The 72,089-nt window shown below is 38.9% G+C and overlaps 1 protein-coding gene across 1 annotated transcript; it reads left to right on the top strand.

Annotated features, from left to right (window-relative positions):
• The first annotated feature begins 18,696 nt into the window (after window positions 1-18,696).
• Window positions 18,697-71,029, top strand: pdzrn4 (PDZ domain containing ring finger 4). Its single transcript, XM_026918723.3, has 8 exons — window positions 18,697-19,115; window positions 46,809-47,062; window positions 49,334-49,436; window positions 56,913-57,011; window positions 62,354-62,416; window positions 65,230-65,331; window positions 66,207-66,332; window positions 68,320-71,029. Exons 1-8 carry the CDS (start codon window positions 19,047-19,049, stop codon window positions 69,727-69,729), a joined length of 2,226 nt encoding a protein of 741 aa, XP_026774524.1. The 5' UTR covers window positions 18,697-19,046; the 3' UTR covers window positions 69,730-71,029.
• The last annotated feature ends 1,060 nt before the right edge of the window (window positions 71,030-72,089 follow it).

Raw genomic sequence — 72,089 nt, 5'->3', positions numbered from 1 at the left:
GAATACACCCTGGATGTCTCCTCACAGACAATAACCCAAGCTTTGAGCTGGCAATGCTACCTTCTGCACCAATATTAATTCAGTCTCTGACTTCTTAACTTTGTCACCAAGTACTGGTACTGGATTATAGCTTGGCACTAGGACATCCATGATCTAGCCCATCTTATTTAAGCAGTTATATGAACCATAATATCCTGTGGAATGGCATTTTCCTTAATAGACCATGTAATGAAGCCTACATTCTTTTTTTCTTTCCTTTATAAAACTTCCCAATTTGTGTACATTATTATTATTATTATTAGAACTACATATCACTATATTACTACTATATTATCTTTTTGTGGAACTGTCTCAATGTTTTATCTAGCACTGCTAAATAATAGAGCATCCAATTTCCTGTTCTATTTTTCATAAGGACACACACGGCCTACCCCATTATGTCATGCAGCGCTGAACACCATAACTTCTCTCTGAGTTTGTGTGGAAGCCAATTTCTCAATTTCCGTCTAGCTAGCAGATTTTTCTGCAGCGCCATTAACCATGGGTAGACACAACACAATGAGTTTTTCTTTTAATTTTACTTTGCAGATGAGATTCTGCAAAAGAGGCTTCTTTGTCATGCCCTTTGACAAACACAGCCCAGCAAGCCCATTTGGGAGAAGTACTTGTGGACCCCCACTCGCTGTCATCTGATGTTCAATAGTTTTGTGTCTCTAATAACTGGGAAGTCAATGGCACTCCCTGGGGATGGTGTAGAAGTAGATAGATAGACTGTGTGGGCAAAGGGCACAAGCAGTGGGTTTATCTGTTTCTGTGTTTTGTTTGTGGGGTGTAAATGAAGACAGGGCTTTTCCATACTTTCACTAATGCGACTGAGGGATACACACTGTGAGTTTGTAAATAGCCTTTGTCTGCAGAAGACTATTTTTATAGGTACCATCTGTTATGGGAAAAACGTAGCATTGAAATTATTTACAGTAAATTAAAAGAAAATGCATTGCATTCTGGGACTTTTAGCTGCAAGGAGGTCATCTATTAAATTGGATTAGTTTGGAAAAAGGCTGCGTGTGAAAAAATATCAGGTCTGTGGGCATAAAGATTTTTACTTGTACTCAAATAATCAAAAATTAATCGATTCATTTCACACGAACAAAGGGAAAGTGCAAGTGCAGACAGTGCATCTACGATATGGAGAACCATTCCTTTTGTAAGAAATATTGCAAAGATTGGGGCAGGATTGTGGAGCAAATAATGTCCATACCAGGCAATGATAAAGAGGTGTATTGTAGATACTGCAAATGAGAATCGTGTGTGCAAAGGTGTATTGCAGATACTGTAAATGAGAAGTGTGGGTGAAATTGTTTCCCACGCAAAGACTGCAAAAAAAGAAGAAAGATAACCATCTTAAGTACATGTTAGTACATGTTTGTTAGTTAATGTATTAACATGTAGGCGTAAACTAAATCAAACATGCCCTATAAGAAAGAATATGAATTAAACGTGCAGAATTTCAGATTGTTTATATAATTTGCCGTATGCAGCTGTGTACACAAACATCATTGGGTAATTTACATTGATCCTTCTTATCAAACGTAGAAAGACGGACTAATAATAAACACCAGTAATTTCATCTCAACCCATTTTGCGTCATTCTCCATCCATTTCTCTTCAAATCCCACTGTAGTACTAGTAGTATGTGCCCTGGGTGGCTAGGGCCCGGGGCACTGCTCCTTTGCCCACAAGAGTGAAATTAATACAGTAACATTTATTCATTTAGCAGATGTTATTATCTATTAACATTTAAAACCAGTGTTCTACAAGATTATTTTCTGGTGTTTTAGTCTGAGAATGATGGAGAATGACACAAAATGGGTTCAGATGAAATTGGTATTTATTATTAGTGCGTCTTTCTACGTTCAATAAGAAGGATCAATGTAAATTATGAAAGTAATCCAGCGCCACCCAATGATGTTTGCATGCTGCATATGGCAAGTCATATAAACAATTTGACATTATGCACATTTAATTCATATTCTTTCTTATAGAGCATGTTTGATTTAGTTTACCCTTACGTGTTAACTGATACATTAACTAACAAACATGTACTAACGTATTAAGGTGGTCATTATTCACGCATGAATTCGTAAGACTCATGTCGTAGTTAAGGTAAAGCTCTTCTTTAGTTAGTGATTAGTACATGCCTTAACTCATCATTAGTTCACACTTAAGTAAGTATTAATTCAGGTATTAGTGCATGATTATTCATGTACTGTTGTTGTAACAAGAAAACAGTTAATAAGCCTGCTGGGCTGTTCATACTACGTTAATATTCTGTCCTGAAAAAATATCCACAAAATCGAGGCTGTGGTGGAGTTATTAGGAATGTCTGGGTGTTTTTCCACTAAGGAGCATTCTTGTGTGAAGTAGTATTTTTTTTTTTAAATGAGTGTTTTTGTGATGATAAACAAAATTAAAAGTAGGAGTAGCCTCTTGCTTTTCTGCCTTTAGACTCTCCTTTGTTTGGAAGAACTAAATGTAAGTGCATCGTTTGAGAAACAAATGTATCTGTCAAACATTTATGGAATTGCCTCCATGAACATATAACTTTTATTAGTCAGCCGTGTCTGGCTGGCTTGCACATATAACTTTTATAAGTCAGTCCTTGCCTGCCTGTTTTAGTCCTGCAGAATTGTTTCACCCTGGAGGTCATGAGAAATGTGCTTGGTGGTAAAATTGCAGCACTGTTCAGCTGATGGTCATACTTTCTGCTTCCTGGATTTTTTTGTTATCGTGAAAATAAAACCAAGGGTCCCTTTCTAGGCAAAAATTGGTTAGATTTTGCACAAAACAAATGTGTATGCATTTGTGTGCCTCAATAGTTATAGTTGGTTGTTAAATTTATTTAATGACATTGCTAAAGGCTTTCATAATTAAATTCACTGCACACAATCCTTTTATAAATATATTTAAAACCATGAACAATTTCATCTTTATCATCTATGAGCTGCCTTCTGTCTCCTGCAGGCTATGTTTTATTTGTTTGCCCTTGTATAAAGGATTTGGCACCAAATTGGTGATTCAGTCAACAGACGATCGATTACATGGTTACTACATGGACTAAATTGAAAAAGTGAGCAGTACATCGACGCATAAGCAGCCATTTAAACGGAAATGTGGCTGTGAGTGGGCTACATGTTATTGGAAAGATTGCAGGGGAATATCTTGCTTCCAGCAGTTTGATTCAATAACGCTGAACACAGTGATACATTAAGCGAATGCGTCAGGGTCATTGCTTAAAAAGCATCCTACCCTTCTCACCCTGCACAAATAAATGACATTGGCTAAAAGGCCTTGTCTAGGACAGGGAAGGTTTATGAGTCTATTAGTGTATTGCTACGATCAGCATAATTCTCAATAGAATGCCATATACTGTATGCGTTATCCTTTCAAACCCTCTCTGCAGATTGTCCTATGGATCTGTTATCTCTGCTTAGAAGAGACTCAACACTTTTACTCTATGGACTTTATTGACTCTATTGACTGTCACTCTAGCTGCACAAGGTTTAAGCACATAAAATCAATGATGTTCCTATTCTACACAAGCGTTGTATGTCATTAGGATGTGCTGTTTGGAATTTTTGTGTCATTCTGAAGCTTACCTGTACCTTTCTGCAGGGCCTATATCTCAGCACTGAACTCTAATGATCACACTGTGCACTGAAGACATAAAGCTCTGTTTTATTTGGAGATTGATATGGGAATTCTGGATGGCGATATATGTATAAGCGGCACTGCCTGCTTATAATCACCTATACATGCATCTGCTTTATTGTGTAACGTATCTGAATTCCTTAGTTTCTTTGAGATGTTTTGCACAAGTATCACTGCATCTCTTGTTTGTCCCATGTAATGTTATGATTTTTTGCAGTTTTGACCTTATGTTCTTAAATCACCCCCAATAAATTTACCCTTTGATTATAAAAGTCTCCAGTGCATCAGCTTTATTACTTCAAGTCATTAACTACTCACTTAGTCGCATCACATGTTTAACCCCTGGGGTGCCAGTGGCTTTGGATGCAATATATAATCAAAGGTTGGTTAACTATATAACTACTTAACACTTTTCCTATTAGTTTGACAGGAGTTACTGAATAATACATATTAGCCTCTACAGGAATTGAAAAAAAAAATAAGCTTTTAAGTGTTAACTGAGCCTCAATGTAAATTCTATACTTTTTGGTATACATGGTAACAGGTAGGATTCATAAAAAATACACTATATGGACAAAAATATGTGTCCATGGATATGACCCTCACATCCATATATAGATCTTCCTTGCACTGTTGCCACAAGGTTGGAAGATTTCCCTTCACTGGAACTAAGAGGCCCAAATATGTGCCAGTATGACAGTGCCCTGGTGCACAATGTGAGGTTCATGAAGCCATGGTTTGCCAAGGTTGGAGTGGAAGAACTTGAGTGTCCTACACAGAGCCCTGACCTCAACCCCACTGAACACAACTGGGATGAACCAGAATACCGTCTGTGTGCCAGGCCTCCTCGCTCAACATCAGCGCCTGACATCACTAATGCTCTTGTGGCCGAATGAACACAAATCCCCACAGCCACGCTTCGTAATCTAGTGGAAAGCCTTCCCAGAAGAGTGGAGGTTATTGTAACAGCAAAGAGGGGATGGATGCCTGTGGTTTTGGAACAGGATGTTCAACAAGCACATATGGGTGTGATGATCAACCACATCAGGTTGCCTAACCGGTCTATGGGGCAGACCGTAGGTTGAAATACCAACAACTTAACTGACACTGCCTTGTAATGAATGTTTTTCTTTCTTTTAAATTAAAAAGTGTAATAAAACAACTGTAGAAAACATGCAAACTTAAATAAGGAATAAAACACAAAAGTTGTTGAAGTTGATTATTTAACTATAACAGCATGTCCAGAAGTGTTTTTTCCCCTTATACCACAGCAATTTGCCAAGGCTAACAATCTGCATTTATTAAAGACTGACAAGGCCATACACTTTTAGCAATATAGCCTCTTTAATGCAAGAACATCCACAAAACAAGTTAGTTCCTGTTATTACTTATATTTTTATAGTTATAAAAAACTTGTTCCATCACCAGCCTATCTTTGTTTTCTCTCTTAAAGTTAATAAGACAAAAAAATATATATACAGCTTGTCATATTACATATTACATATATATACATATATATATATATATTTAAAAATCAGTAAAACACAAAGCCCTTTGTCTTGAAGGCTTTCCATATCAGGAAAGCACTGACACTGGAGACTCATTCCAAAACTTCTAAACAAACATCTCCTCATAGAAAACTTCAACAAATCAACAATGACACATAGAGACCCCCTATAGAAATGATAATGTATCATAAGCAGAACATTAATATAAATCTGCACTGAGAATTCAACAGCACTGTGGTATAAAACAATGATAAAGATTGCTTATATGATCTGCTCTTTCAGAATCCAATAAATGTGTCATCCAATATTACTTTGAATTATCATTTAAATTCTCTGCATCAGTCATATGCCAATTTTTTTCTTACAGTTATCTATACTGATAAGATTTTGATATAATAATGCATCTCTAATTCAATATATGTAAAATTATTGTGATTAGCAAGACCAGTAAATGTATTTCTGAACATGTTCATGCAAGTATAAAAGTGCATTAAATAATTATTAGTGTGTGTTTTTGCCATGAGGATATGACCAATATAAAGAATGCACTGAGGTGTCTTTTGCTGCACCACCCCACATTTCTAACATTTGTCTTGTCTCATGAAGCCAGTGTGCGTACTGATGCTCAGATGTCAGCATAATAGGAGGTGACACAAATTCCACTCTGATGAGCCGAATTCAGCACAGGAACTCTGGGATTTCGAGTGTGACATGTATGAGGACGTCTATAAAGATTTATGAAACATAAAATCACTTTTATTCTAATTTTAATTAACAAGACAGATTTAACCCAGAGGTGTTGTTGATTAACATGTCAACCTTGTGTCTCACGTGTGGTACAGTCTTCTAGCATTGTAGTGTTATCCCATGCCATTTAGCCCTCAAGTGCTGTATGATCACATTTCTGTCAGGTACGCAATTGTCTGTAATTGTAGTGAACTTTCAAAAATAATGCAGCCATTCAGCACTGCACCATCACCACCCGCTTATAATCACCTACACCTGCATCTGCTCTACTGTGTTCTTTAGTTGCTTTGAGATGCATCACAGCATCACTTTTTTTTTTTTTTTTTTTTTTTTTTTTTAAATCCCATAGGTTTACTGCCACATTGCCCTGTTTTCTTGTTTCTCTTGTGTTTTTTTCCTTATGTAAAATTCTTATATTTGGCAGTTTTGACCTTATCTTCTTAAATCAGACCCAATACATGTACTCTTTGATTCCAAAAATCCTCTAGTGTCTCAGCTTTATTGCTTCAATTCATTGGTTATTCACATAGTCACATCACATGTTTAATCCCTGGGGCACTGGGGCACCAGTGGGTTTAGATGTAATCAAAGGTGGGTCCTGAGTTACCTTCTTTACTCTCATATACACATTTCACTGTAGTTACAGAATAATCCATAATAGTTAGTTCAAAACTAAAATAAATAACCTGGGACTATAAGGAAGAAGTGGCAATTTTTTCTTTTCTGAAGCTTACAGGACAAAGAGAGGCCACCTTCATTAACAAGAGAATGTAATGTATGTATATTATGGTTATGTTAAGCTATGTATTTGAGTACTTCTTTTATTCATTCATATTCAGTAATGGATTTATTCTATTCCGAGTCACGGTGGTTTAAATGAATAATTTCTTTATATGTTGACATAAAACCAACTAAGTTTGTCATTAAATATTTTGGGCAGGTGCAAATGATAATAACTGTGAGAACAGGTGGGCTTGGTCAAGAGTGTCTGGCGATGTGGGCAGGATTGGTCAAAATTCCTTTGGAAGTGGAAAGAAATGGGATGAAGAACAGGGCCATGCATACCTCTACTTTAAGGTGATATCAAAATCTCAAAATGTTGAAAAGAAATGCTTTAGAACAGGATTTTTTTTGGATGTATATGGAGTACACAGGAAGGTTCACAAACTGCCCAGTTCTCAGGACCAACAACTCTTTTGAAGCATTAACTTATTACAACTTGTGGAAACAGTGTTTCAGTTGTTTTGGTAGTTCACTAAAAGTGCAAACATAGGCTGGATTGTTATACTGATAACTAAATATCAGTGTCATTTTCCAGTAATGCAAATGTATGAACATGAAATGAAATGGCAGCAGGCTCTAAGTATGTGTGTGTGTATGTGTGTGTGTGTGTGTGTGTGTGTGTGTGTGTGTGTGTGTAAACATTAGCACTAGTGATGCACCAAAATTAAAATGGTGCATCACTAGTGCTAATGTTTAAAAAAAAAAACCTGAAACCGAAAACAGAAAAATCAGTAAAACTGAGGGCTGAAATGTCTGTAGCTGGGAGCTCATGAATGTGACCTGCAAAGACACTGTACAAAAATAGTGTCTAGTTGACAATGTGTAACAAGGATCAATATGCTATATTAGCCTATGAATCCTCAAAAACAACAAGGATTGGTCATCCAAGGTGATGAGTCCCATAATATTTTATTAATACCTTTCATTTTGGCACTGTTGATTGTAAACGTTTTAATTTTTCTGAAAACTATGAATAGCTATACAGTGGATATAAAACATCTACACACCCCTGTTAAAATGGCAGGTTTTAAAAGAATGAAACTAAGATAAATCATTTCAGATCATTTTCCACCTTTAATGTAAAATTCCAAAGTATACAAATAAAGTGAAAAACAATCAGAATGTATATTAATCACTTATAATAACCTTTTTGGGTAAGAGTCTATCAGAGTGGCACATCTTGACTTGGCAATATTTTCTCACTCTTTCCTGCAAAAACATTCTAGATCCATCAAATTGTAATGGCATCTCCTGCACACAGCCCGCTTCAGGTCACCCCACAGAGTTTTAGTTGGCTAGGCCATTCAAAAACACTGATCTTCTTTTGGTTAAGCCATTCCTTTGTTGATTAGGATGTATGCTTTGGGTCATTGTCGTGCTGAAAGGTGAAATTCCTTTTCATCTTCAGCTTGCTAGCAGACACCTGAAGGTTTTGCACCAAAATCAACTGGTATTTGTAGCTATTCATGATTCCCTCCACCTTGATAAAAAGCCCCAGTTCTGGCTGAAGAAAAGCAGCCCTAAAGCGTGATGCTGCCACCACCATGCTTCACCATGGGTATGGTGTTCTTTTAGTGATGTACTTTTTTTGTGCCAAACATACATTTTGGAATTATGGAATTATTATACTTTTTGGAATTGAACTCCTCAGACCATATCATATTTTGCCACATGGTTTGGGGTGATTTAGGAAGTTTGGAAGGATCGCCTTTTCTTGGTGATGTCACTGTGCGGCCCTATTTTCTCAATTTGTTGATGATGGCCTTCACGGTGTTCCATGGTACATCTAATGTTTTGGAAATTCTTTTACACCCCTCTCCTGGTCAATATCTTTTGACAGGTGAGATATCGTACATGCTCTTTGAGGTTCATGGCTTTAGCAGTCAGATGAATCCAAGAAGATGCCAAGAAAATCCTACAGAAACAGCTGGTCTTTGTTTGGGGTTAATCAGAGTAATTTCATTGATGACAGCTTTATGATAATTACATTTGAACATGAGATTGAATGTGATTGGTTCATTCTGAACACACCCACATCCCCAGTTATAAAAGGGTGTGCACCCTTATGCAACAAGGCTATTGTCACTTTTTTATTTTTCCTATTTTTTGTTTTTTACATTGAGGGTGGAAAAAGTTCTGACATGATTTATCTTGGTTTCATTTTTTCCTTTTTAACAGGGGTGTGTGTGGACCTTTAAATCCACTGTAGATGGTGTTGGCAGGTTGTCAGCTTTCCTTGTGGTATTCTGCATTAGGGATGGGTTATATGACAAAAATTTCATGCTATGATGCAATATATGATATCTCTCTCTCCATATATATGTTTGCTAACAAAATGCCAGCAAAACAGTAATGCATTAAAAGAACCCTGAGATTGGTGACAATTTGATTTTAATGTCTACAAAAATAAATGACAGATGTATTACTATTTTACCATTTTTTGAAAGTGCTGTTTTTGACCCTTTTTGGCTGAAAAATGATGGCGGCTGGAAGAAGCTTGTGGTTCCTCTTGCAAATAGTTATTAATGAAGTGCTTTGAGCTGTGAATTCACACTGCAACTTTTGTTGAATGTTTGGCAGACTTTAGAGGAATCCCAGTTTCTCAGAGATGTCCACTGGGCTTTAGATGATGCCTGTTTGTTTAATAATTCATGGTAAGCAGTAATAGATGCCTAAGAGATGAATGATGAGAGGAACTAGCCAGGAAATGTCATCTGAGGTTGAATGCAGAATAGCTAGAGTGCTGAAGAACAAGGACAAATTGCAATTCTTGAGAAGCCTGTTCTATACTTGCCAGCTTTGTCTCATCATTTATATAGCATAGGGAATGCTAAGATTTTTATCCCATTACTCATTTCACTTTCTCATATGGTACTGCACTTACATTTTTGCTTCACAAGTAGAACTAGTGGTGCACTTACAATAACTTATAGCAGTCATTAGCTATACTCTGGCGTTTGTCTTTCTGTACAAGAACTAGTCGAGTTCAGCTACAGCTACACACATGGTAAATGTAAAAACTGTGCTGCATGCTAAATTCAGCACAGAACATCTTTACAGTCAGTTTGGCTGTGTATTTGAGCTACAGGAATAAATAAACTGGAGTACAGAGCCCCAGTATGTGATTTTAGTCAAAGCTTATTGGTAGGAAGAAGTGTAAATACATTGTACTATGTCTCTAACCGAATAGAGTATGACTTCATTATGCCATTGTATAAAAAACAATATAATGAATGCATTTAGATGTATTTGAAGATAGTCATTCTGTATTTTTTTTGTTCTTATGGTGACACAGTTTCATGGTTAGTCACAGTGTGTCATTGGATGGTTACCTTACTCTTGACTTTTTAAAAAAATACAGAGTATATGCATTTCTGTGTATTACCATCTACCTATTCATTATTGTTTTTAACCAAATCAAGTTCCTTACTCCAGTGGTTCTCATCCCTATTGTATCTGGCTGTGACACCCCAAACACTTCGCAAGCCCCTCCCTCTGGACTACATCATACTACAGCAACGTTTGTTTCTCCATGCAGGGGAAATGGGCTGTGTAATCTGTGTAATCTGCTACTCTTGTAAACACGTTACACTGCTACCTCTGTTCCCCTTCCTAGCATGTTTTCTAACTATTTTATACACAATAGCTATCAAGTGCCCAGAAGTACATGGAACTGCTGACCAGAACTAATAGACTTTTCATAAACTATCTTGGAAAAAAAAAAAAAAGTTAAAAATACATAATTTTATATATACGAGGATCTGCAAAGATTTCTTAAAATATTTTCCCTCCAGTTTGTGTATTTTTTTAAATTGTCAATTAATATCATGATATTGTGAAACTGATATATTTTAGTCTGGGTTATCATACTGTGAAAACACCCCAAGTTGGCACTTTCTATTTGCTGATGTGAAGTCAATACTTGGTGCAAAAGCAAATGTTTCCTCATTTTCTTTCCTTTCTTTTACACACTGTAATAAATCACAGTGTTTATCAACATCATGTGTTAACTGTTATTGATCCATAACAACAAGCACATATAGTGTGTATCATTGAACTACCAACACACAGCATGATACTCAGTTGGTTATGAAGCAACCAAAACTCTCTAATTAGTGTGAGAAATAACACAAACTCCAAACGACAAGTGAAAAAAGCATTTCCTGCTGCAACGCAGCAAATAAATCCCTTCATTTGTTCCCCAATCACAAAACACCATAATCAGTGGGAAATGTTTGTTTTCCTGCTATTCCTCCACCTGTGATACTCAACCTGCTTTCTTAGCTCACACCACACTGTGTAGTACTCAGTGACAACTTTGAGAAAACAGGGGTGCGTTTCAAAGAGCTTTCTTAACTTAATTTTAAGAATATTCTGAAATTAATGAGAATTTCCTGAAACCCTTTGAATACCCCAAAGTAGTATGCAAACTGAACTGTAGTTTGATCGTTGTCATGGATTCATTCTTTAAATTCATTCTTCACCTAAAAAAGTAAATAATTCACAGTTAAACTCACATGTTGATTGTCCAAATAAGAAATATGGGCCTACAGATGATGCTGATGATTATGCACCAGCAGTGGAGCCATTTGTCCTAATGATTTGGTGTGATCAAATATAAACTCACTAGACTGCCTCAGTATTGGTGAGCAGTGGTGTGCTTATTGTGAGTTTATTAGTTTTTGAATATTTGATTTATTCCTTGGCGCACAATAAACAGGCACACAAAAACATTTGCAATACTGTCACAGTTTCTCTATACATCCAAATGTATTGTAGTGTTGACAGTGGTGACCTAAATCAGCTGATTTGTACAGGAGTAATAGATCTCTGAGAGATTAGAGTGCTTAGAGGTCAGAGTTAGGGAGGCAACTGGGGTGACAAGGCTTATTTCAAGGGTGGCAGCTGTCACCCAGAGCCTCCTATGCCACTAATCACATGTTAATAGAGACAGAAAGGCAATCCGTGGGTGGAATAATGACCCTAATTGGTCATGTACAGGAGAAAGCTGCAGAAAATTTTCCCTGACAGTGCATGTTCAGTGATGCAGTACTGCTGTGCCATGTACACAGCTGCATAAAATTTTCAACAGGAAGTTGGGATTGCTTGCATAAAACAAAAAAAAAGTTTTTATGCCACTAGAAATATGGCTCGTTATGACTCGTACCTATACACACTTCTAAAATCCCAGCTACAGTTGGTGTAGAAAAGTCTTGCCAATTAGTGTGCATATGTGACTAGAAAAGAAAGAAAGAAAGAAAGCAAATAATTAAGTAAGATTTATTTAAAATGTGCAATACAGTTTCCTTTCCTGTGAATATTCCCCTTTCTCTTTTTTTATTCCAACTTTTAGAATGTGGTCTTGGCATGTAATTTGTGTTGCTTAGCATAACCCCATCAGAAGAACCAATTCACTGAGCACTACCAGCTATTAGCCGTTAGCACCCAGAGGTAAATCCATGGTAGCATAATGTGTGTTTGTGTGACTGTGTTTTAGGAGACTGTTGTATTTTTGCTACATTCTGTGAACTCTTTTACAGCTTGCTTGGTTAATTTTCTCACACTCCAGAATAATATGGATTGTGCATATAAAATTTTGTTACTACCTGCTGTCTGTGAGAATTTAATTTAATTTAAGGCTGCAACTAATTAATTATTTATTACTTAATCTACTGAGTTTTTTTTAGTTAATCAATTAGCTGGGATTTTAATGTACTAAATATCAAAATATATTTATTTAAAAATATTCCTTTCCTAGCATTTCAATTCACTAATACTACTACAGAACTCTTAACTAATGTCATGTCAGCACTGGTTTCAGCTGTGAGATGGCCAACACATTTCCCATCATCCCCATCGGATCATATGACCTTGTCACATGTCTGCTTAATCACACTCACCTGTGTTGTGTTTCAACCTTATTAGTACTCCTATTTAAGTTCTGTGTTTTCTGTGTTAAAGTTGCTGAGCTTATGATGTACCTGGCTTGTTGGCTGTTTGATGCCATGTAGCTTTAAAAAAAAAAAAAAAAAAATCCTTGCTTCGATCTTATTTGTTTTTTGGTAAAAATGCACTTGCATCTGCCTCCATTTTCTGAAAACTAGGCTTAATTAAACAACAGGTCTCTAACTATAATACAATATGACTGACATTTATCAGATAATCTGTCACAGCATGAGAATATTATCAAGTGCTCATGTCAGCCAAATGAGTCCCACAGACTAATCTAAGGTTACAGTGTTTTGTAATTTTTTTTTAACTAGTTCCACACACTTTTTTTGCAACTATGTCAGTTTGGCCAATGGACCAAAGCTCTGAATTGCTGGGAGAGGATAACACCTGGATTTCAAGCCCTGATTTGTTCAATACTGACCAGTCAAAATTCAAAATAAAGCTCAATATCCACTGGCTGTCTCACTAACAGAAACACTCATATGCTAGATTAATTTTGCATGCTGTGTTTCTGCAAGATGAATCATTTTCAGTTTGTGGAATCAACTTCAAAGCTTTGGAGTTGACTCTTAGTTTTCACTGTTGGGAATTTGTGACTCAATTCTTTTTGAAATTGAGCCCAGCATCTTTGATGGGAACCAAAAGCAGGATGGCGAGTTGATGACTTGATGCATAGCATATATTAAGAATGTATATTGTGTATGTTAAGAAAATTAAATGATGCGTGTTGATCAAAGTTAATAGCCTGAAACATAATTGATTATAATTGATTCGCTGCCTGTAACATGAAGTCAAGTGACGCAGCATGTCACAGCGTGCTACATAACATGATCAACTAATCAATAATGAAATTCATTGGCAATTATTTTTCTTATGGAATTGTTGATTTTGTCAATTAGTTGTTGCTGTTACTTAAGTAGAACTTTGAAGTTGATTCCACAGAGAATGCACACTTTCCTCAACTTAGAGGAAAGTTGAGGAGAAAAGACAGTTATCTGGTATTCTCATGAAGGTTAAAGGTTATGGAAAAGCCTACAAGTATGCATGTATATTTTGGTGGATGGTTTTCTATTTGCGCACTATTTGGAAACATACAGTGCTTGGAGATGTCGGGATGGAAGTGTCTTAGTTATTGAAGTAGTTCACTAATGTTGAGATGCTGTGGCCCTGTGTGGGAGGCCCACAATCGAAGCAAGCAGCGAGTTAGTGAGTGGGGTGAATATAAACAAGACACTTTTCAGCAAAAATGTTTACAGCTGCAGTCTTTTGTTGGTTTCAGCACAAAGGAATTTGGAGTTTAGCTTTTCGTGAGCATCAGAAATGACGTGACCTGATTTGGTGTCATACACAACCTACTTTGAATTACTTCAAAGGAGCTGTATGAACAGAAATAACTGGGTTACTGACGCATCTTTTCTGTGCAGCTGTGAATATGCTGATTTTATTGCATGTGACCTTAGAGAGACAGAATCTTCTTTATTTTTCACACACTTTTAACTGCTTTACCAATATAATAGGCTGCTTTGATAATATTTGCAGTGTTTCCAAGTATTGCAAGTCTGAATGATTTTCTAATAAAAAGCCATTTACTGAACCATTTCGAAATCAGTGCTGGGATTTATTTTTTCTTTCTTCTCATATGAGAGATTGGGCTCGAGAGGCAACAGCGGTGTGATTATTGTTTGAGCCGCTACACTAGAGTGACACCATTTTTATAAGAATGAATCAACCAGAACATTTCATCCCTCTACACAATTCATTTTATCGTTTCCTCTGTATCATTCTGTAGCACATCTTCACCACGATGCTATGCTGAGAACTCATTCCTCTTTGCCAACTGTGGGCGTTGCTAACAAGTGAATTGTCAGGTTTTTCTGTTGTCCTAACATTTATCCCTTGGGTGGGTCATACCGCTGGGTCAGTGGTCAATCTTTGATACATTGTGTTTGGGTTTCACATGGAATGACTGTCTGCCCTGAGGTACATGTGAACTCCAGCTTTCACAAAAGACACAGTGGAGGAAATGAAGTAATAGGACCCTTGGTGTGAGGATGGATGGCTTCTCCACGCCTGCTCTGTGGGAAGTCTATGAAAGGAGAGCAGGGCAGCTTCTTTATTGCTTAGGCAACTATAGCATATGATGGATAAAAGAGAGGAAAAAAGAGGAGAAAAGAGCAGGAAAACACCCAATATCAGTGTTGCAGTAATATGTTGATAGAAAAAAAGTGAGAACAGCTTGAGTCTGCATGTGCACAGACAGAACTGTTTCCTGTGAACATAAAGCATATGGTCTGTTATTATCTTGTGTGTATTTTTCCAACATCTTTAATTGTGCCTCATATGTTATGTAGCATTTTGAATCAATACGGCAGCAAAGCAATAACTATAAAGGCAGAAGGAATTGTAGATTGGTTAATATGACTCAGAGCTGACACATGAGCTCAATTCTGACTGGATTTCCATCCAGACTGTCAATGTCAGTGTTTTTCTCCTTGTAAAGGTTCCAGCCTAAATGTTTTTTATTTGACAAGCTCAACTGACATTTTATTCCCATTGCTATAGGCATCTCTGATTTTGCAGATGGATGTTGCCTTGTAGGTAGTACCTGCAGATTAGTTGTAAACACTTCCAGCAATCATGAAAAGATGGTTGCTTTGGGAGAGTGTCTTAAACATGTATCGTAACACTTCAAGTATGTATTATATTCTCGTTAGAATGGAGTTCATTAGAAGGAAAAGGAAAATAAAGGCAATCAAAAGAATGAGCACAATAATGCTGGCTGATTAAATTGGCCATTATAATGACAGCTACAGTGTTTTATATTTGCATATGCTCCGATATCATGACTGTAATGCTCTTTAAATATGTTCATGGTCCTACAATGTGAAAATATTGCTGTGTGTGAATACACAAAAACAAGTTTATGGGAAAAGAAGATACTGGAAACTCAATCATTAAGTGGTAAATTGGATGTATTGGAGTATATAAGCAAAAATTTTAATATAGATATCCTGAATCTGAATAGGGCTAATACTGACCCTATCTCATGATGTATCTTATATATCTACTTATGATTATGATCTGCCTACTGTGTGGGGTATGGAGAAATGTGTCTATGTGTGTCCCAGCATTCCAAACCTTCTGTCATAGCTCCTAAAGCCTGAAATTGAATCCTAATTCATGCCGCATGCAGCCCTTGAAATGCAATATCATACCCCCTTCTTTCTGTACTCTCCACTCACAACAAGACCCTTTGATGTAAAATTGACACTTTAGTGGATAGCACTTCAGGGATCTGGTATTGCCTGGCAACTGCAAAAAAATTCTATGATTCTTTGAGGCAAAGAATCTGTATGGGCTTATATGAGCTTGTATGTGTCATCAATATCATGTACTGGGGCCTTCACATTTATTGGTACCCTTTGTGAAAAGGTAGATACAGTATATAAAGTATACCACATACTATAAATGATATTGTGAACATTGGATGGCATTGTATAGTTCAAACATAAAGTTTTCAAAATTATCTACAATTAATCATTTGTGGTGCTGGCGATGGAAAGAATAACGGCACTGAACCTCTTTCTTTAATGTCTAACAAGGTTGGAAACACTACAAGTTTTTAGTAGGGTTCATATCCAGAGACTGGCATGGCCATTCCGAAACATAGACTTTATTTCTTTAACCATTCTGTCTTGATATGAAAGTATCTTTAAATCCCTCATCATGTTGAAATAAGGATCTGACACTGGCCAAGTGTGACCTCCCTCCTAGCAGAGGCAACAAGGTGTTGTGCAGTATCTACACAAGAGCCCCTAAACCACCAGCCACCAAACAACCCCAAAGCCACAATCATCCACTACCATATTTTACAGTGTGTACCAGGTGCTTTTTCTTCTAGGCACCCCCGTTTGGCACCGAACATGCTGATGATGTTGATTTTAGTCTCGTTTGGCCACAATACACAATCAATTGTAATTCTAATGATGCTTGGTGAAGTTCAGGTGCTGCATTTTGTGAGATGCTCTGATGAAGGGCTTCTTTCTTGCAGCTAAGAGTCCATAGGGATATCAATTGGCACATATATTATTTAGAAAAAGTACTATTAATAAAAATAGTTAACAAAAAAATCTGATTTTTTGAAGGGTTCCAATAATTCTGGCAGCCACTGCATGTCTTTTGTAGACACTCGACTGAATCGTGTATATATATCATAGGTATTACATATAAACAATGAAAAACTGTAAAACTTTGACAGAATTAGAGATCTAGAATTAGATGTTCTTGCATTAGCACAGCTGTAGACAGTTGGTAGGGTCTCTCCCAGTCTGGCCTCAGGCTGTGGAGGGAAATTAAAGCCCACTAAATCAGATTATTTTCTCCCAGAGGGAAGAGTCTGATAGCCAACTGGTGGGAGATCATCTATCCATTACAGTAGTCATGCGTATACATATATATATGTGTGTGTGTGTGTGTGTGTGTGTGCATGTGTGTGAGTGTGTATGAGTGGTTCCTGACTCCAGGGCCAATTTGTTAACAATTACAGCTCGTTATGATTCCCTCCTGTCTCCGAGGGGACTCCTGGATTTGTACCCCACTGCTGGTCTATTGTGTTGTAATTATCGCAGTCAGAGAGACGCATCTGCTATTATCAGCCCACTATGAACCTCCTCGGCTCTGATTGCTGACTTGTTTCTGGAGATGCTATTATAATACAATGACACCTGCAATCACTGCAGTATGTGCGAGTGTGACGTTATGAGATTGTGTTGCTTTGGATCATTTTATTCATCCACCATAGCCGTACTTCATTAAGGAGCTGTGACTGAAATATTTTTCTCCGTGATATATTTGAATGATGATTTGACGACTTGATTGTGAAGAGTGCATTACTGGTTCCTGAGTTTCAATAACAGTATGTCACCCCCTCCTCCCTCTGTTCTTGGCTCGTATTTTGTTTGCCTCAGCACGTTTCATATCCAGCAAGTTGCTGCTGATATATTGAGAGAAAGTGCATATAAACAGCATATAAACCAACCAGTTTTCATGCTCATAATTATGAATATGCGGCTCAAGGCAGGCTCTATGTGCTGGTGTTCCTCAGAGGTGCCAACATCTATGGTTTAGACCTACAGTTTTTGACCCTGGAAACACCTAAAAACTAAAACTGAAAGCTAAAACAGCAGTTAAACCAAATGCAAATAAATTTCACAGAGTGAAAAAGCCAATTCCCTGAATGGGAAAAGACGTGAGACATGAAAGACGCACATTTTTTCCTGGTAGTGGTTACTTTGACTTTCTCTAGGTGAACTTTGACCTATGAATTTTGAGCCAAAAAGAGAAAGCAAGTGTGCAGAACTGTGGTCTCTTTGGAAGAGAAAAATAGAGGTGCTGCTTATTGTGGTCACATGGCAATTTTGCCTCGTTGTTGTCTTACTGTTTCTTGGCACACATTTTGGAAATATAATTAGCAGTCTCATCCACAGAAATATGATAGAGTTTTTGTGGTAAAATTCTTTTTTTTTCCCCCTCTCTCTGCCTGCTAGGATTTTCTTGTAGGCCATGTTGGGTCGTGTAAATTGACCTAGTGGTCTAATCAATTTTCCAATTCTCCATTTTCTAACAATGTCAGAAGCATCTTTCCTTAAAGGGCTATTCTAAATTACTGCACCAGAGTGTACATAATATCTTTTACTGCAAATAAAATGAATGCTGGCTTTATTAGAGACCTTTTCATTCGTATTCTCTCTAATGGATGTTAATACAGCAGCCTGTATGCTATGTTCAGTCCCTCTGATACTAGCACAAAGGAGACTCATTGTCTTTACAGTGGCAGAGACTTAATGAACGAGCAGCTCTGCACAGGCCGCTGAATCCTCCCACTCTCCCGGCCACACCTCCCCTGATACATATGCGTCAGGTCCTTCATCATTATTCATGAACCAGGCATGTGCAGAGGCTGTGAGAGAGAAGGGGGAGTGTCTGTGTATGTGACCGGGAGCCACAGCGTGCGAGTGAGAGAGCGCGTGTGTGTGTGGTAGTGAGGGAGAGGGGGGAGAGAAGTAGCAGACTGACATCGCTACGACTGCTGCTGCTACTACTACTGCTGCTGTGATCGCATCACACGCGCACACACACACACACACACACACGCACATACACACGCACACCAGGCTGGTGTGCTTGTGCCATGCGCTGCTGACTGGAGCTCTCTGTGCACAGTGTGTGTGTGTGTGGTAGAAGTGCTCAGGGCAGACTGATGAGAGACGGTGTGTGTTCCTGGAGGGTGACCCCCCGACTGATTCTGGGGAGAGAGAGAGCTCCTGCGAACCCGTGACGGCGAGGATGGGCTGCAATCTGTGCTCGCTGCAGAAGAGAGAGGAGCATTACAAACTGCTTTATGAAATTTCACAGGTAGGATGGAGGAGAGATCACTGCTACACCAGATTGCATATACAGTATATATATGTATATATGTGTGTATGTGTGTGTGTGTGAAAGACAGAGACTTTATAAGAAAGAATTCTGGTGGCAAATTTCTGTCATTTATGCTGGCATGAAAAAAAACAAAGCCAAAGAAAGAGGGTTATATTTGGTCCAGCAATGGTCCATGTGAGGAAGGAAATAATAACAGAACTATAAGAGGAAAATATGATGGAGAAGTGTGAGAGAGTGTGCATGTATGCCTCCTCTGTTAGAGAGGAAGTGTGATAATTTGTTCTTGCCAAGGAAAAGGTCCCTGGTGAGATAGCAGAGATCGTATCCAAACACCTGTGCTGAACCACCACACGAATGGAAGAGACCCAATTCTTCTGACAGTTTGGGGTTAGTGCGTACATATGAGCAAATCAAGTATGATTCTCAAGGATTCTAGGCTGACCTCGGAATATGTGCTGTGCTTTTGCTCAGGAGTACTGAATTTGATCATTTTATTAAATATACTGAATATATTACAAAATCATTTTTTTCACTCATTCTGAATTTCTGGTGTCTATGTACACGTATGTAAAATATACTACAGTGGGTATCAACATAATTTAGACTGATTTTAAGTGATTTGTTTCTTTTTTGAGTATTTTTTGAGTTTCTTTTTTGAGTTTTTTGAGAGAACCTCTACAGAGTTGATTCTAAGTGCCACACACAAGGTTAAAACTATACAGTTATTGTCACAGTGCTTGTGTGTGAACTATTCTTATCTATCTATCTATCTATCTATCTATCTATCTATCTATCTCCATCAATCCATTCATCCGTCCATTCAGAATGATATAATTACAGACTCATTAACACTTCTTTCAAATCCTCTGCTTGAATTAGATGCGCAATGTCTCACTTTGTACACAAAGGCATATCAGCTTGGTTAATTGCCACCATACTCCAATGGATTTGGGTTTCGATGAAGGGCTGAGCGTTGTTTCAGAGCCGGAAAACACTGATCCCTTAGAGAAGATCATGTGTCTTCTCGTAGCTCATATTTCAGCAATGGAAAGTTTCACAGATGTCATGTGGCCAGAGCTGGATACTAAAAGTGACTGATGCATACATTTGCCACATTTAACAAATTTGCTTCTTTAAACAGTGAAACACTGGATTAGAAAGTACTGCCTCTGGTATTTCTCTTGCTTCTTGTTATTTCTTGCTATTTATTATTTTGAGTTATGGAAAGCAGAAAAGTTTTTGGGCTTGTATTCTCAACAGTTTCAGCCTCAGACAACAAAGCTTCTGCTTCTATGTGAGCTGAATTTAGTGAATGCTAGAGGCAGTGTGTTGTGTCCTCGTGCAGGAGGTGTGTGTTGACCCAGTAGTGCTACATAAGGACGCTTCTGATCCTACATACCCTACTAAATCCTTGTGCTCTGCAGGGGACTATTGCCACATCAGCACCTGGCATCTTATCACAGACAGAGAGAGAGGGAGAGAGAGAGAGAGAGAGAGAGAGAGAAAGGGAGAGTGTGTTTCAGTGAGCAGTGAGGTGTTGATGAAGAATATTAACAGCTAAAATGAAATGCAGCAAATTAAACCACTCTACTGTTTCCAATGTTCGATTAAACAAGCATTACAAGTAATTGTAGTAAAATTTTATATTGACTGGAACATTTTTTCCACTTGAAATAAAAGCTTCTGGTGCTTTTCCCTTAAACAAATATGCAGTTTAGTTTCTGATTTGTTTTGGTCCTTGTGCGTGTGTGTGTGTGTGTGTGTGTGTGTGTGTGTGTAGCTGACCGTATGACCAGTGGCCAGCCAGTAACAGCCATCAGTAATATGATAACCAAGCAGATCATGCAGTGTTTTTCATGGACTGGAAGAGCTCCATGCTGAAACTGTGGTAGTGTGATTATAAGGTCTGCCACTGGAGTTTCCATCTCTCTCTGTGTTCTACTGTGTTTTTTTTCTTTCAGAAACCAAGCTTTTGTTGTCTTTCCATCAAAGTAGATGTGAGCAATGCTGGTCCAACTACCTGGCCTTCATTCAATCAACCAGATTTTCTTCTTCTTCTTCTCACTCTCTCTCTCTCTTTGTCCTATCTTTCTTCATGCATCTTCTGCTCCCTCTCTCTGTTCATTTCTTTCTGTTTCTGTCTTTTAGTGAGAAATTTCTCTACCAATATATCAGTCATTACAATGTGTGCGCGTGTGTATGTGTGTGTGTGTTTTTGTGTGTGTGTGTGTATATATATATATATATATATATATATATATATTGTACATACTATACTACTATATCCACTGGGTGTGTATGAATATATATAATAATTAGTATTTTATTTTGGAAGTTATTTTGGAAGCTTCCTGTTGTTGGTCATTTTCCACACCCAATACTGTCACCAGTGGATAGAATGGTTGTTAAAGGCAGGATTTTTTTTTTATTCTGCATCCCTCTCTTCCCGTTGCGCTTGTCATGCATTCACATCTGGCAGCACACTTCACATGAGAGTGTCGCTCAGCATCTGGGAGGAGTTAAACTCACTGGTGTGTGTCTTTTTTGGCCTAATTAGAGAGACTAGAGATGAGAAGCTGACACACACTGCTGAGCATAATATGATAGGCTTCCGAGGTTTTTTTTGTCTGTTTATCACATTCATTTACCATTCCTTTGTTTGTGTGTGGTTTGTGCTTGAGTGGTTTTTGGACTTGCCTGTTACTGCTCAGTTACAGCAACCACATGATCTAGGAAGAGTTTTAAAGAGAGAGATTTGCTCAAGCACACTTGTCTGTAATATCATAAAAGTCTGTTGGTGAGTGCCCCCTATAGGATCACTGGTTGCAGTGGCACAGTCTGTAATAATAAGCTCAGATGGCCGAGGTAAGAGGAAGAGATGTGCATTCTTGTGGCTATGCCTTTCCTATCAAGTGGAAAAGGACAGGTGTGAACACGAGTGTTTGACAAATGGATTTCATCACTACTGGGGAATTTTCTGCTTGGGTCACCCCCAATGTGCATGTGTGTGTGTGTATGTGTGTGTGTATGTGTGAGTGTGAGAGAGATCATGTATGTGTGAAGAATGGCCTGAGGCCTCTGCACCCTTCTCAGATCTGGTCACCCCTCATGGCGTCCTGGTGCTATCTCCTGCCTCTATGCTACAAATGTTCCCATCCATCTTCTTGTCCCATTACATTTTTTTCTGAGTGATGGTCCTCAGCCATTAAAATTGATAGGAGAGAACAAAGGAGGGAAAAAAGAAGAATGCCTGACTTGATTGATCTCTTGTCTCGAGCTGTGAGATTACAGTGAAGTATTATATATAAGGTAGAGATACAGAAAGCAAGAGAGACACACTTGCACTTGAGCATTGAAAACATTTTTTTTTTCTCTCAGAGTGACAATCCTACTCAGAAACTCATTCTATTTTCCTTCTGCTGATCACATGTTGAGTGGGTTTGCATGTGTCCTCTTGATTTCCCATTGATGCTTCTTTCAATCATAAAAGAAGCAAGTGAGAAGAGGCAGGAATATTTGCCTAAACCCACCTCTCTCTCCCTTCAACCCATACAGTTCATCGACTGCAGTGGCTTATGTAATCAGGATTTCTCTTTTAATATAACCAGTGTGATATTCAATCTGGCTTCCAGAGGAGTGTATTTGCAGTAGCCTATATGATTCATCAAATCTTCAGAGCACTGGCTCTCAGTCTTGCCTCCTTACCACATATTTTTCTAGCTGACGTAGTTTAACTCATAAGCTAAATGTCAGGCTTTTCATGAGATATGAGCAAATTCATTGATGGAAGATGGAAAATGTGCAGTGCATCCACACTCTATATTGAACCCTAAAGGTTTCTTAAAGATTCTATATACAATGAGTGGTTTTCTTAGGAAAGCTGTTATCCAAACTCTTGAAGAACCATTTATGTTAACACGGACACATTATACACAAGTATCTTTTTGGCGTGAACCAATCAAACACACATCTTTAGTTTGGGTTATTTGGACAGAAGACCTTAACCTGGGTGCATACCAAACAACTGGATCTACCTTAAATACCAGTTATTATCCAAGAGCCATAGTTCTATTGGTTATTGATGATAATGCTGTTCCTTATAAAGATTACATGCAATAGACTGAGTAAAAGCAGTTTCTCAATATTTCAATATTCACTATTTGTCTTTTCATCTCTAATACCATTTGAATGAACTCTGCTATCCAGTAAAGGCTCACAGATTTGCAATAGTATGAGCACAGAGATGATTAACACCCAACTCTTCTGCACATTTCTCTGGGAAATGAAGCATGAAAAAATAAAGACCACTTCTCCCCACAGAACACAATGCATTTTCTTCTACCACACGCAGAGATCAATGCACATGAAATTTGTTCTCGGTTAAATGGATGAAATGAATTTAAGGGATATTTTATTGTCCATGAACAAATAACAGAAATGTGTCTAAAAAATCTTCAAAAATGCAGGTAAAAGATCAGACATTGTTTGGCTTGTGAATGTTATTGGCATGTTATTAACTAGTAATTAATAACTATACTATTAATTTCTTTAACAAAGATGCACTTGCATGACATTTAAAACATGTAAAGGTAAAACTAATAAGTTTCCAAAAATGAACATTCCAAATTCCTGACCAATAAAGGAACACTTGCATTTACGCACAATTTGGTGTGCTTGAATGAATGAATGAATGGATGAATGAATGGACGAATGAATGAATGAATGAATTTGACGATTTGAATATGTATAGCAGCAATGGCTATGCACAGTATAACCACAGTGTTTATTTCATTTGTGGTCCACAATCACTGACCACTTTATTAGGAACCTGTTCACCTGCACATTCATGCAACAATCCAAACAGCCAATCATCTGGCAGCATTGCACTGCATAAAATCATGCAGATACAGGTCAGGAGGTTCAGTTAATGTTCACATCAATCATCAGAATGTGGAAAAATGTGATCTCTGTGACTTTGACCATGGCATGGTTGTTGGTACCAGATGGGCTGATTCGAGTATTTCACAACAGTCACTAGAGTTTACACAAAATGGTGTGAAAAACAAAAAACATCCAGTGAGCGGCAGTTCTGAGGATGGAAATCCCTTGAAGAGAGCGATCAGAAGTGAATGGCCAGACTGGTTTGAAGACTGGTTTGACAGGATGGCTCCAGTAATTCAAAATCACTCTGTACAACTGTGTTGAGTAGAAAAGCATCTCAGAGCACACAACACATCAAACCTTGAGGCAGATGGGCTACAACAGCAGGAGATCACATTGGATTTCGCTTCTGTCAGCCAAGAACAGGAATCTGAGGCTACAACGGACACAAGCTCACTGAAACTGGGCAGTTAAAGATTGGAAAAAGACCAGGAGAGTATATATATGACACAACAAGGACAAAAAATGAAAAGACAGCACAGTGGAAACCAACTGAACCAAATGAAACAGATACAGTGTCACAAAAAAATGTAACTCTGGAACAGACTTTAGTAAACAAACAAGGTGTGAAACTAGCCTAAGAGTGCACTGCAGGTGTGGGAACATCTGCGCGTGGGTGTTAGGAAGTGAGAGAACATAGTATTAGTCTTAATTACCCGTTACTTCAAGAAAGGTTTGATTGACTGTTTGTAAGAAGATTAACTTAGTTCCTTTTCTCTAAACTCCCCTTTTTAAGCAGTTAGGTGTTGTATTTCAACAAAGACTCTCCTGTCTAGTGCAGCAAGCACTGTAACAGCTAGCAGGACTTTACATATGTGAATATGCGTTGCTTGTGCATGCATTGGCATATGATATTGCATATTTTTTGCAGATTTAACACTTGGTTGTTGGTGTATTCCTTTGATGAATGCTTTTGCAAATGCACTTTACATTACATAGTTCACATTTGACTATGCTATTATTTAGCTCCTATTCATCTTTTATAGGACTGTTTGTGTGTAATTCTGAGGTGCAGTCTGCAGTCTATGCACATTCTATGGCTGGATATGAACTCAGGAAGCTTTATCAGTCAGTTTTTGAAAATCTCATTCAGGAAGCAGGATGAGATAAGGATTTAAGAGAGAGCTGATGAATTGCCCTTTAGCTTTAGCACCTCTTACTTATCCCTGTAAGAGCAGCACTGACCTTTGCAGGCATGTACCAAATCCATGACATATCGCTCTGAACATCTGTGGAAGAACGGCCCACCAGAATATGTTTGCAGCAAAATAATCATACCTAAAGCTACGCACAGACATACACATACTCCATGTGTTGTTGTATGAAAAAATATAAATGCAGCAGTTGAAATTCATTTTGAAATCTTGGGTGAAATGAACAGTGTAAGTCATGTTCACGACTGCTGAATGTCAGTATTGGCAGTTTTGTCAGCATTTCTCAAATTATTGATCCAATATTGCAAAACAGCTGCTAAGTGACAGCGGTATTGCTGTTGTATTTTTTACTGACAGTCAGACATTATGGTCAAAGGGCATGTCAGCCTTTGTGGCTTTACAATGTTGCCGTATTGTTCACCTTCTCTTCAGAGGGCCATAAACATTGCGCCATATTTTCTGTTTTTCACTGGCAGAGACACATTATTAAATTCAGTGGCGGGAAGCTGTGGCAACCCCTTCCCATAAATGACACTTTATGCATTTCAAAGCAGCAATCTCCCTCCTTTATGGCTAGGAGGAAATCATACTGAAGGGATTGTTTGGGGTGTAATGAAGTGTCTGGCTCGCCATGCTTGTGTTGGGGTGACAACATCCTCAGCAGCTTTGGCTCCGGGCTTTGAACAGTGAATAAAACTGAAATCATACACCGTAGTCCAATGAAATCACATATGGGGCTGGCTGGTCATCTGGCATCGGACAAGAGCTGCCGTCTGTCCGATTATCCTCATTTAGGCTGTGCAGGAGATAGATATTGTGCCCATGAGTTGAGGGGAGAGACTATTAGGAGCCTAAAAATGGCACAGTGATGAATTATCTAGATATCTGGTGGGTTGAGGGTGGGATAAAGGTTTGGGGTTTTTATTTATGTAATTGGCTGTGTGTATGCCTTTATGAAGCCTTTCATGCTTTGTTTCCCATCACATTTTGGGAGTTGAGTTAGACTGGTGCTGGGTAGTTGCTTTTTTTATTGTTTTGTCACGCATAGCTTTGATGTGTATGATCTTTAAATTGGCTGTCAGTGTTTTCTTAGGAGTAGAAGTGAGCCAGCAAATAGAGATCTAGCTTTTTCATTTTGTCAGTTTTACCATCTTCCCTGCTTTGCTTGTTAAAACTGAGGTTTTTTTTCCCTTTTATCCTTTTTTTCTGTACTTGTAGAGAATTTGAAGCTTGCTTGTCACTGGTGTTAGGCTATCTGATTAGAAAAAAGATCATCAGTACAGTATATACACCCCTGGGCAAAAAAAAAAAAAAATGGGCCAAGTCTGAAATGGCAAAATATTAAGCTTTCAATGGTCTTAACATCAAATCATTGGTCAGGAAATTAGCAAGAATTAAACAAATAGAAAAAGGAACATAGTATGGAATAGCTTTTCCCTTTGATTTCTTTACATGTTTAAGCCTCATGGCCCTTGATAGGCTGCATCAGGTGTGGCAGATAACCAAATAATGACTAATCTTTTAAGAAAAAAAAAAACATCCCAGAAGATATTTTTGGAAAATTTTGTAGACCCAGACATGTGTTAGTTTGAATTTTACATCAAACATTTTAATCATTATCATGATTTACCTTTGCATACAAGAAGACTATATAAGTGAATTTCCCCAAACAGTTCATTGCAGCAAAAGTAAATGAGCAGATGGTGGCACAGGAGCTCTCAGGAGTGCATTTGTTTAATTCTTGCTCATTTTCTGACTTAATATTTGCCATTTTGAGCTTGGCCCGTTTTTTTTTTTTTTTTGCCCAGGAGTGTAAATGCTAATTTAACAATATCTAAGTCAATACCAAAGGCACACAGCAATGCACTGAGCTAAAAATGTCCAGGTTTGGCATGTTTCTGTTTATATAGCAAGGCTTATGTGTGGGGAACAAAATCTAGGATTTTTATTGAAGTGACATGACCTTGTCCAAGTTCAAATGCAAGATCTTTCTCTATAATAAACTCCTTTACCTAAAACACATAGGTGACATGGCTATGTAGACGATTAAAACCTACCATTCTGTGTAAGAAATGCAGTGTTACTACCTTGAGTAGTGAATAGTGAATATATTTTAGACATCTTTAGAGCTTTGGAGCTTTTTGTCAATAGCTGCACATTATGTATTTTTTCTGACATAGCTCCACTCCAGTATCTGCTCTGACATTTCGAGAAATGTGCTAGATGCACATTTGTATGAGATAAGGAGAACTGCACAAGTCACGCAGCTCTTTTGCTCTGGGGATAAAGACCAATCATGGGAAATGCTTTGCTTTGGTGAGGCTGAGCTTTGGGACATAGATTCCCTGATGAGAGGCTCATTCTGCATGTCAGCCTCCTGCAGCTCTCTGCAGCCCACCTGATAAGGTGCAGGGGAGTAGAGGGTTGATGGGAAGACAGAGGTTTGTACACCACTGAGGTTTCGCATCTCACCTGGACCAGTTTGGACAGTAGATGATAAGGAACGGGACAAAGGCACAGTGTCATTCAACTGCATTTACATCTTGAAGAGCTCTGTTACACAAAAGAGTTTATACACAACGGCTATTGTAAGTGAAACACTTGTGTGTGTGTGTGTGTGTGTGTAGTGCATGCAGACATCACTACAAAGAAGTGTTGTAGTTGTAACTGCTTAGGTAATGTGATTTAAATGGCATAATTTTGAGGAAGAGGTTGCCTCTATGCTTATAGTACTTCTGGTGATTATTTCTGCTTGTTATAGCTGTATCTCTTCAATTTGTGTGTTTAATACTGTTACCGTTAATGACTTCAGTCCTGTCAAATCACTCACAATTGATTTTTCTTTAATTTTTAATGAGGTTGCTGTATCCTTATTTGTGTCAGTTCATTTTTGACACATCTGTTACCTTTGGAGATGTGTGTGTTTGTGTTTGTGTGTGTGTGTGTGCTGGAGGAAATGCATTCTGGCATTGCGATGCCACTCAGTGAAGAGGAACATAATGAGAAGTCATCACTCAAACCTGTGAGGATGTGATAGTGTGCCTGGAGCAGACTCGGAGATGCCTCCATCCACCCATAAAACCGAATAAGTGGATGGTAAATATGATAACAATTTAAGATGCAATCGTAATACATTATAAGCTGTCTTATAAAGTTCTGTAGTACCTACTTTATGATGTACCACTGACTATAAACATTTGTATGAGCTGGTGTTAGCAGTGTTAAAAAATCTTCAACAGGTTTACAAATGTAATAGAAAATGCAGCATGTAAATACTAATAAATATTTAACATGAGGTTCCACAGTTAACTGATTTCAAAATAATATTATAAAAAAGGAAATCAGTGTTTAGGAGCACTGATAATATCCCTTTCCTGGTAGTAGTGTATCTGACATAGTAATTCCAAAAATTAAACCTTTTTTTTTATACACCAGACTTTAAATTGGGCTACAGACTGCAAAGCCTGTAAAAGCTCCTGGCTCACAGAAAAAAAGCTAGTTTCCTTAAAGCTAGTCTTATACATGCATAAAGTGCCTTTGACCATATTGTCTGGTTTGCGCACTGCAGGGATGGAGAGAAAGATCCCACCTAAGGGCACTGGAACTGCTGATTTGGAAACACTGCTTTCCTTAAAGGCTGCCTTGGGACAGCTAAAGGGGATACATGGCTGTAATCAGTGAGATCGGGAGAGAGATGGAGATGGAGATCAGGGTTTTTACCCTGCCTGTCTTCACCCACTGGAGCAAATGTTTATCGGCTCTGGCAATGAGCCAGAAACACAAAACTGGGGTAACCCACAGCTTCAGGACTACAGGTCATTAGCCTACCCTGGAAATCTCCCTATAGGTCTCTACACCCTGGTTTGGGGTCAGAAAAGCCCTTGTAGCGATGAAACGTCCCATAGGAGCTGGCGCATAGAACTCATCTACCTAGTTGCCTGTTTATCTCAAACAGCCTCGAAGGAAAACTCTTCCAGATCTGACATACTTTGAGACACAGGCAGGAAAATACCCCCTCCCCACATCTGTAAAATCTAAAAATAAAAATGAGGGCTCTACCTGTGAAGTTTTCACTGATGGCAAACCATGCATGAAATGAAATGAAAGTATCCACTCCCTAGCATCTGGCCATATACAGGAAATGGATGGAATGGCTTTACATTAATGTTGGTGCAGGTAGAAGGAATCTTATTTCCTGCTGTTGGTTACTCAGTGAGTCTGAAGTCTTAAAAACCATGAGCTACTGTACATTAACTCCAGGGTTTATAAATGCAAATGTAGTATACAGCTACATACATAATAGTTTAGACAAAACGTGCACCATTTTGATTGCAAAATCAACTTTTATCTTTACCAATATGGCGCAATGTATGCTACATTCTGTTTCTTCTACTCAACATGATGGAGCTTGGCATTTAGTTTTGAACTGATATTGTCCACCATGTGGTTTGCATCCCAGACTCTCTTAGCATGTTGTTTGGAGTTAAACTCAGCTCGTCTCCATCTGTCTCCGTATTGCATCCTTCAAATTGTGCATCGAATGTGTTCATTTTTAAACACAGCTTTCTTCTCCAATGCAATATGGTTAATATTTGTAGTGGGTTCACTAATGGTCTTACCACTTGTGTCAAGCCAAGCTCTGTCCAGTACAATAAATCACACTTCAACAGACGCTTTGCTCCCGAACCAATTGGGCTCGCCTCATTATGAAACAAGAGATGAATTTGGAACAGATGCACCTTCGCTCCTCCCCCCTCCCCACATTCCCACCTCCCTCTGCTTTCCAATTGCGGAAGCCATTTGGTCTCATCCTGGTGTTACTTGTGGCTCCACGTGGAGCCGCCATTCTCGCCAAGTGGCGCTCTGGTCTAACCACATATAATCACTCCCACATCCTCCAAGGAACAAAGGAATCAGACTTTATTTCCATTTACCTGGATGTGCTGATGGCTTTCTGATACTGAGATAGAGAGTCTGAGAGCTGGCAAAGAGGAGACATTTTACCTGATGCTGAGTTCAGTATTCAGCATTAACGACAGGGCTTTCCCCATACGCTTGGCAGAGTCGTCCACCAATTAAGCACCTGCTTGTGGTGCCGAGAGCCGGGGCAAGGTCAGCAGACGGATGTCCGCAGAGCAGCCTCTAACACTGTCTGCTTGCTCACAGAGGGAAATGAAAAAGAAGACCTGGTTCATACTTAATAGCTCAGTAGGTAGCATGCAAATTCTAAGAAAAAAAGAGTATTTATTATGAAAATATGGATGGCAATCTGGCACGTGTGCAGAAATAATCAGTATATTGCAGTGTGAGTCACAACAGAACGATAGCTATTAATGCATCTACTGAGACCTGCATACAAGCTTAGTAGACCAGATGGTTTGTAAATAGGCATACTTATTCTTAATTCAGATACTTATTCAAAATTCAGACTTCTACTTTTATTATTTCCACTCATTCTGTACATCTTACTTAACAGTGTTCATTGCTTCAGCCTGTTGTTTAATGAGTTCGGTATATACGTGCCTGACCCCATGCTGGACCTCTCATTTAGTGTCTCCTCAGGAGCCATTCACAATCCTGCTGCTGCGCTAGATTTGCTGATTGTTAAATTGCTGCTTAAAGATAAATTTGATCATAACAATTCAGCACGAGCTGTGCGTGAGTGCGTGTTAGGGAAAGATGCATTCATTAGTCAATCAGGCATGTGAATGTGAGGAGGAAATTAAAGGGAGAGTGTTGGCTTATTGCAACCTGCTGTCTCAAAAAACGTGAATAAAGCAGTGAACCCTCTGAGAAACAATCCTTTATTAGAGCTATTAGTGTTCATACTGCCAGCAGAATGGACTGGGATCCCTCATGCGTACACACACACACACACACACACACACACACACATATACTGACCAGCCAGCTTGGTTGCTCTATTCATTCAGTTGATGTATTCATTCATGCTGCCAAATGTGTTTCACTGAAGTTGTGATTTAATCTGGTTATAATGACATATTTATAACTATAAACACCAGACACCAACTGTAGACATGCCAAAAAAAAAAAAAACCTGGAAAGTGTAATCACTATCGTTTATGATTTAAGGTCATAGCGAGTGTGTTTCCTGCAGAATCTGTATGCAGGTACTGTGTCTCCAGGAAATGATTTATTAAATCATTTCCATAATAAACCTGAACACAGGCTGTGATCAGAGGAGAACACATCTCAGATGAACTTAGAATGGTAAATTCGCTAGCACACAGAGTGACTTCCATTTTTTTCTGATGATTCAAGAAATTCATTAAATTATCTAGCAGGGTTTCGTAGCGTAAAGGAGCTGTGAAATGTGTGCAAGTGACAAATCTTTGAGGCACAGAGCTGCATTATGCAAAAATGCAGATATGCCTTGAGGGTCATCTTTTCTACTGACAACTCCTTCAGCTGTAAAAGTGTTTGCTAAGATACTCAACTCATGGTAAAGTTGCCTTGTTAAGGTTTAAACTACACAAAATGGAGTGCACAGTAGTATGAAGAATTCTGGGTTCTTGTCTCAGGACTTGTGTACACTGCTGGGCGGAAAAAAAAAGGTCCAAGAACAAAATGGCAAAATATTAAGCTTTTAATGGTCTCAACAACAAATCACTGGTCAGGAAATTAGCAAGAATTAAACCGATAAAGGGACTTTTTATGGGACCAACCGAATAATAACCAAATAATGACTAATATTTTAAGAAAAAAAATCCCAGAAAATATTTTTGGAAAATTTGGTACACCCAGACATGTGTTAGTTTGAATTTTACTTCAAACATTTTAATCATTATAATGATTTTACCTTTGTGTACAAGAAGACTATATAAGTGAATTTCCCCATTTCTAGCATTTCCCCAAACAGTTCAGTGCAGCAAAAGTAAATGAGCAAATGGTGGCACAGGAGCTCTCAGGAGTGCATTTAATTCTTGCACATTTTCTGACTGATGATTTGTTGTTAAGTCCATTAAAAGCTTAATATTTGCTATTTGGGGTTGGGCCATTTCTTTTGCCCAGGAATTTAGAGTCTGTCATTTGATGTTTAGTTTTACATTTATTAATCTGACATTCACAAATCAGTGAATATTGTGAGTTATATCTTAGGCAGAACCCAGTCTAGTCCTGTGTTTGAGGAGTCATAATGATTATGCACAAAAACCCAAAAGTGACACAGTCCTCAAAGTTGAACTCAACCTTCCAATCACAAGCAGAGAGCTTTATCTGCTCAACTACTCCTCCCCACTGCTCAAGTGCAGTACATCAGTAAGATATAGTACTAGTCTATTTCTCTTTCTGTCTTACCTTTGTACTTGCTCATGGTCTTTCTTAATTAAAACAGTCTGAATGATGTAACTGGCACAACTCTTGAAGTCCCAAAAACAAATACTTGATGAGGTGGCACCAAAACTGACTTTTGTAAAGGATTACAAGTGCTCCATAGTGGAGCAATTCAAGGTTTAAAAAAACCTTGACAACAACTTTATTACAGAAAACATATTTACGTACTCTGAACAGCTTGTCCACCAGATCTAGGAAAATATGAGATTCTTCTTTTGCTCACATAAGAGATTTACAACCCTTTCTTGTTCCTGAAGGATGGACTGACTGACATTGATGAGCTCAGAATTTTTGTGTAAACTCCTGATGTGATATGGGTGTGGAATTATTATTATTATTATTATTATTATTATTAGTAGTAGTAGTAGTAGTAGTAGTAGTAGTTTCTTTTAAATGTGTGTGACCAGGCTATTAGTTGTTAGCCGTTGTGTTTCTGTTTTTTTTTTTTTTTTTTTTTTTAATCCAAGTTATATATCCGGTTACTGTATGTGTTTGTATAGACAGTAGACAGTAAGTTGCACCATGTCAAAACTTGAACCACTGTCTATTTTATTTTATATACCTTGTAAACACAATAAATATAACTGAGGAAAAAAAAACAAGCAACTTATTTACATCGAATTTATCACAACCAGTCAACCAAGGCACAAGCATTCATCCTCTGAGGATGTAATTCAATGACCTTTATATTCCAGCAAAGTCACATTAGATCAAGCCTCTGCCTTTGATACGATAAGGTAGGGTTCATTTGCTGTGTCACTGTGGCATGTTTGTAAGTGCTATTGCACAGTGGATGTGAGAGGAATGTGTGGAGAGAGCTCAGAAAGTGTGGTTATGTACATGAAGGTGTCCTGAAGCAGTCTTGCATAACACAAGCAGACATAACTGCTTTAAATGAAGAGGATGTATTGATTTATGGCTATGTGAATTGATATACTCAGGAAAATCAAGTGTGAGGATAAAAGTAGTTATCTTTTTTGCTTTTTTGCTGTAATTCACAGCTGATGGATGCGATTTGGGAATTTTATTTTAGATAAAATCCCTAAATCTGGTTAAAACAATGCTATTGCAAGCTACTCACAGAGCACATATATGGTGCTAAATCCTACTCCCGTGTGAATTAATCTGAAGGCTGCGTTTGGCAAGTCAATACATATCAAGGCTGTGTCTCAAACGGCATACCACATGCCTAATAGTAATGACACTATTGTCTGTGCCAATTCTATTTGTGTATTCCATGCTTGTGTTTTAGCTAAATAGCCAACATTAACTGGTTGGTTTGCTAGTATGAGGTCTGCATGAAGCTGGACCTCTTTCAAGTTGGATTTTCATGGTGTATGACGTATCAATGATGATCCATGTCTCCAAAATCTCTCGCTAAGTCAAACCAACAGCTCTGACTGAAAAAGTTACAGGATTGCCAATGCAACTCACAGCAGCCTGTTAGAATATTTGCTCTCCTCTGAGTTCAATTATGTTTTTTTTTTATTTTACAGACTACAGCTTTAAGAACTCAGTATTGAATCCTTTGAACTTGAGATGTCTTCAAAGACCAGCATATATTCCGCCCCAAAAAAGAGCTAATTTGTTGTTCAAATGAACTGCCTTTGTTGAAAGAAAGATTCTTTATTCTCCTCATGATCTAAGTGCACAGCTTGCTGATTTGTGCTGAAGGACACTTACCCGATGCACAACACTACCAGTGGGCTTACACATAAAGAGTAAATATGACTGTACATCTGGTGTATCTGATTAACACCAGAGTATAAATTAGAGCATTACTAGCCTCAAATGTTACAGTGCATTTATGAATGTATGAGATATTTAATCTGGGGATGCAACTAATAAATCTTTTTGATGAATTAATTGGATTATTTTAAAAATTCAATCAGCTAATACTACTACCACTACTACTACTACTACAAAAACAGGCCACATCTGTCATGGCATGAGAAAATGATCAAATGCATGTATCAAACATTTTTTTAAAAACAAGCCAATCTAAGGTATTTCCGTAAGGTATATTTTACTGGTTCTGCACACTTTTTTGCATCTACATGTCACTAGGCGAGTGTCTTACCTCCATTTCAATCCCTGAAGTGCCATTTTAATTCCTACAAGCCAAATTCAAAATAAAGGCCAATACCCACTGGCTGTCTTGCTAACTGCAGCACTCGGATGTTAAATTTATGTTCCTTGCTGTGTTTGTACGAGTGAAGTCATTTTTGGTGTGTAGAAGCAACTCCAAATGTTTGGGGTTGGCTCTTAATTTTCAATGCCTGGAATCACTGAATGATTTTTCTGGGCTTGACTCCCAACATCAGCACCTGAACTGAAAGCAAGGGGGGTGACTTAAAGACTCGACACATGACATATTGAAAATGTACAGTATAATGAATACACTGAGAAAATTAAATAATGTCATGATTATCAATGTTAATGGATAGAAAAATAGTTACTACTTGCAAGCTAATTGATTCAAATAGCTTCGATACTTGTGTTGATGCTACTGTCCAACACTGCATAATAAATATCCTGACCTCATAAATGTATTAATAACTCAGGATATTAATTATGAATAAAATATGCTAAAGCCAAATAAAAGAAACACAGTGTAAATGAGTTTGGCATCATGCCATGAGTGACAAAATGTTCATCCCACAGACTAATCATTCATTTGAGACCATGGGTTCATTTTCAACCCATCAATTTTCATAAAAACTACCAGTTTCATCAAAACAGCACAAAAAGTGCTTTTCAATAGGGTAGGAAAGATAAATATGACCAAAAATGTGTGATACAGTTGGACAGCCCAGTGGTTAATAAACAAGATTCCAGGACATCTCTCATGTGTCTCATGTTGGCCAGAAAAGAATGTTTCCGAGTCAAATTATTTCTCACATCAAATCACCAGTTATATCATAAGACAGTGGAGTGTAATGTAAAGAGCTCCCATAGAGTTCCCACTTTAGACATACAGTTTTCTCTGTTGCAACATTCTCCGCCATTTTCCATCAGTTATGTTTTTAGTTTAAATGAAGTGACGTAGTGTGTGCTTCGTAACTTAGACCAACTAAATGATAATGAAATTCTTTGGCCACCTTATTATCAAATTGTATTAGTTGTTGCAGTAACTAACAAATAATTTAATCCAGCACAAGAGAGAAATAAATCACTTCTGACTGGGCTCATGGACCTCATATTTTTCCATACATTGTGACAAAAGGAGTTGTAGACAATATGCATTGTGTTACTGGCACATTCAGCGAGACTCCCTGGCACAGCGCTTTGTTAACCTCTAAGCCTAAAACCTCTAATTTACCCAAGTGATGAGAGACAAAGATGAAGAATAAACTATTTTTCTGTCAGACTTCTGTCTAACTGCTGCCACATGCCAGCTGTCTCCAACCCCAAAATTAAGATCTTAGAGGGAGTTTAAAATTGTGTGAGGGAGACAGACAGAGACAAAGACTGAAGAATAATGAATAATGAATGCACAAACCTCACTTCACTTTCAGAGCAATGCTGACTTTATGGCAGCATATAGAGAGGCTGTTTACATACGCAGTGTGTATGCGTGTTTGATCTCCACAAATTTATTCTGCTTTACATCTGTTAATAGACACTGAATTTGTTAAAACAGAGTAAACAGTTTTCAGTTATGGATTCTGGTTGATTTGGGTGGGAAATTGGGTATTACTACTGTAAGACGGTTTTATAAATAACTGGATGTGACGTTAAAGATTCATGAATCGAAGCAGGACGGTTCAGTAATCGCTTGTTTTGAAGCTTGGATAACATTTGATCTACTGCAGCTTTTCCAGCATTTTAACAATGACAGTGGCTGTGTCCGAAACAGAAGGCAGCTTCCTTGATGCCTTGCTGTCTACGCTGTCTCATAAATCAGTGTCTTACAAGGAAGTGCTTTAATATCTACAAAGGTACCTGTAAGAAAACGGTTTGAGATGGGCTTCGTAGACAGCATCACCATGTTGCCAGGTTACTGACATATACGCTAAAGTTCATTAGATGAAATATTGTTGGGGAAATTATTTCTTGCAAGAAATTAAATCTTAAAAATGATTATAAATAACTTATTTGTCCATTATTGCGCCCTCTTTCCACTGTGTTTTCCACCATTACTTTACCTGCAGGCTGACACACAAGATTATTAAGGCTCTTTAGGACAGCAAAAGATACCTTCCAGGAGGTATCTCAGTATGAAGCATTCTATGCGAACATTCAATTCAGACATGACACAATGCCTTCCTGCATCAGAATAGAGCCTTAACAGTCAGCTCCATCCAGCATGTGTTGAACAAATAGTTAGTTTTTCATACCTTTTCAACTATCTATTTCTTTCAACTCCTTTGTTTTTTGTCTCCCCGTCCTTTCGCCTAAAGGATTCTCTCAGTGCCCACCTCCATACACATTACAGAGCTCCCAATTATTTACGAGTAAGCATCAAGGGCCACCAGCAGGGGTTCTGACTGACCCTTGGTGCTCCGTGCGCTCATTACAGCCCTGCGCTCTGACGGCCACCCTGTGACCCATGCTCGTGCTGTAATGAGAAGAGAACTAGCCGGGCGAGTGACAGCCAGTCACATGAAGCATCTTTGTTGTGAGTGAGGCTGTGTCTGACACTATGTAAATATCGCTCACATGATGCTAATTGCCTCCTGTGCGGTGCACTTTGTGGTCGTGGATGTGCAAATGAATGTGCAGAGAATCATTGAGGCTTTTAAATCATCTCTCATACATACTCGCACACTCTCTCTCAACAGAGGTTGCACATTATATACTGTAGGGCACCGCAGTTTGAATGTGTTTTGCCCAAACAATAATTTGTTGAGATATAGTGAGACTGAGCTACTTCAGAAAAAAGGAGAAGCTTTGCAGTTTGTGTTTTTGAATGTGAGATCCTCCTGAGGGCTTTGTGTACAGTCTTAGAATTTTACGTAATTTATGAAGCGAGTCCAGTTCTTTAAATATTTGAAGAAGAAACACAGGCATGTTTGTATGATATTTGACTATATTCACACCATAGACATTAAAGCCTGGTTTGAATAAACTCCTGTGCAGTCGAAGGTGGTCTCATGCATCTCAATAAAGGCATTCACTTTGTGACCATCAATGGGCTTTAAATTGTAACTTTTTTTTAATTATAGTTATAATCAATTAAACCCCATTACACAGCTTTAAAGAAAAAGAAACACTAATTTACTATTTGTTTCATTCAGTTAGTAAGGGGTTGTGAAGAAGGTAGTGTTTCTGGGTCACGGCTTCAGGGTCCCTGGTTCGATTAGTTTACTGTCAGTGTGTTTCACATGTCCTTCATGCGTCCACGTGGGTTTCCTGTGGGTTCTCTGGTTTCTTCCCACCTCACAAAAACATGCAAACAGGTGGGTCTGCAAATCGAAATTGTCCCTAGGTGTGAATGTGTGTGCAGATGGTGCTCTGCGATGGACTGGTATTCCATCTAGGGTGTAGTCCCACCTCATGCACAGTGTTCCCAGGATAAAGGTGAATGAATGAAAGAATTCAAATGGTATTATGAATTGTTTTTAACTACAGTGAAGCTAATAGGATGCATAGTTATGACCGTCAGGGGTCTGGATCTGGAAGCCTAAAGCTGCACACACACTAGCTACGTTTTTTTCACATTGCTAAAATCACTCTATGCTGGTCATTAGTGGGCTGCTATGGTCTTACTTGTAGCACCAGACTACTGTAATAACCACCCAGATGACAATATCCTAACAAGCTAGCTACAGAATATATGCAAAACAACCCACAAATCAGATATCATTCCACTAAAAATAGAAATTCTCAAAAGGCAACAAGAGGTACAGCAATTGTTAGTGACTCTTGAAGCTTAACTTCATGCAAATTAGTTGCAAGTGGTATAATGGTACAGTTTTTTCCTCCAACTGCGAAGAACAACATATTTCTATATGTTCATTCCTACTCACAGCTCCTGAGCCAGTCAGTGAAAAAAAATCCGTGCAGTGCACCACCTTCTACTAGCGCCAGAATGAGCCGAGAACACCTCGTGGTTTCTGCCACCTACTTGATGGACTTAAGTGTTTCATGCACCTAAATAGTAGATTGAAAATGTCATTACTATTCGAACATTCAAGTCTGTAGCAGCAGATCAGGTCTCTCAAACTGGCTCAAGAGCAACGAGAATGTAGGGAAAAAAAAGATAACGTATCACAGCGAGAGAAACAAGAACTGTACTACCAGATGCCAATCCCAGTCACCACATTGCTTTACTACTAATTTGCATTGAAGTTCAATTCAGCTCAGATTTTTTGAGCATTGCTCTCTCCACGCATTTGGCATTGTCTGACGGTCAATGTGCCATTTCTTGTTATTATCATTTTCTAACAAATGAAGCACATCGTGTTTCACCATATCACCAAGTCATAGGCGAATGTTTCAGCTATAAGCTGCTGCGTTCTGTCCTCACATCACAAGTAAAAGATATTCGAATCTGGTTATTGTCTTTATTTTCTCTTGATATGTTCAACTGACTGTTACCTATTGCAAGAGAATTATACAACAGCTTTGTGCTGAACTTTAATTTGCTCATTTTTATCAGTGTTTCCTTATAGCTGCATGTATCTGATTCTAAAAAGTTCCTTTTTATCTGTACATGATAATTAATCCACCAAATAAAAACCTTTTTTTTTTTCACAAATTGCAATAGATTTTCTGATGAAATCAGAATTGCGCTATTGTTACAGCATCCAGGTGCAAAATCAATAAGGAATTGTTTTTCCATTTCAGATTGTTAAATCTACTTTTCCAACAGGCAACTATGAATAAAACCTAACAGTCCACACAAAATCTGCTTGTTCTGGGTGCCCCTGGCTACTGATTTGTTTATCCCTGCTGTATATCACCAGTTCACTTGTAAATTAATGACTTTTGGGCATTTGTCATGTGTGTACGTGTCAGACATTTTGGCAAAAGTTGGCTGTGTTGACACTCTAAATCTAAATTAGCAATCCTAAAATGCTTCCTTTAAAGCCTCACCCCAAGACATATACACACCACCGCCTGATCTAGAGGTCCTAAAAATTAGGCCAGGGGAAAGAAAATTTGAATAAATTTAACAGGTAGGTTGTTGCTTGTCCTCATCATTTTTTCACTCATATTTTATTTCTAGCTGCCACAAACTGAGAACTTCACCCCATATTGCAAAATCCATTTCCTTTACCCTGATCAGCTGATGAAGATGTGAACTTTTCCCACTGATTCACTGTTTCACATCCATCTGTAGCTAACCAAACTCAAACCATCCTAACGGAACATAAATGAAATGCACAGGCTGCTCAGAAGGAGAAGTACCTAAGCAAGAAAATTGGGCAAATTCTTTTAATGTATCTGGGTGTACAGTTGAACAGGCTCTATTAATGTATAAAATAGCTAGCGGCTGTGCTGTGCTTGTGTTATATGCTGCTGTGGGGTGAAAGGCGAGATGTTCAGCTGCTTGATGTTGTGATGCAGGGGGCCACTCAGATTTCCCTTGCGGTCTTCTCACAGTTTTTATTTCGCAGTTCCGTGTCACTGGAGCAGCACGGCGTGTGCTGGGACTCTCTAAAGCGGCCGCTCTGTCTCCCCCCCTGCGTGATTTATGTACTCATAACATCTTTACTGTACTACCCCGCTCATCGTATTTTAGTCTGACACTTATTATTGAAATGAGACATTTAGCCCGCTTGAACGGAGGCCCAGTAGCGGCTAGTTGGAACTATTGCTCTCCTTAGCACTGGGGAATTACTTTTTTTTTCTATTTAATATCAATCCTTAGTTTAAGCGGCCCTGTGCCTCTGACATCAACACTGGATTTTATTTATGAAAATGTAATTTGATTCCTGGGACACAAAGGGGTGAGTCAGTGGAGCACTGCTGGTCACTTGAGAGGTATTCAGCAAATGGGACTGTCTGTGAAAACGAGTATGAGCGACTTGAGCGTAGTGCCCAGAGTGGGCTCCTGGCCACGCCCCTCCCCCTCATATCCAACATCTATTGTTCCTTTGTTCATAGTGAAAACAAAGATAATTGGTGATTCATCAGAAATCTATGGAAGAGAATGCAATGCCATATTGAACTCTTGCATTGTGTTTTAATTCACCCGCTTCTCCATCTCAGAACACTTGTCTATGTTGATTTGTGTGCTTCAGCCCCTGGCTGTATCAGTGTGGTTTCTGTGCTTCTGTGATGCTGTAAAACGACTAAACCAGAGTGAGTCCACTTCGATCTGAAGACACAGTGTGGTCGTATTACTCAGCCTCTCCCCTGTGGCTTTGGTCGAGGTGTCATATTCAGAGACGCCTAGTAAACAGAAGTGTAATTGATCTGAAGTGCTACTGACCTACACACTATACACGTTTGCTGGTACTTACCGTCTAGTACTCGCTCTTTATTCGTGTCGAACATTGAGTATTGGTTTGTGTCAAGCATGTAGTATCTAATTCAGTTTCATTTCTTTTAAATTCGGTTTTAATAGACATTGTCGCAAAGTAGCTTTACAGAAATTCAGATCCATATTTAGATCCCTAATTAGCTATCCAGAAGTGAAAGTGGATTGAGGCAACATGAGGGAGAAATCTTGATAGCCGCCAGAGCAACACTGGATAGTGGGATTTTGGTAATTACAGTAAACAGTAATACAGTAAATGTGCATGGGCAGAAAGTACAAATTGCAATGAAAATATATAGAATGTCAGTTATAAGCATATTATCCTTGAAAGAACTCATATCTGTATTATTGGATTTGTTCAAGATGAAAATTTGGGACCATTTTTCTACATTATGAGCTGCTTAGGCTGACAAATGGCTTCAAATCCACATACAAGCTCTTATCAAAACATACATTTCAACCCAGAGCTTGAGGTAGAAAATACTCCTAGTAGGAAAATATAGAAAAATCTTCTGAGTCTGCATCCTCCCCCATCCACAGGGCACGAATGCTTTACTACAAAAGCACTACAGAAAGTCATTGTAAAATATTTTCTATTCAGCATGCCTTTTGTACAGAAATAGAGTGGTGAATCAGGAAAGGTACGGAGATGCTTTTGAAAGAGAAAAGAGATTTCATGAGATATTTTTGATTGTGTATACGTGTCAAGAGACCTGTGCTTACTCTTGTATTGACACTAGCTTGTTTTGAGTGACTTTCTGAACGTGAATAGGAGGTGCTATTCGATTAGGTATAAAAACAGTTTTCTCCCAACCACAGCTGCTGTTTCTCTGTGTACAAACATTACCACATGCAACAGTGTCCAGCCCAAAGCTTTTCCATTACATTGTCCACTGTTGTTCTGCACAAAAGCACCAGTCAGTTTCATTTAACTTTAGATTTTGAAGGTATTCAACATGTGTGTGATGCTAATTATGTCAAGTTTAATGATTATGCTAAGAAGTTTCTCAAGGGCAGCATTGAGAACCCATAAGCATCTGTGGAAGAGCCATATAATCAGCCTCCTGCTGGAAACACTGATGAAAAACAACTTTGCTGGAGGAGGAAAATGTGGTTGAATTTGATCAAAATTATTCTTGGAAGCGTTGGTCAGATGGCTTGTTGTGATCCATACAGGGACACGGCAGATTTCCTGTATACCTAAATGGATATAAATTTACAAAAGGTCATAATAGGGTCAAAAGGTTTCCTGCAAAGCACTGATCATATATAGGCTCTAACACAGTGTTCTCTGTAAATAAATAATAAGATCCATAATTAGGAATAATTAGGAATCAAATTAACCTCTTAAACTCCTGAGTTATTAATAGGTTATTCCTCTTAAAACTTATTACTCTGTAACTACTAAGAATTATTCAGTACACTGAAAGTAATAGGAAAGCTGTGTAGTTACAGGAGTGAGGAACTTCCTAGGAATTTAAGGGGTTAAAATGGGACCAAAATGTGATCCCTATAATTTTAAGTGATTGTCTAAAAATTGACCCTACAACCAGGCTGCCTTTCATGCTTTCATGTCCTACTGCATACTCTTGAGTCTGTTGTTTTCTTCTAAGGGCATGTCTCATCCAGTTAAGCTGCTAATCGCTGTAAAGGTCTCTAATCCAATTCAATTCAATTCAGTTTTAGTTGTATAGCACGTTTAATAATAGACACTGTCACGAAGCAGCATTACAGAAGTCCGGATGTAGACTTAATTCCCTGATGAGCAAGCCAAAGGAGAATGTGGCAAGGAAAAACTTCCTGAAACAACATCAGGAACCAGAGGAACCAAACCTAAAAGGAAACCCATTCTCTTCTGGGTGACACCTGATAGACGGATTATAAATCTTTACTGTTCTATACCTGTACACTATAAAGCCACACAGTAATAAATGTATTGAAAGGATGTAGTATGAGCACCAGGTTTTTTTGATTATAGAGGTAGTTCCTATGTACAAGTTTACAGTATCCTGGTGAGATTACCACTGAGAGCAAATCTTTGGGATGTGCATGTGAGACCATCTAGTGAGCCACAAATGCAGAAAATCCAAGTAGAAGATGTATCAGTTCTCTATACAGTTTATTATAGAGTTCTATATACTATACTTTCCAATGTTCACCTGTCCAGGTTTAGCCTCACACTCCTGTTCTTGGCTAAAAGGAGTGGAACGCAATGTGGCCTTCTTCTGTTGTTGCCCATCTGCCTCAAGGATTGACGTGTTGTGCTTTCTGAGATGCTTTTCTGATCACCACAGGTGTAAAGAATGATTATTTGAGTTACTACAGCTTTCCTGTCAGCTCACAGTAGTCTGGCCATTCTCCCCGTGTCAAGCGGCAGAGACGGCTGTAGTTACAGGTAAACGCTTTATTAAAAAACAGCAGGCAAACATATCCAAAACGATACATAGGAACTTGGTCAGAAAACAGGCAAAAGGGACAAACAAGATCAAGAACCAGAATGTCATGCGCGGAAACAACAAGGATTGGTATGTTGGCAGTGAAACATGGGATGATACTTTGCATTGTGGGTCTGTTTGTGACTGGGTATTAATGTGTGTGAGTGCGTGCTGTGCGAGCATGTGTGATTGAGTCCAGGTGCAAACAGTTGATAATCAGGTGACATGGAGCGTGTGTGTTTGGAGGTGTAGTCCGTGGCGGCCTTGTTTTTATGCCGCGAGGCATTGTGTGAACTGGAGTTCAACATTTCCGGCATTAACATGACACCCTAATCTCTGTTACACCTGTCAAGATGCATTTTACATTGAAGTTGATACACATGAATTTATATAACATGTACTTCTGTAATCCATCTGAAACAGTCAATACATCATTTACATTGTAGTTACATTGTATGTTACCAGTTTATGTGCAACTACACTGATATTAAAAACACTTAATATAAAGTGAGAGCGCTTTAGATGATATATTCTGCCCGTATTTGCATTACACTCTCTGCATGCATTGTCCTTGTGAGTTACCTTGAACATCTGTGTGGCATTAGAATGACATTGTTAGTTCTAATTCACTGAAAGGTAGCAGAATGCTAACAGCATGGCCTGGTACATGCCCATAATGTCTAGAATTATTCATATTCCATCCCTCAAATGGGGATTAATCAGTCCATCTGCAGCAGATATAAACACTAAACAACAAACTTGTTTTGTTTTTCTTTTTAAAATGGTTTCTTTTCCTTTAGCAAGGCCACATCTGTTATCAGGCTAGGAGCTGGGAAAGGCACTTCTAGCACTTACAATTTGTTCATTTTCCTCCCAGCCTGCCATAAGCTATAGGCATGCTCATTTATCTAGTGCAGCTTCTTTGTCTGGAATCTCGCTGCTTCAGGAATCGTGTGCCGGGCCGTAACAGAGGCGCTCCATATCGAACCACAACAATAGGCTTCGAATGCTGACTAGCAAAAAAAAAAAAACATGTAGAAGCAGGTTCAAAGAGTAAATCAGTGTGGAAATGGAAGAGGAAAGTAGTGAGCCAAGTGAGATGACTGCCTCTGTATCTCTGATTGTGTTGATTCCTTTTTTCCCCCTCTCTCCTCATGTTTGTCGTGAACGTCCCTCTGGAGTTTTGACCTACTTTATCGCCTAGCCGATTAATGCAACACTGCTTTACACAAAGGTCACTCGACTGAGAGGAGAAGCATCTTTAGAGAGAGTGTTATTGAGAACATTTCTCGCTGGTAAAGATGTGAGAAATTACTCTTGTGGGGTCTCAGGGCATGTCAGTCATCTCACAGAGTCAGCTGTTGTGGCTGGGGAGATCACATAACAGAGAACCAGGGGAATTATGAAGTGTGTATCATTACACATAGAATTATTACATTGTATAATATAGCCATTATTTGAATATGGAAATATAGTCCATATTCATTACAGACTATTATAAATGTGCTTTTAAAACCAGCAGATGTAGTATTTCTGCAGGCATTTACACTTGTTTTATGTATATGCACATATCCTTCTCTCTCTCTCTCTTTTCTCTCTCTTTATCTCTCTCATTCTCTCTCTTTCTCTCTCTGTCTGTTTGTATGCCTCTCTCAAACTGTCTTTTCTTTGTGAAAATCCTAATGGGAAAATGTTGGGGGAAATGCAGTGTAAAGCAACGAGGGGGGAAATTGTGCTGGGTTGACCATATTCGAGGTGCAGATCCTTATCTTGTTTTTCAAAGCCTATTCACGGGAGTATTTCATCCATATTGTTCTCTCTCCAGCTCCCAATTACTGAGCTAAATGAACCACAGCCTTTCTCCATATATATGCCATGTGCAGAGCAAAGATATTCAACAAAGTGAGTAAACAGAGGCACCGACCTCACAGCTTCTCACTGAGACTGACCACAGAAGGAGGTCATGCTGCAGATTTTTAAATGATGTAGAGATCCTGTTTGTGTTCTCCTCCTTTTCAGAAACACATACTGCATTTGTTTTTTTGATTAATTTGTCATTTATAGCATCCTGGGAAGCATGTAATTGCTTTATTATTCATTTCGCTGCAGGGATGGATGTTTCAGTAGCTAATCAGTATCAAACTTGTATTATGCACAACGTTAAAAACGTTGTGGTGAAAGTGTTGAGACTGCAGGCAATAAGTAAGCCCTTTTACTAAATGTAAAACCCCTTTGTTAATTTTGATGCTTTATACACAGAGTGTTATTCATTTGTTGAAGTTTTTCTTCCACTTGGATATTTTGTGCACTTTCTCGAGTTTCGACATGTTGTCAAATTCGATCCACTTGATTGCACTGCTAAATGTTCAGATGTAGCGGAGCTTTAATATAAATTATGAAGCAGTCTTTCTTTTATTAGGCCACACCTGTTTTGTAACTGTGCATGATTCAGAGAAAGATTGATGTTTTTCATTACTTATAATAATATTCTGTGGTGAAAGCAGAATTCACTAACCCCCTCCCCCCCACCCCCCATATTAACCAACGCCAGACTGGCCCCCAAGGGAACAGAACATAAAGCAGCTTGCTATTCGCATACATAACCACTAGCCTTCGGCTACCATCACGCACCATTCACTTCAGGCATGAATAGTCATCTCTCTTTGTCCATTTAGGAACTATATCAGGCAAAATTGAGAGGTTCGTAGATAATACCTTATATTAACTGTATGTATTAAGTTAGTAAGAGATTAAAGCTTAAATTTGGGTAGAAAGGGCTACATGGCTAAACCAATATGCTCTATAATTTAAGGTGTAGTATGTTTTAGACAAATTGTGTGTGTCTTCCACTTGTTCAGAATGCTGTTCAGTAGGTTTGTAGAGTATGTTCTTTTGTGTATGGGTTTTTGGTGAAATATGTAATAATATAGTAGTCATGAATACCATTTTGTAGATGTTTCCTGTAGGAAAAGGGACCTTTTTCTGACAGTAAAAACTTTCAGATACTATATAGGATGCAGCTCTATCTGGGACTTAAAGATTCTCTGAATCCACAATTTAATATGATTTATTCTTACTGATTCCGTAGAATACTCTGGAAAGAATATGAAAATACCTGCAGTGGCATTTAAAGTTATTTCCAGAGTCCATGAATCTGATATTTCTCTATAGGTGTTAGACACTTAATACAGTCACAGTTTGGACAGGAACTTCTAGAATGTGTATTAGTTCTTTAGCACAGGTTCTGAATCACAAAATGGCTTTATTCTATTAAGAATTATTTACAGACCTATATGAGTTTAAGAGTGCTTAATTGCGATGTATAATATATGATGGGATGCCATTTCTCCTCCAGGTAAATGGGAAGGACTTATCGAGAGCCAGCCATGAGGAGGCAGTGCAGGCCTTCCGCACTGCCAAAGACCCCATTGTGGTCCAGGTGCTCCGGCGGCAACCGCTGCCTCTGGGTCAAGGGTCATCTCAGGATGTCCAGCTGGTGGATGTATGCACGCAGACAGACATCACCTTCGAGCACATCATGGCTCTCGCGAAACTCCAGCCTAGCAGCCCACCTGTGCCAGACATTTGCCCTTTCCTGCTCTCAGACAGGTAAGAAGTGCTAAGATGGAGTACTCATTACTGAAACACCCTCCGAAACAACCAGGGATTTACAAGCTGTTTATCAAGCCTGGATAAGCTTCTTAATTTCTATACCCTCGAAGTTTGTTACAAAGTCTCTTCAGGCTACATGCTCCTAAATTAAAGACCCTGAAATCCTAATGAATTTTAAATGCATCATGGGGTTTTCTAGAAAACTGCAAAGGAAGATAGAGCACTTGTTTCTTTTTCTTTCTTAATTTACTTTGGCTTGTTCTCAAGTTCCTCTCTGAGGAATTGTGAAATGTGAACAAGATGTAGTTTAGCATAAAGAATATCTGGGTTTCCTCCCCTGAGACACAGCCATGGTGAGCCGTGTATGTGGAGCTGTTTGTTTCCACAATGCTGTGGAGTTATCTGAGACCAGCTCTCTCACACATACAAAGACTGTGTGTAAAGGAGGTAATTATTACCACACAATGGCACTTGAATAATTAATTGTCTAAAATTTGTCACTCATATAAGCGTCATGTTTCATTTTGAAGTCCCATTTGTGTTGAGTACTTTGATTTGGACTTCTCAAATGAATTTTTTGTCTCATTAGACAATGGCGGCAGAATCTGATGACAAGCTTCATTAATACTCAAATGACACCCAAACGAACTCTGAGGACTTAGTTTCACACACATCTAGCACTTGTACAACCAAAAGAAGGACACTTTTACAATAAAGTTTTAAAAAAATCCCTTTGTCAATGTCAAAACTTATTTCTAATGATGAGAAGCTTTTGAAATTTTTTTTATTTTTTTTTTTTTATAATTAGTTTGTCATATTTTCTTAGAATACCAATTATTAGTATATTCCTATTGAGTAGCAAAAAGTGCATACAGTAACTAAAAGCAAATGGGCCTATAAAATAGGAAACCATAGTTGCCAAAATTAAGTCCAAATCTATTCCTATAGCCTACAGCAGAGTCCCAATGTAATCAAGCTGCCCCATAAAACTAACACTCCTGTTGGCTCCTCATCTGCCATCAAGTGCCTCAGACAGAGTAGTGATTTGTGCTGTGTTCACATATTGCAGCATGGCACTTGGCAGATACAAAAAATAAACAAACCATTGTGATATTTATATCATTTATCACATGGAGGTATACTGTGATAAGTTCAGCTCATATAGGTTTGCTATATTTTTATAGCATCTAAAATTCTGAGCCACAGAAAAAGAGTTATGTATATTAGGGTACACATAGTACACATTAAGGAAAGGTACGTTTTCCTCTAGATGTCTGAAATAAATCTTGTGCATTATGGGAGAGAGGTGGTTGGCATGGTCTTCCCAAGGACATGGAGGCCAGAAAGTGATGGTATCATTATGAACTGAAGGGTCTATAATGATTAATTAGAGAGAATATCTCACATCTCCTCAACCCCCCACTCATGACATCATCACTGATTAATGTATGGTGATACTCTGTTCACTTGAAATTTCTGTCAGAGAGGAGAGTACAAGGACTGTATATGAGAGAGTGAGTCAGTGGGTCAGTGGGTCAGTGATTGAGGTTGTGGGACAATGAGTGGGTCAGTGAATGAATCAGTGAGTGAATGAATCAGTGAGTTATTCAGTGAGTGGGTCAGTGAGTCAAAGAGGTAGTGAGGGAGTGAAACAGTGATTCAGTCAGTGAGTGAATCAGTGAATAAGTGAGTGAGTCAGTGATTCAATGAGTGAATGGGTAAATCACTGAGTATGAAAATTAGTTAGTCAGTGAGCAAGTCATTGTGCGAATGAGTCAGTGAATTAATTAGTGAGTCACAGAGGAAGTGAGGGAGTGAATCAGGGAGTGAGTCAGTAAATGAATCAGTGAATGAGTGAGTCAGTGAGTCAATGAGTCAGTGAGTAAATTACTGAGTATGTAAATAATTGAATCAGTGAGTGAGTCACTGAGCAACTCAGTGAGTGAATGAGTGAATCAATGACTGAATCAGTGAGTGGTTTAGCAAGTGAGTGAATCAGCAAGTGAGTCAGTCACAATGTACATATAACATACAGTTACCCTCACCTCTCTTCATCTTACCTGCTTTGTCTCAGCACATCTCTCCACATCTCCCACAAGCACTATCTTTCTACCCTACTGCTGCTCTAAGAGCTTTATGACTCCTCTCACTTCTTCTCTTCTGCAGTGTCATTTTCTCAACGCCTGTTTTCTTCCTTACTCATTTATTGTCTATTCACACTGTTACCTTTTCTCACTGCCTTACACACACTCTTCTTTTTCCCCCCAGCTGTCACTCCCTTCACACCATGGGCCAGGAGTACTACGAAGGGAGTGAGTACCTCTCCAACATGCCAGCTGAGGCTGAGAGGACTGATGAGTTAGAGTATGAGGTAGGACATCATCCTGTTTCCTCCTGTCACTTTTATTATTCACACTTGATATCCACCCAGCATGACTGCCTATAATAGACCTTTCCTAGGCATAAGAGCAGACCTGCTGGTAATAGACTCCCCATGGTTGTCCCCATGGGTCTCTCCTGACAGATGATGGGTCACAGTCATGACCTGTGACCTATGATCACAGCGTGGTATATAAACGGTGGGGGTTAAAGCATGCTGTTGCCCTTGGATGCTGACACCATTGTTGCATTTTTAAAAATAATAATAATAATAATCTGGCTTTTTAAGTCATAGTCTTCCTGTACTAACCAGTCTGGTTTTCCAAATATCCAGATAATATAATTTAGTTCCATATTCAGGCATATCGCAGGCACAATGACAGTCTGGATTCCTTCCTGATTTTTTTTTTTTTGCTTTTGCAATTGGTTTATTGCAATAGAAGTGCTCCTGCATTAAAGATATGGTGATCAAATGGTTGCAACCAGACTGAATGAACATGCCAAGGAGGCTGTGGCTCAACAGGTTGGCTGCAGGCTACACAGCGAAATGCTCAGTGTTGATTAAGGCCCTACTTTGTTTATAAAAGTCTAGCTGGATACAAATGAACCCTGTAAGAACTAATTCAACAGTGTAGGTGTTTATTCAGCCCTGGAGTTTTACTTTGAACTGGGTAAGCAAAAATTGCTTAAGGTCCCATGTAGGTGCTACACTTTATATTCACTGCAATATCTGGCCACAAACGATATAAAAAGAATAGCAAGCATCATGCCATTCACGATCATAATGTTCCTCATTTTGTGTTACATTATAGAATCAATCATATCACTGATTATATTGAGGTTTGACAGACAATATCAGCAATTTACATTTCACCCAGCATACATGATAAACATATTTTTATCATGGCCTGTCAAAAAAAAGGCACTAGCTTCAAGATTTCTTCATTTCCATAGCCTATTTGAGAGGAGACGGTCTGTTTCCGAGCTTTGAGTGATATATGATCAGAACCTTGATGTCGTTATTTCTTTTGAATTTGTTTGAATGCTTTTCCCCTCCAAGCGTGAGCTCCTGCTTTTCCTCAAAGATTTATGCATCTAGCATCGTGTCTCCTGCTGCTTTCATTAAGGCAGGGTAAATAAATTATGTGCTGATCTACACAGCTCATTTCTATTAACTAATCCTATTACATTGCGCAGCCTCCTTTTACTGTATTTTATGCTATAAAAACCTCCATTTCTGTATCTCCATTTAATGTATCAATAGGAATATTTGCACAGAGAGAGAGAGAGAGAGAGAGAGAGAGCAGTCCACTTAAAGTAGCGTATTTCAAGAAAATCAGTGTGGAGGCAAAAAATGTTTATTGTGTGAGGGATTTGAGTCTTACAACCTAGTTTTTGAAGTTTTACAGTCTATGCCATCATTGTTATAAGTTAAAAAAAGGTTTAACACAGTCACTTAAAATTTGCTGTGTGTGCCATTTGAAATAAAGCGTGAAATTTTCCATTTCCAGGCCCTTCAGTGTCCTGATAAAGAAGATGAAGTATTCTTCTCTTCCTCTTACTTTCCCCCATCCCTCACCTTTTCTGTACATTACCACCCTGGAAATACACACTTGTTCTGACAGCATCCTGTGTAATTTGACAGTGGGCAGTCACCTCATCTAATCTCTCCAACACACACATTCATTTACCATCAGTCGTCAAATCCTCACATCTTCTCTGTTTCTTTGCTTTCCTGGCCCTTGGAATCATCTAGAAAATGAAATCATAGGGAGCAGGACGCAGCAGGAGTAAGAATGTTCTGCATAGGGACTTTGTAAAGGAGATCAGATGATGCTTTCAGATTTGAGCCACTGAGGGAATAATACAATACATGTATTACACTGCGACCCCTGGAGAAGGAAACACATTGTATGAGGAATTTCCTTTTAAGGGCTGAACTGCAGGTGTTTGCAGCTGATAGCGTGGCTGCCAATGCTGTTTACGCCTTGTGTTTTCTCTCAGTACCTAAAATACACTGGCTTTTATTTAACGGAATGTTTTGTGACTTATCTGTAATCCAGTTTAATAGAGAATCATTGTCTTATTCAACAATATCACTAATTAGTCTGTAATTATTGTTTGTTTTTTATCTCATGCCAGTGTTGTTGGACTTATTATACTAAACACAGTGCTGTGGCATCTATTGTATATTCTAAAGATTTTTTTTTAATTATTGAAGGACAAAAGTATGATGACTGACTGCTTTAGGTGATAGAGTAAAACTCATCAAACAAAATAGAAAACCTCCCAGTGTATCATTTTTATGACTACATAGTGTCTCTTATAGGTTTTGATAGAATTATTTGCATCCCCTTACTCCCTTCAGTAGCCTGGCACTTGGAGAAGTGTTCAATTAAAGATCTGAGAACATGTCTGCTGGAGTGCATCAAAAAAATGAGACGTAAAGCCTGACAATATAGTTGCCTTCCTTTTTGGCCTACTGCTCTGGGGGGTAATTAGCTGTGCAGACCCCTGGACTGGTGGGTTTGTGACAGACTACCACTGTTTGATGAATACAGGGAGAGAAGGAGGAGGACGTGTAAGTGACCTCTGGCAGTACATGCAGCAGAGGGCTCACTCTGCTAGCTTTACTTGGCTCTTTGCTTTGCTTGGAATATACTTGCAGTAGGGAGCCTGTACCAAATACAGTTTCTGCACAGTGAAATTCTTACTTCACCAGACGTCCCCCAGTCAACAGTCCATATGGCACAGCAACTTGCTTGCAAATTGAAAATTTGCACAAGCCAAGCTCTAGGATCAGGTTGCACAACCAGGTCTTAGCACATCTACTGTTTGTTTGAAATCCATTAATCCTTCTCACTCATTTATGTAAATTTGAATTCCTACTAATCTTTTTTTTTCATGTTTTCGAGTTGATATTTAAATACATAGTGGATATGTACAATATCATACTGACAGTATCTGAGCAGTATATAGTAGTATCAAGAATGCAGTAATAATACTCTAATAATACTGGAAACAGACATGCAATCTTTAGTTGGTTGGTTATGTTGGATCAGTCAGACAGCTCATGTGCTATAAGTATGCGTCTGGCCTTTTTCCCTGTATAAACATTATTATAAATAGCTACTCCTGTCACATCAGCCCGCGATATTACACTTCCTGAAATAGTGAATTACTTCCCAAGAACTTCCTGTTTATTTGGAGCAATCTCAAATTAACAGTTATTGCGAAGTCGTACCACACCCTTGAGTGTGTGTAAGTTCTGAGCCTTATATTGAGTGAATGTTTTTGCCTCATTCCTTGGGCCCATTGTGTTCATGTTTCATGTGAGATTGTGTTTTTACCACTGCGCTCCTTATACGACCTTGACTTCTGGAATGTGTGTTTGATTTTGCCCAGTAAAGCTCCAGTACATAGATCCTCAAACCTCTCTCAGGTCCTGTGTATGTGCTGGAGCTTTACTGGGCAAAATCAAATACACAATGCAGAAGTCAAGGTCGTATAAGGAGCGCAGTGGTAAAAACATAATCTAGCATGAAACATGAACACATTGGGCCCAAGGAATGAGGCGAAAGCCTTCACTCAGTGGTTTAATTCAATTCAATTCAATTCAATTTTATTTGTATAGCGCTTTTAACAATGGACATTGTCACAAAGCAGCTTTACAGAAATAAATGGATTCACAAAAATATATTGTAAATATTTAAATTTATCACTGTGAATTTATCCCTAATGAGCAAGCCAGTGGCGACGGTGGCAAGGAAAAACTCCCCGAGATGATATGAGGAAGAAACCTTGAGAGGAACCAGGCTCAAAAGGGAACCCATCCTCATCTGGGTGCAACGGATAGTGCAATTATAAATAAATCCCTTCTATTGTGTACTATATGGACAAATAGTGCAATTGTGCAACCAATAAATTCATCGCAGTATTTGCAAGAGGTCCGGCTGGTTAAAATCTATCCACTGTCCACTGATGGAGTCCTGAGTACGAAGCTGCTCGTGGCAACTGCAGCCCCAAAGCCACTACAGCAATCGCAGTCCCAAGCCATTACAGTACAGCTCCCCATATGTGATCCCCAAGCCATCTCCACAGCCCCCAGGTGGCACCATCCCCAGCAATCCAAACAGTTCTTCAGGCAGTCCATATGGGGCCACCCCCAGCAGCAGCGAGCGAACTCAACCGATGAGAACTCCAACCAGAAGTAGGGCATCAGGATGGGTCAGGCAGCGAGGAGGAGCAGAAGGGGTCAGGATCACTGGCATCATTGGCATCTCAGAAGTAGCATGTGTAGCTCGACAGAGAGTGAGGGAGAGAGAGAGATGGAGAGAAAGGAAGAGATTGTTAGGTGAGCTTTTGTCCTCTAATGGTTAAGCACGATGTACTTTGCATGCAGAGTGCAAGCAGGGACTCCGGCAAGACTAGCTATGACAGCATAACTGAAAGGGAGAGCCAGAAGCTAACACAGACATGAGGGCACCCTGGGACATAAGGCAGCCAGCCACTCCACCGTCGACAAACCTGAGTGAACGTGTGAGAGTGGGGGGGCGACAGCATCCAAACATCCCATTTCACCACAACACTCTATGCCTGTGAAACCCTCCAGACCTGCCCCTGTACCTAAGAAAACTATTCACAAAAGGCTTGACTAAACAAATATGTTTTCAGCCTAGACTTAAACACTGAGACTGTGTCTGAGCCCCGAACACTAAGTGGAAGGCTGTTCCATAACTGTGGGGCTTTGTATGAGAAAGCTCTACCCCCAGCTGTAGCCCGCATTATTCGAGGTACCAACAAATAGCCTGCATCTTTTGATCTGAGTAGGCGTGACGGATCATAAAAGACCAAAAGTTCGCTCAGGTACTGTGGCGCGAGACCATTTAGTGCTTTATAGGTCAATAGTAGTATTTTATAATCAATACGAAATTTGATTGGGAGCCAATGCAGTGTGGATAAGATAGGGGTGATGTGGTCATATCTTCTGGTTCTAGTAAGGACTCTCGCTGCTGCATTCTGGACTAACTGGAGCTTGTTTATGCATCTACTGGAACATCCAGACAGTAAGGCATTACAATAATCCAACCTAGAGGTAACAAAAGCATGAACTAATTTTTCTGCATCGTGTAGCGACAATATATTTCTTATTTTAGCAATATTTCTGAGATGAAAGAAAGCAATCCTAGTTATATTATCTACATGAGCTTCAAAAGAAAGACTAGAGTCGATAATCACACCAAGGTCTTTTACTGCTGCACATGATGAAACGGAAAGGTCATCCAGAGTTATTATGTAATCAGAAAGCTTACTTCTAGCTGCATGTGGTCCTAGTACAAGTACTTCTGTCTTGTCAGAATTAAGTAAGAGAAAGTTAATAAGCATCCAGTTTCTAATGTCTTTTACACATTCCTCAACTTTATTAAGCTGGTGTCTGTCATCTGGCTTTGCTGAAACATACAACTGTGTGTCATCAGCGTAACAGTGGAAGCTAATACCATGCTTACGAATAATTTTGCCCAGAGGTAGCATATATAAAGAAAAGAGCAGTGGGCCTAAAACAGAGCCTTGCGGAACACCAAACTTTACCTTAGCATGAGAAGAGAAGTCACCATTTACGTTTACAAACTGATAACGATCAGTCAAATAAGACCTGAGCCAGGAAAGGGCTGTTCCCTTAATGCCTACTACATTTTCTAGTCTATTGAGGAGAATAGCATGATCAATGGTATCAAAAGCTGCACTAAGGTCAAGCAGCACCAGCAAGGAGACACAACCCTGATCAGAGGCCAGTAGTAAGTCATTTACAACTTTTACCAGTGCTGTCTCTGTGCTATGATGAGGCCTAAATCCTGACTGATACATTTCATGAATGTTATTCCTATGTAAGTATGAGCATAGCTGCTGTGCTACAACCTTTTCAAGGACCTTGGAAATAAAGGGGAGGTTTGATATTGGCCTGTAGTTGGACAGTTGACAGGGATTGAGGTCAGGTTTTTTAATCAGGGGCTTGATAACTGCTAATTTAAAAGATTTAGGTACATAGCCAATGCTAAGGGAAGAATTGATTATCTTTAAAAGAGGTTTGATTGTTTCAGGAATTATCTGTTTGAGGAAACAAGTAGGTAAAGGATCTAGCATACAGGTTGATGATTTTGATGATGAAATTAGTGAAATTAGTTCAGTCTCTTCAAGGGGACTAAAGCGTTGTAGTTGTTTATCTAATATTATCATATTATCATCTACAGGGTTAGTTATAGAACTGTCCGGTTTTAAATTAATAGTCTGAATTTCTAGCCTGATATTTTCAATTTTACCATTGAAAAAATTCATGAAGTCATCGCTGCTATATAATGATTGTGTGCGTGTTTCTATTGTGGTCTTATTCCTAGTTAATTTTGCTACAGTATTAAATAAGAATCTAGGATTATTTCTGTTATCTTCAATTAGGGTGGAGAGATACATTGATCTAGCAGCACTAAGAGCTTTCTTATAGCTCAATAGGCTCTCCTTCCATGCTATTTGAAATACTACCAAGTTAGTTTGACGCCATTTACGTTCTAGTTTTCGAGTGGTCTGTTTTAAAGTTCGTGTGTGATCGCTATACCAGGGTGCTAGCTTTTTCTCCCTAATTATTTTTCTTTTAAGTGGAGCTACCTTATCTAGCGAGTTGCAGAACGTTGATTCTAAACATTCAGTTGCCTGGTCAAGTTGTTCGGGATCAGACGGTGATCCAATCATGGTTGATAAATCTGGGAGATTACTGATAAAACTTTGTGCAGTTGTTGACGTGAACGTACGTTTGACATGGTGACGTGGCAAGGTGCATATACTATGATTAATACACATTTTAAATGAGATGAGGTAATGAGGTAATGATCTGAGTTTAACTAATGGTTTCTGACATTGCTACAATTTATTCTGTTAAGATGCCTTGGATTTTGCAAAGAGCATTCGCTCCAATGCATGATTACACATTACAAGGTCAAACTGTAAAAATTGTGAAATTGATTACAGTTTCACCTGCCTGTCACTCAAATTTGAAATGTCCCCAGGTGAAGTTGCCAGTTATTGCTAGTGATGCTCTGATTTTAACTGAGCTCACTCTTACTATTTCCACTGTGGAGCAGCCAATGAATTTTTCATCTGCACAGCAATTATCAACCGAATAAATAAACGCTTAATAGCATAACAGCAGTTTATTTACAAAGTAATCAGTAATTATTAAAATTGGAAGCCAAACTGCATACATAATGCACCAGTGTGCTTAGAAGACCTGCAAACACTCTTACATGCTATCACTGAAGAAGAAAACCTTGTAAATGGTTTACACATGGATATATAATTTTAGTAGGTTGCATTACCGTATTATTGTTTCTAATAGTTATTGACGTAAAGATTATATCAAATATTTAAGGAAGTGTAATGACACTTGGGATAATGTCCAATGATTGTTTTCACTATATAGGAGGTGGAGCTATGCCGCCTGAACAGTCAGGAGAAGCTCGGCCTGACTCTCTGCTACAGGACAGATGATGAGGAGGACGTTGCCATATATGTGTCAGAGGTGAGCTGCTTCGTCTTCTTCTCCAAATTCAATTATTTAAATTTTTCTCATGCCCAAAACACAATGCAATGCTATCAATAGGCATAAACAATAGGCATTAAATGAACAAACTCTGCCCCTCTTAGCTAACAGCAGATTATGTGATTCAGGATTAACCCCTTAAGGGTCTCGTCTTGTTATTAAGTTGTTAATCTTAAAGCATATTCTTCAGTAACTATGAATTATTCAGTAACTACACTGACATTTATATGAAAGTTATGTATTGAGGAATGTAATCCTGTCAGCTCCTGAGAGTTTAAGGGGTTAATAGTAGTTTGGGGCTTAACACAGACATATTATATATTATATATGGGTGTGCAGTTAGCAATGCAGTATTTCTGCAGCTTTCTACTGTGACTGATTGCACATCTTTACACAAAAACAAAACAAATGCCCAAACACAGTTCTGCTATTTTTTAACTCCTGCTAATAATGCCGTTCATTAAATATTTATGAAATCTGATGCATATCACAGCAAGAGAGTATGTTTTTTTTTCACTCTTTGAGGATTGCTGTGATGTTGACAAAGAAAAATATGCCTTTGATTATTATTCCTATTCTGAGAGTCATTTGTGTAGCATGTAAATGAGAGAAAGCCCCCTTTGCAAATATGTCTTAATTAAAAGTCATATCTGAGTTTGATGCTCCACTAAGTGCTTAGATATGACCGGATAATGTTTTATTTATTCTAAATGTGCCCCAGATTTCACGGCACAGTAATATAATAATATGAATGATACTGTACTCTGTAAAAAAAATAGGCTGTAAACTTTACAGTAATTTACTGGCAATAGGCAAAAATAAACAACCTTAAACATGTTTACAGTAAAGTCCTGTAATCTCTTCCATAGTACAAAATAAGACAGTACATTTGATCATTTGATCAATGTGTTAAAAGCAACTTACAACTGAAGGTTAATGGTCTTGACAATGCCGGGATTTGAACACATGACCTTCTGCAACTCAAAGCCTTAACCACTGAGCCACCATTACCAGCTCAATGCAATATGTTTACAGTTGTTTATTGTAATTTTTTTTTTACACTTCTTTATTGGCAACCCTGCTGCCAGTAAATTACTGCAAATGTACAGTCATTTCTTTACAGTGTATGTAATGTTATTCAACTTGTCGAAACGTTAAGTTTATTTGTGTAATGTTGTCATGGTTATAGCAGGAATACTTAGTAACTACTGTAATGGTTTCAACTGGAACCAATGAATTTATACAAAACTATGCAAACCATTTAAAGTAATATTTATTGTCTTAAGCAGTTCAGTTTCTAGAATTGGTTGTACAGAATACCATCCTTCCAAAATATCCAATCATCCATATCAAGAAAACAGTCTAGGATGTGGGCAGATAGGTGTAGCAAATCTTGTAAAAAAAAAAAAGGAGAGCACACCAGTGTGACCTCAGAGGGGCTGTAAAGTTCAAAAGATATGGCAGCAAATCTGCAGGAAAAGTTTTCCGTATTCAAACTGAAAGCGTGCTAGGCATGATTTTCTGGGTGGCCCGTTTAGATTATTGAAATGACTTGCATGCAGTTCATGACTTGCCAGGTTTTTCTTGTGTAGAGCTGTGTGAGCTGTCTCACAGAGGAGCTGATGTGCAAATCCTTAACCACACATTGTGTGAATCTGCGGTGCTGCGGATTGAGCAAACACTGATTGTTTGAGCAGAAAAGTATACGCAATATAGCTGGGCCTGTGACCAAACCCAAACAATGCCAAAAATGCAATGCGAGACACATTTCAGTGTAATATTGCCACAAATGATCCTCAAGATTCTCACTGTAAACAACTAAATTTGTCTTTATAACATCCAGTGCTTTGCTTCTTCTCTTTGTTTTCTGTTCTACAGTAAAACAGAGTTTATAATGAATACCAATATGCACAAATTTTGTATTAACTCATGACTACATGCACTTAACTCTCAACACCGCCCGAGATGAAAGCCACTGATAAAACTCACTGACCAGGTTACAGAGCCTAGGAAAGACTTTGGAGTCTTATGAACAGATGAGACAAAGACTGGCTGTCCCAGATTGTAGATAATGAGGAAAACAAAAGCTGTTTTTATTCATGATTAATTCAACCAATTCATTTTTGTCCCCAGAAATATTGGCAAACAAATATATTAGTAAAGATATAAACAAAGTTGCCAACATCTACACTTTTGCTGTACCAGTTACGATGATTTTGGATTGTGTAGCTTTGACCTTTGAATTTGTGAGCTTCAGTCTTATGAGCCAATAGTAAGAAAAAGGCAGGACTGCCTGTTTTTTTTTTTTTTTTCATTGATGCTTGACGCATATTTGGGGGAAAAACATGTTACCTATACCTATGCATATCATTGCCCACCAGAACCAACCAGATGCAGCCAACTAGATATCACGTGGTCAGTTAGTCTATGTGCTATCAGTCTGGCTGAATCTCAGTGAAGGAAACTAAAATAGATTAACTGTATGTAAAAAGGTAGAATATGCTTTTAAAAAAGTATTCTGCAATTCTGTATCAAGAGACAAGTATCATTTACACTGTTAGCATGGAGCTGTCCTGTCCACACACACCAGTGTTTTTTTCTTTCTGCCTGCTAGAATTTTCTTGTTAGCAATATTGGCATCTCTGTATAAATATCCAGCATCCTTCACTATAAGATCATTTCAACTCCAATGCGCTAGAGTGCAAATACTCATTTACCATACTACACATGCAGATTTTCAGCATTTAATCATTGATTTGTCCACAAGAATCTAAGTTTTAGCAAAGGAACCAACCTATACAGAGCTTTACTAGCAGTAAAGCTCTCCAGTAATCATGGGATGTGTGTATAAGATTTGGTTGAGGGGCTTTTTCTCACACTTGTTAGCACCAAAGCCACTCTCCTGTGTTCTGCCAAACTTACTCCCTGATTCGTTTGAAGTTGCATCAGAGCTGGAATGTGCTCTAAGAGAGACTTGCACTGAATATAGATATGTCAGAGCCAGTCAGTGGTTACAGGCTTATTAAAATCTTCACTCCATAAAATTGAAGACTGCAGATCCGTGGCCTGCTCTATGTGCCATAATATAGCTGCTCTTGATGTACAGCCTTTGCTCACAAGGTTGTAAAACTGGAAAGCGGGATCTTAGTAAGTGTATTTTAGTGCACTTTATGAGAAAAGGATATTTACGTTGAATGTGGTAAATTTACAAATTATTCATTTGTTAGAATAATATAAGAACAAAAGCTATAGTAGAGATAATATAGAAGTAAGGATGAATTGCAGTAACAAGTCACTATAATTCTGTATAGTGATAAATCTTTAGGTCAGAGCCCTTGAATGAGATAGCATTTATAGTCTTTCTAGATGACTATCTACAAGACAGAATGCTATAACTGAGAGGCTGCTTTAGCAGATCAGCAGTACATATCAGCGGTATCTCTGAAAGGCAGGATGGCCGTGTCAGTACAAGCACACACAATGTGGCAGGTCATCTTTCTAAAGAGCCGCGACTCTGAGAAGGCCTGGAGTGTTATGAAGATGGAACACTCCAATTGTCAGTCATCTCTGGAGATGCACCGTGATTGGACAGAGTGAAACAAATGAGGCAAGACAAGAATTGATTAGCCACTGAAAGATGGGCCTGCCCCCTTGCTTAGTATCATTAGTGACAGAGGATCTATGGGATGGCTAAACTGGAGAACCAGTCAAGCCTTTATAGCCAGTGAAACGTAAATGAGTATTAATGTTCCACACTGCCTGAAGTCTACAACCCATAGACAGAGTAACTTTACTGGGCACGCTTCCAGGCCTGTAATGCAACCATGTTCTTGCTTGTTTTGGGTGATTTGTGCCTATATGGTAATCTGGGAAAAGACATTGGATGTCATTGCTGCCAAACTATTGCCTAAAAAGATGAAAAAATTTTGGCCAAAATAGAAATTTTGCCTATAACAAATGTATTTGGACAACTCCAATTTAAGCAAACATTAATATATTTCCCCAAAATGACATTAAAATGTTTTTATATTCTTTCTAATCTTCCAACAAAAAATCACATTAGACACAGAGCCAGTTTAATATAAATGTGTTGGTTAAAACAGTCAGTTTGCCTAAAGATCTCTAAAACATGTGTCCTTTCCTTACACAGTGAAGATCATGCTTTGATCAAGCTGTTGGAATGTTATGTGCTATAGCACGTAACATGGCTAAGATACATGCAGAAACGAAAGATATTTATGTCCAGGAAAGCCTGTAGTTTTCAGAACTAGTAGAAAATGTCAAAATTTCACCATGTGATACATATTTCTGGTGATTGACCTACAACAAAGTGGCTGTTTTCTGGAATTTACATTCACTTCATTCAATAGACACATCACCAGTGAAGATGCACAACACAAACTACTGAAAACATTTTACCCTTAATGTAATGTTATACTTTTTTCTGTTTTTCTGCATATTCAAATTCTGCAGATTTACCATTTTATTTGAAAGCAGAAGCTATTTGAATAACCGTTTCCTTGCATCTCTATCTTGAATGTAGTATTTCCCATTAATGTCAGATTGAGTGTCTGATTGGCTGATGTTGGTGAAATATGTCATTCTGTTCAACAAAGTTTTGATTTCTGATCATGTGACGCATTACTAGTTATGATGTACTTTAATTATCTTAGGTATAAGCAGAATTCTACACTGCACTAGTTTTAAATTACTCTCTACATATGGTTTACAACTGACTTTACACCCTGAACATCATTCTTACACTCAACTGGTATAATTGGCTACAGATCTCTCATGCTTCATTTAATGTACTTTTCAGTAAATTGTAACCTTGTTTTTAAGTTCTTAAGGTTTACCTGTTATTTCTGTCTTGTGGTAAACTCTCAAAGATCATGCACATGTGTTTTTGCTCTGAAAGTAGTCTTTGAGACATTTTTGCCTGCATCTTAGAGAGTGTTCTTCATTTGTTCAACAGCTTCTTCATGATTGACTGAAAAATCCTTCACTACTCTGGTCTTTCAACATCTGCCAGGTTGTTCATTACTGCATAGCTCAGCAGCTTGTTCTTTTGTGTCAGTATTCAAAACACTTGCGTCTGATTGATTTATTGTGATTTTTCAGCTGCAATATGGCCTGCATTACTGTCACTCACACTTTGTTCTTCACCTTGAGAGACAACAACAATAGACTGCAAAATAAAAACAGTGTTGGAGTAAAGGCCAAAGCAAAAAAAAAAAAAAAACAATACCTCCCAATGTCTATTTACTTATGCAATGCATGTCTATTCATCCTCAATGATACATTCTTCCACTCTTTCTTAGATTGGACCTAATAGCATCGCAGCCCGAGATGGTCGTATCCGGGAAGGGGACCGTATCTTGCAGGTAACGTTACTTCTCAATCCTCATTATACACTCATGAGGAGCTCTTTCCGTTGGCAGGGCAGTCATCGTCTCGCAGTTAAAGGGCTCTTTCATTTTTAATGGCTGCACATTAAGCCTGCATGTAACCCCTCTTGGTGTAGGAGTCAGCAAAGACAGCCCACAGGGGGAGCACACACTTTTGAATCCTACTTTAGTGAGGCTTAGAAGAAGTCCTTAAGGGAGAGAGAGGAGGAGAGTCAGAGTACATATTAGACTCTGATAAATTTCCAAAGTTTTCCAAATGGTCTTTACAGGATCTTTTTTTTGTGTGTGTGTGTGTGTGTGTGTGTGCACCCTGGGCAAGGATGGGATCTCCCTGGCATCATTAGCCAGGAGCAGTGTTGCTGTGCTGGTCACATGAAGTGTTAATGTCTCCCTGTGGAGCATTTTCGAGTGGGTTATTACAGGCTCTCTGGAGGTTCTGCACTTCACGAGTAGATATTTTTGGATATAACCGCAGTTTCAGTAAAGCAATTCTTAATCCATTTTCTGCTGATCCAGAGGAAAGTATGAGGTTATTGGCTATTTAGGATGTACTAGTGACCTTAACTGTAAATCTTCTTTTGGCTCTTTGAAAAAAAAAATCACTGTAAAGTATCTGGGTTGCCAGTTGCCTTTAGAATTTATATCTTTACTGTGGAAAATAAACATTTAAATAAAATATATGAATAGTACTATTGTAAGAAAACTAATTTGCTGGTCAAATATTTTTCTCATTATGAACTTGACCTGATCCTACTTGAGAGACAAAAGAAACAGCAGCAAAGGCTGTCCTGCTTGTCCTGACCTGACCAAGCCTGTTTGGTATTCATAGAAATTCACAACAACTGCCTTGAGGCTGGCATATGGGTCTGTGTCAGGCTAGTGTGTGGGTGGATGCACATGCTTATAAATGTGTGTTTCTTTGTACATGAATACCTGGTCGTGTGTGTGTGTGTGTGTGTGTGTGTGTCGGCAAGTGATTGGTACAGGTTTGTAGAGTAGAAACTGTTATCCCAGCCATGACTGCACTATTACTCATCTTGGAAAAAGATGGACGCAGGCTGTCACAGGGCACTTAATTGTTTGGCTGGGTGAATGCAGGCAGGAAGCACTCACGAACACAAATGCCCTGTCTCATGAGCTTTTTCTTTTATATGCAATAAAGAAATATCATCTCCTGAATATCAGTAACCGCTAGCACTTTCAACAAGAAAAAAAGGCTTTTGAATGAGTGTGGTAACATTTCTTAATGACTCTTTGCATCTGCGCTTTCAGACCAGTCCCTTCTGAGTGGTTTCTTACAATACATTAAAGGAGCATTAGGCAAGATTTATTAAAATTTGTAAGATTAGGTCTCTAAGACTTAGGTAGGTTGAGTTGAATAAGAGTTTAATTATTTTTTTTTAACTCCTTGAGCCTGATCCCCATTCCTGCCCATGTACACAAAGCTCCACACCCAGAACCTACTGTGGTTCAACTAGCTTTAGCATTAGCCAGGAATGTCATGACATCACTTTCAAGCACATTCTGTGTTTTCGACTGCTTGAAAGCCAAGTTATAAAACTGGAAACGTGGAATTTGGCTTATAATTGTTTATGAGAATGATCAAGAGTGCCTTTGCTTTCCTGTTTTTATGTGTAATAATAAAAAACCCCGAATCTACTAGATTCATTCTGTAAAGCAGGCCATTGTAACAATCCCCTCCAACAGTAATTACTCATTCATGGAAAAGAGCTGCCAATATTTATTCTGGTTATTCTGGTTTTATTACATTTCTTCTTGTTAAGTTTCTTTGAAGCAGCCCATGTTTTTTTTTTCTCACAGGAGAATTATCAGGCTGCTTGCTGATTTTACACTGAGGTGGGGCAAAGTGAAGGGGAATTGAGGAGTGTCTATAAAATGACTGACATATCCAAACACAAACAAACATTCCAGACTGTAATGCTGTTTTCCAAATGGGTTTTCTCAGCCACATAATACACTGAGGCCTACATGCTTCCCAATTCTTCCCATGGTAGACTATTGCACCTTTAAAGCAACAAACATTCCACATGTACAAACCTTGATAATACAGTCAGGCTTGACAGGTGCGCTACTTTTTTTCTTGCCTTTACAGTTTTGGTTTTATTTACACTGGGGTAGGAGATTAAACATTTTGCACACATAAGGTTATGCCAATTATGTTAATGTTTTGAAAATAGGTATGGTTTTGTTAATGCAGAGAGTAAAAGTCTATTACATGCAGTATGTAGGCTGTAGGTCTGATTAAAATGTAGTGAATTATCAGGTCAGTAAGCCACTTTAAATATTACAAATGCATATAAAAAACAGTAGACTTTTTTTTTTTTTTTAACAATATGGGTTTGCTTGCTGTGCATGCATGATTTGACTTACATGTTGTAATAGGTATTCTTTATTCATGACACTACATGTAGCATTAAAGAACTGTTTAAGAAAGCTGCACTGGTTTAATACTGCTTTGTTAAAATATACAGTATCATATGATGTTACCTTGTAAATATTACAATGTATTTGACATTGTGTTAATGGTTTCTGAATTTATTACAGGGTTTAGAAGGGTCTGATTTGGAGATTTGACTTAGTTTTTTTGACTGTTGGGTTGTTTGTGGGCTATTTGTGACCCACAGAATACATTGTTCATAATCTTTCCTCCTTTGTTCTTTGTGTTTCTTTCCTTCTATATAGGGAAAAAGGCCTCAAGCATAAGGTGATTATAGTGTCTTCAGGTCCGACTGAGACTAATCTTGGCTATCACTGTGTTTCCTCCACAGATAAATGGTCAGGATGTGCAGAACAGAGAGGAAGCAGTGGCTCTGCTGTCCTGTGAGGACACTAGAAACATTGTACTGCTTGTAGCAAGACCAGAGATGCAGGTGGGTAGACACACACACACACACACACACACACACACACACACACACATGGACTTGAATCCCTCCACACCAACAGGGAAATAATAGCAGCAAAAGCAAGAATTATACACCATTAGTTACTATAATAGCCTCATTTGATGTACCCTCAGTCTCTTAAAGGTGTTTCCCTTCAGCACTCGACAGAGCATAAAAAGGCTTGGCATTTAATTTAATTTATGCCAGTAAACATGCCTAGAACAGAGGATGTGTCCTGCCATCTCCTCATGCTGATGACCAACACATTCACCCGGTCATGTTTTATTTTCTTGCTTTGTCGGTGTAATTGACTTCCAGCAGTCACCCATAAAAAACTAATAGCGTACTAATACTGTATGAATTCAAACCTTTGACCAAGTTGAACGGCCCTGACAGACCAGAGCAGCGGATTTCATCCCACCATTAATGCACTCTCTTCTCTATTTCCCTGTAATTAAATGCATCTCTGATAATAAATTTGAATCCATAAATATGGATCATGCTTTATGGGCAAGCACCAGGCAGAGAGCTGATGTAAGAAATTAAAGGAGAGGGTCAGAAGGCCACTGTGCTGTATATTGACCATCTGATATGAGAGCCTACTTCATTAAATGCCACACGCAAAGTTTATTATCCTGGAGCAATCTAATGAGCATTGCAAAATTTGATAACATAACATGTGCAGGCTTGTTTCACAGTACAAGACCATGATCTGTCCATCATAATCTAATAGACCACCATGATAGCAAAACCCATTTTTTATAAGTGTTCAAATGATGCTTTGTTTTGTTGGTTTGTCTATGTTATAGTAGCTGGCAATACACAGCTTATATAAGAGTAAATATTGCTGATTTCTGCAGTTGGAGGAGGCCTGGTTGGATGATGAGCACACTGAGTTTTTAGAAGAACTCAAAATGGAAATGCTGGAAGAACAAAGACGAGAGGAGGAAGAGATGGAAAGAGCAGCCAGAGAAGATGAAGAGCAGGTTGGTTGTGGAATATTACTGAACATTATACAAGGGTGGTGGTGGTTGGACATGTTTTTCATGGGTCTTTTTACACAGGTGAATACACAGGCAGCAAAGGTCATCATTGAAAATAATCCATACTTGGATTACAAACAGGCAGGGCTGAGTTAAAAATAGAGAGCAGATGCAGTCTATTAAACAGGCAAACAACAGAACACAAGTACTAGAAAACTAGTAATGCAGGAAGCTAAGAACTAGGAACTGAAGAATAGGGTGTAGGATTGCATTCACCCCTGCAAGACAAAGACAGACAGGTAAATACACAGAGGGTAATGCCACAGAATAAAGTCAGAATAAACCCAGAACATGTGTGAGAAAACAGAAGGAAAATCAGGGCCAAACATAAAAGTTCTTTGACATAACCACTGCTTAATGCATGGCTCAGGAGGGGAAACAGCAGGGGACACATATCACAGGGCAGTACAAGTGGTGGTACTGCAACCTTGGAAACAGCATATAACAGTGTCTTATCAATGGGTGAAGGGACTGAGTCCTTTGAACTGGTATATGGAGTGAAGTCTGGGGTGTAAATTGGGTCAAGACAAAGACAGAATTGGGGACAGATGGAGGGAACAGGATATGATACTGGAGCTGCATCAAGGGCTGAAACTAAAGCTCAGTCTAGGGATGAAATGTGACATGAGTCAGGGGCTGAGACTGGCACTGAGACACACGGACTGAGATAGCAGCAGCCACAGAGATAGAGTCTGGGACTGAGTTTGGGGAAGGAGAGAGGCCTGAGACTGAGTGAGAAGCAGTGGCACAGACTGAAACACTGAAATATGCATAAAATCAAGGCCAAAGACATGGACCTGATCAGTGGCAGGAGGTACGACAGATATTATAGCAGAGGCTGTGACCAAGATTGAAGCCAAGGCATGATCGGTGATTGAAACTGCAGCTAGTAAGAGGCTGTCTAAAGTAGTATGAAATAGACGTTTAAGGCATTTTCACATTTGGCCTGAATACTTAGGTTTGTACCTAATATTAATTCTGGGCTTGTTTGGTGGAGGGCATCACTATTGCAGGTTTATGCAGAGCCAGATTTCTTCTGCACTGCAAATCAGTTGGACAGTTTTTACGTCTGCTGTGTGCAAAATCTGGAAAATGAAACATAGCATGAAATTATGACTCTGAGTTCCATTTTATCTGCAGACTGCAACATTCCTTTCTGCACCATTGCAAACCTAAAATAGAAAGTAACATGACAAGATTAACATTACTTGCTTGGCCCCAGGAGTGGATCATGGTGCGAACAGACCCAGACCTGACTTGAAACAAAATCCCATCCACTGTTTTCAGGAGCACCAGAGATCACCTGGGTTTGAAACCTCCCGGTGCAAAAGGACTAGGGTTTGGGGAAAAAATGCCCTTAGCATCTTTTCTCCCTTGTTGATGTGTTGATCTGTGTGTGAAGAACCGTTTTACAGGAAAATACAGGAAACGCTGAAAAAGAGGCCCAGTACAATCTCTAGAAATCATATCAGTATTTCCGGCAAATGACAAGCGGCAGGTCTTCCAAAGCAAAAGAAGATTTGAAAGACCTGGAAGATGCCTTCCAAGACACCTTATGTTTTGGAGCCACTGCAGCTGAATGGAGCTGTTCACAGAGGATAAGGACCAAAACAAAACACACACAAAAAAAGTCACATTGCTGCCATTCCTGGCACTCAGCTAAGAGCTCTGCATGCAGCCCAAACTGGCTTGCTACATCCATGTGACTTTTGTAACATACTGTAGGAAGAAAATGCATAGATGATTAGGAAGAATTAGCTGTTAATACATTTTGTGGCACTTGCAAGAAATGCTGTGAAAATCAATATACAATTAACTTTGCGGAAGTTGCAGGTTAGAATTACTGCAACTACTCCAAACAGACTTTTTTTTAAAAAGAATTATTTTAATGATATGATCTCACATTCAAAATATCATACTATCTTTTCAGGTCAGGAAAGCAGAGCAGGAGGATGTGCTGGGCAGCAGTGCTTGCTGCTCCTCCAGCCAGGAGAGGAGTTGTGCTGCCGGATCCATGCACCATGGGGCTGATAGCTCTGAGCAGAGTGTTCTGGCCCAGCTCCAGAAGAGACTGTCCCGGTGTCTGAGGCAGCGACGGGAGAGCCAAGACTCACCAAGGGAAGAGGATGTACGTTCTGAAGGCGAGTGCTACCAGCAGCTGCTGCAGTTAAAGTGCCAAATCCGTAACAGTGGTGAATATGACCTGTTCTATAGCCGCAGCAGCACCATCGAGTGCAGCCTGACTGAACAGGGCGGGAGCAGCGGCATGGAGCGCGAGCTGCGTCTCCTCAATGAGGAACTGCGTAGCATTGAGCTGGAGTGCCAGAGCATCATGCAGGCACAGCAGCTCAGAAAAAGGGAACTGCAGCAGGATGGGTCTGCTAAAGAGCAAGGGAAGCAGAGTCTTCACCGAGGCAAGCTGGCCCACATCAGTGAACGTCCAGAGAAGTCGGACAAGGACAGCTCGAGTGCTTATAACACGGCAGAGAGCTCACGCAGCACACCACTACTCATGGACCGTTCACCAGAACATTCTGTGCAGAGACTAGTTAGCCTGACCAATCAGAAAAACCTGAGAAGCACTATGCTGGTGGGACGCGGCTCCGCCCCCTGTCCTCCTGTAAGAAGGGCTCCGAGTGGTAGCCCTGACCACAGCAACCCCTCTGAATCGGAGCAGACACCCCCAGCAGAGGAAGAGAGCTTATCAAGGAAAGAGAGAACGTTAAGATCACGCATCCCCTACCTCTCCCCCCGGCACCAGCAAGCAGACATCCCTGCCCACGCCACACACTACCAGAGCTACATGCAGCTGATTCAGCAGAGCTCAGCTGTAGAATACGCACAATGTCAGCTCAGTCTTCCTGTGCAGCCCTCTGAGCCAAAACTGGAGTGGAAGGTAAAGGTGCGCAGCGATGGCACACGCTACATCACCAAGCGCCCAGTACGGGACCGGCTGCTGCGTGAGCGAGCACTCAAGATCAAAGAGGAACGCAGTGGTGGTATGACCACGGACGATGACACAATGAGTGAGATGAAGATGGGCCGCTACTGGAGCAAGGAAGAGCGCAAGCAGCAGTTGCTGAGGGCCAAGGAGCAGCGGCGACGGCGTGAGTTCATGCAGCGCTGCCGGCTTGAGAGTCTGAAGGAGTGCCCACAGAGCAGCGGCGAGGGCCGCAAAGAGCTCAGCATCATCGAACTTAGCCAACGCAAGATGATGAAGAAGCGCAACAAGAAGATCTTGGACAACTGGATGACCATTCAGGAGCTGATGACGCATGGAGCGAAAGCACCCGAAGGGGCCAAAGTTCACAATGCCTTCCTTTCAGTTACAACTGTATAGAGAGCCACTCGGACTCAAACTCTACCCCATGTGGTATGATCTACTTTTGCCTCGTTCAATGTGGCGATTTTTATGAGAGGAACAAAAAAAGTATTTTTCTCACTTTGTTATGAATGAACATTTTGTAAACAGTCTATTGACAGGTTCATCACATTTGTAATGGGATTTTTTTTTTTCACAGATTTTGAGGGTTTTCATGACACCTGCAGTGAGAAACTCTTTGGTGCAAAAATTCCAAAGTGCTAATTTGTGTTTAAAGCTGCTCTTTTTTAGTATTTGCTGCATCCTCATCTCTGTTATGTACTCATATTCAGATTTCTGTTAATTGGAAAATAAACTGCCATGTAATTAAGGTATCAGCTTTTCATTTTTGTTTCCTTGCTGGTTTCATTTTTTTCAGCTGGAACTTGAATGGTAATTCAATGTAATATCTCAGACCTAAACACAAGTGCAACATTTCTCTGGAGTCTTATACTGTAAGAGTCTGACCAAACCAGCCACCAGCAACAGGCCAATACCAGCAGACACATGGTAGCTACTCTGGACAAACATTGTTTCGAACAATTATTTCTCTAAAGATTTCACACAATCGATGCTACAGCTTTACATCATTGATTGACTTTCCAGTCCAGTGCGTTCCCTGAACTGTTTCCCCAAGGGCTTAATAATTAGTTAATCAGGTGAATCCCAGGTGTTACAAACAAAGCACTGTGCAAAGGCCCAAGAAATAAGAATAAGAACCAGGAAATGAATGAGTCAAAAGTTAAAAATTATTCAAGTTAAAGTATGATGTTGATGTTTATGATGGTTTATACTGACACAGATGTTATTTATAACAGAAATTGACAGTTCTCAGATTGTAAGGTGTGAAAATACATACATAACCAAACAAAAAATGAAGGCTGGTGTGATATAAAGCATCTGTACAAGTGCATAGGAATGTTTGGCAAAATGCTATGATTGTGTTTCTTCCAACACAGTGGCCTTTATGCGTGAGGAAACACAGAGCAGGATCAGTAATGTAGCATAGTTTCTCAGAAACTTAACTACAGGCATTCAAAAACTATGGACTCATTTCTTTATTACAAATCCATCATTAAAATGCCTTTTTTTAAAGAAACTATGTAAATGTAGAAATGTAAATTTCTGTAATTGTATTGACTTAATGTTAATTGTCTTATTTCAAGTAATATGTAGTAGGCTCTCCTGGCCAGGTGAATGTGTGGTCATTGTGATACTTTGAAATAAATTGTTGGGTTTTTTTTCTAATAAAAACAATCTCTATGCGCCCTCTTTTGTTTTCATGTTGAATAAGGCTAATTAGTATTTTGTTACTTGCTCATCAGCATGTTAAATTAGGCTTAATTGAATTCTAGGCAATTACTTTACACTCCATGTAATATGCATTTATGCTCCTTTCTTAGGAGAGAATGCAACTGTCTTTTTTGTATTTTCAATTTTTTATATTCTAGCATGTAATTTAAAGTGGGCCAAATTGGTTGCTAGGCTACATTTTATGATTCAGTCAAGGTCCCTTAATGTTTTTAGCATAAATAACAGAACAGCGGAGATTCCTTTCGCTTTATGGAGAGGTTAATGAATCCCATTCTGTTTTGACTAAATGCCCTCTCTAGCTTGTGATCCTCTGGTTTTTACTCAACAGACTCACAATTGAAATCATCTTCCCCTACTCAGTGGTTCATTGCATAATTCACATCTAAGCAGACACCATTAAAATGCCGTCTTAGCACCCCATTGCTACATGGGTTACTTCACATTTGTGAGTAGCAGCGTGTATATCAGCTAATTAAGTTCATCCAGGGATGGCTGCAAGACTCAGTCAGGTATAATTAAACCAGATCCAGTGACAGCGCTGGCATTTGTCAGAGCCATCTAACGAATCAAATAGCAGGACTGACAGAAATGTCAAACTGATAGCGGCACTCCCCCCCTGTTGCATCAAGCAGAAAAAAAACAATACTGCCTCTTAGGGATATGAAGAGGGTCATACATTTTTCTCACTTTTAAACCTCTAGAGTCAACACATTTCAGCTTTGCTGACAGATTTTATGAAATGCTTTGTCTCACTAGGAATTTGAAAATAAAATCATTTAGTTAGACTCTTCCATGTTTTATTTGTCATTTGTTGTTTCCATAACACCAAAGCAGAGCATGAAAAATTTAAATTAGCCCCAAAATCTGTGAATATTTCAGCACATGATTAAAATGATAATTAAAACACATTATTCACCAAACATCCATTTGGAGTGCAAACTTGTCTCTTCAATGTATTATTTAATAGAATTCATGAAAGCAGTAATTAGCTAGTTAACTGCACTGTGCTTTTTTTTAATGATAAA

Source organism: Pangasianodon hypophthalmus, chromosome 9 (genome assembly GCF_027358585.1).
Source record: "Pangasianodon hypophthalmus isolate fPanHyp1 chromosome 9, fPanHyp1.pri, whole genome shotgun sequence".
Lineage (NCBI taxonomy): Eukaryota > Metazoa > Chordata > Actinopteri > Siluriformes > Pangasiidae > Pangasianodon > Pangasianodon hypophthalmus.
Note: the sequence above shows the minus strand (reverse complement) of the source record. Positions and strands in the feature narration are given on the sequence as shown.

Bases quoted from the DNA above. Each gene is read 5' to 3' on its own strand.
- pdzrn4 (XM_026918723.3), top strand. From the start codon at position 19,047: ATGGGCTGCAATCTGTGCTCGCTGCAGAAGAGAGAGGAGCATTACAAA. The intron at 19,116-46,808 runs GTAGGATGGAGG...TTTCTCCTCCAG, and splicing joins TGCTTTATGAAATTTCACAG to GTAAATGGGAAGGACTTATC. The intron at 49,437-56,912 runs GTAGGACATCAT...TTCACTATATAG, and splicing joins CTGATGAGTTAGAGTATGAG to GAGGTGGAGCTATGCCGCCT.